Source organism: Phragmites australis, chromosome 9 (assembly GCF_958298935.1).
Source record: "Phragmites australis chromosome 9, lpPhrAust1.1, whole genome shotgun sequence".
Lineage (NCBI taxonomy): Eukaryota > Viridiplantae > Streptophyta > Magnoliopsida > Poales > Poaceae > Phragmites > Phragmites australis.
In genome coordinates, this window is record NC_084929.1 from 20,293,563 (window position 1) to 20,365,651 (window position 72,089).

The following is a 72,089-nucleotide window of genomic DNA, read 5'->3' on the forward strand; positions in this document are numbered from 1 at the left end:
TTGCAATCTACTGTTAGCAATAAGCACATAATTGTACTATAAGACATAGCTAGGTCAGATGACTATTCATAACTCATGCCAAATGAAGATGTAACTTAAGTTCTACCGCTAACTGCTAAACAGGGACATAATCTTGATTTACCGTTTCTACCCAGTGGCTATCTGTTGTAAAGACTTCTAGCAGTAAGGTTGGAGGCCTCCAACATGTTTTGATCTTACTGTATGAAATATAGACCAACTAGGTAAACTATTGATATGTAATAGTGGGCGTACCTTTGCTAGAATAAGGCCTCTATTATGAGGCTTGAAGGCCTCGAAGATTATGGCTAGGTCGGGAGAGGTGGTCCTCGACCCCCTAGGCCCTTAGCTGCTGCCCGGCTCTGGAGGTAATCCGTCCAGAGCCTGGTGACAGTGTTATCTGACTCAGTCCTTGTCGCTGGGATATTGCACCGTCGGTGGCAGAGTTGGTGGCAACGGAATGGGGTCGGAGGGCCAGGATTTGCCCAGGAGCATGCCCCAGGCTTCCGACCCCTATGTCGTCCTTCATCGGTTCCCTCTGTGACCAGGTATCCTGCTTGTCTTCCGAGGTATTCCTCCCGGAAGGTCATGAGGGTTCGGCAGTCGTCGATGTTGTGGCCACGCCCTGGTCCGTGCAGGATACACCCATATGCCTCTGGGGGTACCAAAGCTTGCGTTTATGTTGAGGTCGCTACCGGGGGCCGCATGCCCTGGAGCCTATGGTTTCCCCAGGGCCTCCTTCCCTTTGGGGAGACTGCCGAGGTCGTCAGGTGAACCAACTTTTGGAGCCGGAGTGGCTCCGACTATACCTCCCTAGATGAGGTGGACATGGGGTTCCCTGTGCTCGGTTGGCTTCATGAGGCCTGCGTCGGGGGCGCTGGCAGGGTCTGCGCACTCCAGAGCCCTGCGCCTCCTTGGAACCCTCTTTCGCTTGAGGGGCCCGAGGAGGATGCTGGGTGGATAGACTCTACGAAGGTGTTGGCTCGCCTGGGGCATCCCGAGTGCTGTCGAAGGAGATACTTTGGGACCAAGCTCAGGCGGGAACACCCCTGGGTTCGACCACCAAGAACCACTGGAAAGCGGCATGCTTGGCTGCGGCCTTGGCCGCGACTTCTCCTGGTGCAGCGAGGTCTTCCCCATGCAGAGGCTGGAAGGCCTCCGTGCCGTCTGGAGTTTCCGTATCGACCCAAGGTTCTGGGTTGGTCAAGGCCGGAGGAACGCCATCCCACACGGCAACAGGGCTGGAGGGTGCATGTGGTGTGCATGGCTGAGACAGCCACGTATATGGTTGCATGGTTGCAACGGTGGATATGGCGGTTTAGAGCTAGCGCTTTGGTGGTTTTCTGGTGGATTCCTTCCTCTCTTTAGCACTTCTGTGTTCGAGTCCACACGAACGGCGCGTTGTTGGAGCAAGAGATCGTCTTACCCCAGCAAGTACGATGAGAGTTTCTTCTAAGGAGGAAACTTAAGCTTGGAGACGAAGTTTGAGAGTAAGAAACACAACAAATGTATTGATAGTAGAAAAAATGGATCAGCTTAGGGGGAGTATCACAACGTGACTTTGTGTTTGTGCACCTCTTTGTCCTGTGTGTTGCCCTCTGTATTGTATTGAGCATTCTCCTTGTGACTCGTCCCTGCCTTGATGACCACGTATATTAGTGTTATGTAGATTAGTGTACAAGTTATCATGATGTACAAATATCTAGGACCTGACCGAATTACCGAGCCTTATTCTGGATAACTACTTTTTACCTTACATAGAAGATAAATATCAACCATGGTAACTATTGTGGTGCCTGCCCTCTGAGGGGTGAGCCGGTCACCAATTGAGGCCTGGCGCTGCTCTGCCGGGGGTGTCAGGATGACTTTTATCGCATTGAGGTGTTAGGATAAGCACCAGTTGCACCGGCATTAATTGCCCATTACCTCGCGTCAGGTCGGCTGCAGGGGGTGTCATTTATTCCCTGATATTATCTCTGGAGATTGACTGCATCTTTAGGCTTCGAAAGGCCGCACGGGCACCGAAGGGGTGGCCTGAAGGGGTCCGTAGCCTCTGGGGCCAGGCCTCCTGCTGAGAGTCCGGAGGCTGAAAGCTCCGGAGGGGCTTGCTATAGCTCCGAGTTTTGGGAGGGCCACATACGTACCGGAGAGGTGGCCTGAAGGGGCACGTAGCCTCCGGAAGTTGAGCCTCCTGCTGAGGGTCCGGAGACCGAAGGGTCTGGAGGGATCTTCGATAGCAATCTTCAACCATTATCCTTAGGCTGGTTTATTTCCCCCCAACATTATTGTTTCCTAAAACTTGTTAGGAGACGATGTGGTTACTCCCCGGGTTAATTGAAATGTGATTAAGTGATGCTCAATTTGAGAAATCTGAAATAGCAAGCAACATGTTCTGCGTGCACAATGGCAGTAATGTGAAATTGGCAACAACAAATGACTTCCAAAATTTGAGCCAAATTAGTGATTTCGGTTATCCAAATTGACCATACCAGTCTGTGGAAAGAGCAAGCATGGACTGAATCAGGGGCGAAGCTAGAGCATCAACAACCTAAGTGCACACTTTAACATATATGTGACAATAAAAATTTAATATAATATATAAATAAAAAAGAAGTAACAATAGAAATGCTTAACAAAATGAAGGATACCATAACATTTGTTATTGTAGCATAATAAAGGTAAATAACGCCAAAATTATGAACAAGATACAATTGACATTAGTAAAATATACCATTCAGCCTTGGTGGCCTACAAAATATGTAAAAACATGACTTAACATTTTTTAATGAGAAACTAAATTAAAAAGATCAAATAAAAATAATGCATTACCTTCTAGTATTTACATTCTTTCAACGCCTTGAAGCGACGAACCATAATATCATTTATAATTTTTTACATTTCTTATTTCTCCACATAGCAAATGAGGTGATTACTTATGTATTCATCACCAATACGATCACGCAACTATGTTTTCACAGTTTTCATAGCCGAATAACATCTCTCAACTATAGCAGTAGTGACAGGCAATACAAGTACTAACTTCAAAAGCTGATAAACCAAAGCATAGCAAATATGTTTTCTTCTCTCTACTAATTTTTTTTTTGAAATCTTAGCAATAGTTTGTATGTTAGAGAATTTATCATCTTCCTGCACATCAGCAATGTAAAGAGAAAGAAGACTGTGAAGTTCTTTCAATTCTCCATAATCAAAATCACTAGGATGTAATTTAGCTAGGCTTATCAAACTCTTCACATTGAAATCATGAAATGAATCTCTTAGATTGAAAGCAGCCGAGCAAACAAGCAGTTGACAAGTGGTCTCATTAAAACGACTATCAAGCTCTAGAAGTAACCAATCAAGAATGTCATTAAAGCAATCAACATCAAAATGATGCTTGTTGGTAATTCCATTTTTTTTCTTGACATCTTTGGGTTAATATATGCCTCATCCATTTCCAGTTTGGAATATCATGTTTGTCACAAAATGCATACACTTCACCTGATATTTTCTCCCACCCGTCTCTTCTAAGTTCATTCAAATGGCATCTAGCTGCTTTCACACAATTAATAGCATTCACAAAATCTTGATCTTTTTGTTGCAATGCATTTGACAAGGTATTTGTGATCATTAAAATAGTCAACATGAGATACAAATAGAAGACAAAAGCAAAAGACTGGAAGTACACTTGATGACCATATGCTTGTTCTCTATTTTTTTCATCCCTGTCTTCTTTCTCCACAAATTCTAGCACTTTGACAATTGTTGGGAACAAGTCAACCAAACTTTTAAGAGATTTATAGTGAGAACTCCAACGAGTATCTATAGGTCTTTGAAGACATTGCTCTTGATTTAATCTAGTCCTAGTTTTAAGCAACCCACAACCTAAGGCCTTATGCACTTCTTCAAGATTGAAATCTTGAACCATATCCCTTCTCTTTGAATATCCACCCACCACATTCAACAAGGTAGAAATCAGTTTGAATATCCACCCACCACATTCAACAAGGTAGAAATTAGTTTGAATATCCACCCACCACATTCAACAAGGTAGAAATCATGCAGAAAAGATCACCAATACATGTATGTTTTCTAACAATAGCTACAACTACTAGTTGAAGTTGATGAGCAAAGCAATGCACATAATATGCAATATTACTTTCTCTCATGATCAATGGTTGCAACCCATTGAACTCACCTCAGATGTTGCTCGCACCATCGTATCTGTGTCCTCTTACTTGTTTCAAGCTCAACTAAAATTTTGCAAATAAAGAATCAACACATGATTTGAGGTTGGAAGAAGTTGTCTCTTTCACATGAACAAGTCCAACAAAGCTCCCTTTCCAACTCCACAATTATCAACATATCTCAAGATCACAGCCATTTGTTCTTTGCAAGAGACATCTCTGGACTCATCAACTAGCAAGCAAAACACATCATGTCTAATGTCTCCAATGATGGAATGCAAAATCTCATTTGCAAAACATTTAACAATATCTTTTTGGATATCAGAAGACACTATGAGACTATTATCTGCAGCATCAATTGTCAATGCCTTGGCTAAAGCTGCATTCTGTTATGCTAAGCAAGCATAAAGTTTCATGGAGTTTCCTTTGTTGTAGGATTTATTTGACTCATTATGGTCCCTAAAAGGCAATCCTTGCTTCAGTAGCAATCTGGAGGTATCAATTGCACCATTAAATCGAACAAAATATGCATTCTTAGAAGTTTCACTTTGTATTTGAATAGCAACATCAATGTGTTGTTCTCTTTACAACAAAGCATCACAAATTTTCAATGCTATATTATGAGTGCTGCCAACACCACCTACATGATCTTGTAATCTATCTTTATTATGCCAACTATTCCAACCATCTACAATAAAAGATTTATATTCGGTCTCCTTCTTAGTGCAGTGTCTCATCAAGAAACAAGTAAAGTAGTAGGCTCTATTCGTGGATTTGCTATATTCAAGCCAACTTCCAAACTCATCGAACCATTCAGGATTAAACCTTCTATTTCTTTCTCCAATCTAAGTACATGGAAAATTAAGAGTTCGAGGTTGACAAGGCCCATTTCGTAAGTACCTTCTTCTTACCATTTCTCTGATATTAGGATGGTAAGTAATTATTTCTTTCCTTTTGCCTGGATCAAATTGGACCTCCTCTTCCTAATTTATATCTTGTGGAGCTAAATTCATAGCATAGGTATCTTGTTGATGAGAATTCCCAATATTATTAGCATCATCTGGTGCTTTCGTTTTCAACCATCTTTCCAAAAGTTTACATGTCATCACACATTATTCAAAAACTTAATTACATTATTCAACATAAAAAAAAATTAATTGATCAAGTATCCATAAGCATTAAGCGGATAAGCTTACTTGACATTTTTGTATAACTGTATCTGAGTTCAGTTCTCAAAAGAGTCAAAAGTCTCAATTCCTCTCCTTCGGTCCTTTATTTGCAATTTGCAAAACCCCCATTTCAAACTCCTAGATCACACAAAAATTATTGTGATCAAAATCAAAATATAACTAAATCAAATGCATTCCTCTAATGTTGAAGCAATTGAATACTTAGGGCAATTTTTGGTCAAAAAATTCAGGACAATTTGTAACATGAGGATCCAACAAATTTGATGGAACTGAAAAATTGTACATCAAACACACACATATAACCATATTTTCTTATATGAGCATCATGGTCTACCAAAATCTTGAAGCAATATACAACTAGAAAGCCAAAACTTACAAATAGGAAAAGAAAAGCAATCCTCTTCTCATTGGTGTTCCTTGGAGGCAAGCAACTTGGTACCTTGCTTCTTGTCTGCTTGAAGAACTGTGTGCACTCATGGTCGTTGTGGATGTCTCCGGTAGCTTGGAGGTAAGCGAATCTTGCCCTCTTCCATAGCCACAGAAAAAGAAATCAATCCATCTAAAGAAAGTAAGAAAAGAACAATTCAATTCATCCGAGCAAGCAAGAAACAACAAAAGAATGAACCAATCTGCACCCGCGTACATATGAACAACTGCTTGCCCACCCACCGCCACCATCCACGCAAGAGAAAAGCTCGACTACCTTGGAGCTAGCGTCTGCGTCCCTACTGCCTCGTGTAACATCCTGAGTTTTTAAAATATGTTAATTAATTGTAAATTTCACTCCCAATTAAAACTTTTTATGATTAATTAAGCTAACTAAAGTCAAGGAAATATGTGTATGTATACTAGTGTGAATACATTCATATATGTTAAATGGACTAAGTATTCCAAATTGCACCAATTTTATTTCTAAATTAGTCCCTGCATGGAATTGGTTCATATATATATTGGTTTGAAGTTTTTATGGTTCCTTGTGTGTGGATAATTGAAATTGAATGTCTCTCAGTTTCAATTCTACTCTTAGTTCCCTTCAACTCAAATCAAATTGGATTCAAATCCCTTGATTCAAATCATCTTTCAAAAATCAAGATCCAGGACCAAATCACAATTCAAATATACTTATTTGAATTGACATGTATCCCAAGTCAAATCCAAATTCAAATACCTCATTTGAATTTAAAATCAAACTTCTTTTCTTTTTTCCATTTTCTCTCATGGACTCAATCTTCCCTCCCTTCTCTCTTGCTCAACCCAATCAGCCCGGCCCCCTTTCTCCCTTCCTCCCGCACGCTTGGCCCACTCGCTTGTCCAACCGGCCCAGATCTTCCACAAACCGTCTTGCCCGCGCACTAGCGTGCCCAAGCGAGCATGGCCATCCGTGTGTCTGCCATCTGCCGCTCGGTCGCCTGCATTCTCTCCTCCCTCCACTTCACCATCGTGACACGTCAGCCATCATTTTCCCATCTGGGAAAATATCCCCGTGCATCCTCCACTCCCTCGCTCTCTCTCTTTTCTCTCTGCTCATGCTCGCGCCACCCATGCCTCTGCGCCGCATGACATCCACGCCCACGCATGAGCGTGGACGGCGCAGAGCGTCCATGTTACGGGAAAAGAGGTGGGCGCTACCCTGCCACCTCACGGTAGCTCTGCCACCGACGACCGCATGATGTCATGCGTCACACCGCCTCAATCTGCCTCCCTCTATAAAAAGAGCCGCCCGGGCCCTCTCTCTCCTCGCTTCACCAAATTGACCCCATCGTCGTGCCATTGCTCGCCACTGTAGCTCATCATCGCCAATCCGCCACCCACGTGTTGCCGAGGAGCCCTAGGAGGACGACGTCGCACCAGTGCCACTCTTCGTCGACTAGAAGCCCAATGGGAGGCCATCCGAGCCTTCGATCGAGTCGCACCACCACCGCCTCTTCGATGAATCGCCGTTCATTGCCCTGCCCATTGCCATTCTTGCTCTCGGTGAGCCTCCCAATCCCTTCACGCGTCCGCCTAGGTAGCGTGTCACTGCCCCCGAGCTCCTTCTTAGTGCGTAGCCATGTGCCGTCGTGCTCATGTTTTCACCGCCGTGCTAATACTTGCCATCGGCGTGCTTGTGCTCTATGATGTGGTCTGGCCATTGTGTCGAGAAGCCTAGGGGTGCTATGCCCTTTTACCTTGCAGGTTGGCACCTCCCAGCATAGGGGAAGTGATGTCCGATTTGCTAGCACTGCTGCCGTCCACTCCGGCCACCGCCTGGTGTCGTTCCCGCCACCGACCGCCGTCTAGAAGCCCCTAGCTGAGTTCCTCATCGCATGGAGATAGCCGGTGTTAGCTTCTCCTCATGAAACTCCACCGAAAACTCAACTCCGATGAGCTCACCTGTGCACCTCCACCATAATCGCTCGTTGCCGGCCGCTTTTCCCCCTCCTTCATCGCTCCCCGCTAGTGCACCCTCGCGTGCACTTGGAACGGTAGCATGGCATGGCTCGACCTAGCCGTGTGGGCCATGACTCGGCTTGAGGATCACTGGCCCAACTCCACAACTCGCAAATCAGCCAGCCCAAAACCCGAGTGGCCCGGCACTGTGCACCCTAAGCCCGGACCCAGCCCATCCAAGCCCACTTCAGCCCAACTAGTATTGTTCATATGGGTTCAGTCTACTATTCAATAGGTCCCACCTGTGGGCCCCACCTATAAATAGTGCAATTTCATAATTTCCTGATTTAATTTTAGATTAAATCTTCCAAGAGTCATAACTTCTCCGTTCTAACTCTGATTTCGGCAATTATTTTGCTGAAATTCATCTAAATTCGAGATATACCTATCCATTATAATGTGATATACATTAGGGCTCATTTGGTTTTCCATTTGATGTTATTTGATTCTTCTCTAGTGTCGCTGTTATTTATGTAGTCGCAATTGTAGAACCACCAGAATTCTGCAAGTGCTTCGCCAGAAGCATTAAGAGCGAGGAGGATCCTGACTACAACCATGACTTTAAAGAGAATCTCAGAGAAGGCAAGTCCTATCTCCTTGATCATATTGAACCTATGTTTTCAACTAACCTACATGATGAACTAAAACCGAACTTATATCGCATGTGCTATGTATTGTGCTTTTACAAACTGCTTGTAGTAATTGATCCTATTAAAAACTTGTCATGCTATAAATGTTATCATCCAAAATACATATCACCCTAGGATTACCTGTTATTATATATATTAATGATAAACAACGCCTCGATATCTAGCATGCTTAGGATTGAATACGTCTCCTCGGAGACGTCGCTTTTAAAACATCTCTCCTTAGATATAAGATTTACTATTATTAATGATAACTCATATACCATGAATCCTTGACGATTGTGAACTCTGTGATGGTTGTGAAATCCTTGATGCCGTGTGGGATATGGTGGGTGATGTGTAAAAATGGGTGAAAACTGTTTGGTCAGGGCAGGTGGAGTAGTACTCTGGATGAGGATGCTCTTGGGGGCTTGAGTTACCTCTTTGGTATTCATTACCGGAAGATACCTGCTCTGGCCATTTAAGGACCAAGTCATTGCGCCATCTTACTTAGCCACCCCGTGCAACCATGCATCCTGAATGGGCATAACTTGAATTCTCTTTCAACAGACTAAGTGGACATCATACTAGGAGGCTGAGAGTAGCGAGTAGTCAAGTGGCCATCTGTCCTTCGGTTTGAAGGTTGCTAGTACTAGCCTAGGCTTAAAAAGGGATTGGTCTTCAGTACATGGACTCTGGCGGTTGGAGGTAAATCTCATAGAAAAGCACACCTAGGAAAGGTGATTGGAGTGTCTCGGTATGATTCGCTCCTCAGTTTGTAATGGTTGAAGGCTAAGCATATCGCGTGGGTGTAGTGTACAACCTCTGTAGAGTGTGAATCTATTCGATAGCCATATTCACGGTTATGGACATGTGACAGCATTAACCGTTTTGACTAGACTCCGAGTGTGTGTGTCTTGATGAGTGAGTGTGTAGACTAGATGTCCGTGTGATGAGGTTATTGGCTCAATCTATCGGGACTAGAGGTATACCAGATGTGATGATAGGAACTGCGGAGTGAGGTGTAGCCTCTCCTAGGACTGAAAAACCCCAGATATAGCTTATTACCTAGTTTTGAACTATTTAAACTATTTTAAAGTCAATCATAGATGATTCAATTGAATACCTGCATAAATTGCATTACGCTTAAAAATAAACCATAAAGCCTCATCCTTGAATTGCCCCATTATGCATCTATCAATACCTTGAAGTAGTATAGGGTTTGCTGAGTATCTTTTGTACTCACTCTTGCTGTCATTTAGATGAGAAAGCCGATGCTTACTTCACCAGAGGTGAAGGAGGGGATGAAGAGTAGTCTTAGAAGTCACGTTCGTACCCTAGCTTCTTGTGGCTTTGGGTCTTTGCTTTCTGCTGTGTTTTTGTTGGCCGTTCGGCCAAGTTTGTAATATATTGTATGGTTTATAAACCTTTTGTGCTCTGAACATTAATACTTATGTACAAAGTTTTACTGTGATACTATAACTATTATATTATGCATATTAGTTACTTGATCCAGGGACTGATACGAGAGGCACAGGAGATCCTGGGTTTAAGGTCTTATAAGAATGGTATCAGAGCCATGCTTGTCTATATGACATGACCTTAGGATGGACTTGCTCGTGTCTGTCTATTTTCTAAAATCTATGTTATCAAAACAACTTCTGTACTTGCCTTTTCTGTCTTGTTACCTTTGAAAAATTTATTATGCTAGTTCTAAGCTGTCCCTTTTTCCCTAATAGATGGAAGACGAGAACTGAAACACAGTGCAATGTCTATGAGTGAAGGGCTTTCCCAAATTGCTATGGGAAGCTTGTTGTTGGCTAGGGTACAATTGATGCCCTGAGTACACCGAGCGTGAGTACGACGAGAATGGTTCCCATAAGTACCAGGTTCTTTTGCAGATTTTTTTACTGTTCGAGACACCCCAGCAGGCGGACGTGGCACATCAGCACCACTAGAGTATGATACCCTGACACGTACCAATTGGTGACCTACGAAGCACTTCAGCACTTGTGCGGGAGACGTGTTAGAGAGGTGTCACACACTCCCATGAGGCACTTTCCAGCTACCGCTGGCCAGCGGGCTGCTTGGTGTGCACACCTAACTACCATGGATGATGCAGGACTAGAGGAAGAGGAGGATTACACCACCGTGGCTGTCATAGCACATTATCTCCACGCCTTGGAGCACATGCACAATGAGACCTATCAAATATTCCAGGCTAGTCACTAGAGGGCAGAGGAGTCGGAGACACAGGGGAGAGCCCTGTGTGATGTTGGATCAGATCAGAGTCCAAGCCATAGCCGCTGAAGACACCGCGATAAGGAACCGCGAAGGATGGCAAAGGGCGGAAAGGGCACATCACAGGGATCTTAACATACAGAATGCCATGAATGGCTCCTGAGTTAGAACAACTGCGAGGAAGAGTACCTTCACGCTACCTGCGAGTCGGACCTAGCACATCATCCGTTCAAGTGTACCTCTTTTACCAGCATATATAGTAGCAAGTATAACAGATGGCAGGATTAGCCCCTTGCCAGTTCCAACAGCCAGTGGAGGATTAGTGCCTGCCGAGCCGATCGAGGATGGAGATATGGTGATACCCACCAACAACCCTAAGGAGGAGGAGGACCCCGGTGAGCGTGAGCTTGTTAGTGACCAGACGACGACAACAGCGCTAATAGGATCTCCGACCCCACTTCTACCCCGACACCAGCCAGGACCCTCTTGCTGGTTGAGTCAGCTGTTGACAACATTGCTGATAGGTTAACAGACGGCGCTTAAGGATAACGTGACGTGACGAGTTAGTAGTAGGAGTAGGTTACTTGTAGCTTTTGTTGTAGATAACCTTGTAGTCTGATGCTCTATGAGAATGCTTTTGTCATTGTAGATCGAAAACTTTTGTATTAGTGACCTAGAGAGATGATCCTAGGTTTGTTTAATACATATTTCTTGTGCTTATGTGTGGTTTTGCTTCTTGTTGACTCTTAATTGCATGATTGGTAAGGATTGTCCTTGCTTATATCTTGTTTGCCCCTCATCTTATAGTTGTATCTCAGCTCTTGCTTCCTCTCTTATCTATAGAGAATAGATGGAGTCATCCAGACAGTTGTCTCACCTTCGACAACAATGCCAGGGGGCTCTCATCATTGTAGCCCATGAGGGTGGATCTAAAACTGGAAGTGTGATAGGATCCAAAGGGAGAGCTGCTACAGGCCAAGGTAGAGGCAGAGGCAGGATTGCCAACTCTCAAGTCAGCCGAGAACCAATGGAGCAGGAAGTCCACCAAAGCCACCGCAGCAGTCAAGGAACCTCACTGCCCCCACCACCGGAGAATGACCTCGTGGTGGTGATGGCCAAGCAAATTAACCTACTAGAGGCCATATCACGAACATGAAACAACAACCGAGGTTATGGACCTCAGAACAAGATATCAGAGTTCATGAAGATCAAACCTCCAACTTTTGACAATACCGAAGACCCCTTAGAGGCTGATGACTGGCTTAGGGCTATCACTAGAAAGCTCAAGGTCATCAACTGTGAGGGTCAAGAAAGGGTGAATCTAGCAGCCCATCAACTTACTAGATCAACAGTAGAATGGTGGGAGAACCACTACGAGGCATCAGTAGATGCTGATGCCGTCACTTGGGACAAATTTTGTGAAGAGTTTCGGAAGTACCATGTGCCGGAAGGATCTATGGGAATGAAGGCTGACAAATTTCGTAGCCTAAAGCAAGGATAAATGACAGTAAACCATTACATCCGGAAGTACATCCATCTTTACCGCTATGCCCTAGAAGACATGTCAACAGACAAGAAGAAGCATGATTGTTTAAAAAAAAGGGATTGACAACGTAGCTTGTATGTGCAACTCATACCTATCATCTACCCTTACTTCAACATTATGATGAACATGACCATCCTTCTAGAGGAGGCTCGTGCACCCATAGCGATATAAAGGAAGATAAAGTTCTCTGACCAGAGGCAGCAGGGCAGTAGGTCCTAGGGGACAAGTCTCAACCGTAAGCAGAGATTCTAATATAGGTAGTAGCAAACTATGCAGTATCAGACTTCAGGATCCACATCCCGCACAGTAGCATCCGCTTCCTGCAATTCCAGCGGAGGGAAGACCTTAATAAAGTAGCACCCCAGCTCCAGCAGTTACACAGAAGACATGCTACATCTACCATCAACCAGGTCACTACATAAAGGATGCCCAATGCCAACAGGAACAATGTTCCAGCCCGTTCAGCCCCTATAGCTCCAGTAGCAGGAGCAGGACGAGGAGGGAATTAGTCAGCCGGACAGTCACAGAACTATGGATGAGGCCACATCAACCACATCGACGCACATGAAGTGCATGAAGCACCTGACGTCATAGTCGGTGAGTTCCCCGTCAACTCAACCTTTGCAACAGTCTTATTTGATTCAGGAGCTTCGCATTCGTTTGTTTCTTCGAAGTTTGCTACACTTCATAAGTTGCCAACCATGGTTCTTAAGAATCTTAAGCTTATTCAATCCCCTGCGGGAAATACCTTGTGTCGTCTTAGATGCCCCGGGGTTAAACTCCGTTTAAGTGGGGTAGAGTTCCTAGCAAACCTAGTTATTCTGAATTCAAATGAAATAGATATCATACTGGGAATGGATTGGTTAACTAAGCATAAAGACAATATAGCTTGTGCTAGTAGAAGAGTTAACCTAGTCAACCATAAAGGAATTAAAGTAGAGTTTGAGCCTATGGGGCCCAAATCTTACCTAATCGTATGCAACTTGACTGCCTAGTCAATAGAAGATGTGCTAGTAGTATGTTAGTACCCAGATATATTCCTAGAGGAATTACCTGGTATGCCACCGGACCGTGACATAGAGTTCGTTATTGATCTCCTACCCAGAACAACCCCGATTGCCAAGAGACCTTAAAGGATGGCAGTCAATGAACTAGAGTTATTGAAGGAATAGATCATAAAATTACAAGCAAGTGGGTTCATCAGACCTAATTCTTCATCCTGGGGATCACCAGTTCTATTTGTAGAGAAGAAAGATGAGAGTCAAAGGATGTGTGTTGATTACCATTCCTTGAATGAGATGATCATCAAGAACAAGTACTCATTACTCCGAATTGATGATTTGTTCAATCAGTTAAGAGGAGCCAAGTACTTCTCTAAGATAGATTTGAGATCTGGATACTACCAACTAATGATCAAGAAAAGTGACATCCAGAAGACCGCCTTTATAACAAGGTATGGATTGTATGAGTTTACAGTCATGCCATTTGGATTGACAAATACCCCGGTATACTTTATGAATCTGATGAACAAGGTGTTCATGGAACAACTGGACCAATTTGAGATAGTATTTATTGATGATATTCTCATCTACTCAAGGAGTGCCGAAGAGCACAAATAACATCTAAGGGTGGTTATGGAAAGGCTAAGAGCACACCAGCTGTCGGTGTATCAGGATCTGGGGGTCCCTGAGTCCCGAGGCCAAGCCTGCCATCCGCCACGTGTCACCATCCCGCGAGGTCCCTCCTACGGGGTGAGGAAAGTCCAAGTTCCGGGAGAAGGTGCTCGGGGCCACAGTCTCTGGCCCCCAAGCTCCCCCGTTCCCCGATGACCCACAGAGTCTAAGTACCGGGAAGAAAGTGCTCAGGGAGGTGCCCGGTCACCCCCGAGCACCCTAGTCCCCCGATGATCAGAAGGGCTAAGTTCTGGGAGAGAGTGCTCGGGGACTGCGCGCAGCAGTCCCCGAGCGCACGGTTCCCCGAGGGTCGGTGTGAAAGTGCTCGGGAGAGAGTGCTCGGGGCTGCACGTGGCAGCCCCCGGGCTCTCGGTTCCCCAAAGAATCATACAAGGATAGGCATTCCAGGGAGAGAGTGCTCGGGGAGGTGAACAGTACCCCCGAGTACTCGGTTCCCCGACGACCCAGAGAGGCCCCCGAGGGGCCCACCGATGAGGTGTCCACCCGTCAGAGGTCCAAGACCGCATTAAATGAGCGCGCATGGCCTGACACATCCAACTGCTCCCGCCGCGGCGTCAGCTCCTGCCATGCTTTGGCATAGGGGAGTGGGGCTATTAATTTCACGGGTCCTGTCCCGTATCATCCGGTGTATCTCGGGATAACATCGCCAGGATCAAGGCATTCTGCCTGCCGCTCTGCCGTGGCAGAGGAACAAGACAGGGCGGGCACGCCGGGTGGCTCGGTGGCTGCCCGGTGGGCCCTCTCCACGGCGCCCATTGCCAGGGCGTCCACAGTGACAGGTGACCGGATGCGCGCTGCGTTTTTCCACCGCCCCAGTCACTTCGCCCAGAGGAGATGATGACGCCTTTCTCAGTCAGGGCGTCTCGGAACTTGTGCCCCTTCCTTCCCGTTCGGGGTATGTCGCGGCCGGTGGGTGCATAAAAGAATCGGCACACAGAAGAAGACGAAAAGGACCAGCCCCACGACGAATCAAGCAAGCAAACAGAGACATTGTGAGCAAGCTTGAGCATAGCTTCGGCCGAAGAACAAGGAGCCTCAAGCTCTTAGATAGATCATATTTCTTGTAACCAGCCCCATCCCAGAGGGATCTCCCCTGGGACAGTTATTGCATCCGTATAGGAGTAGGGTGTTACGCCCCCGTGCGGCCCGAACCTGTCTAAACTCCGGTGCATTTACTCCCTTCCGCACTAGGTCATCCCCCACCACCGGCCGTTGCATTTACTCTCATTCATTCCTCCGACGAACTTATTTAGGATCATCCCCCCGGCCGAATCTCTAAAAAGGGGTCTATCGGGATCCCTGCAACAGGAGTTAATCCTCCGACACCAGCTCTATGCCAAATTTAGCAAGTCTGAGTTTTAGCTTCAAGAAGTGGCATTTTTTAGACATGTCCTCATGGCAGAAGGAGTATCAGTAGACCCTTCGAAAGTTAAGGCAGTGGTTGAGTGGATTCAACCAATCGATATCTCAGAGATCAGAAGCTTCCTTGGGTTGGGGGGTTATCACCGTAAGTTTATTGAACGATTTTCAAAATTGGTTAAGCCAATGACCAAGCGTATCCAAAAAGATGCCAAGTTTGAATGGGATGAAGCCTGTGGGAAGAGTTTCCAAGAACTCAGGAAGAGATTGACTACCACCCAAGTGTTGAAATTGCCAGATATCCAGAAGGATTTTGTGGTCTATTGTGATGCATCACGCCAAGGTTTAGGCTGTGTACTGATGCAAGAGGGAAAGGTTGTGGCTTATGCCTCCGGGCAACTGAAGCCGCATGAAGGGAATTACCCAACTCATGACCTGGAATTAGCAGCAGTTGTGCATGCACTTAAGATATGGAGACACTATCTTCTTGGAAATAAGTGCAAAATATATATAGATCATAAGAGCCTGAAGTATATTTTCACTCAGTCAGAATTGAACTTGAGGCAACGAAGATGGTTATAGTTGATAAAGGATTACGATCGAAGTATCCAATATCACCCAGGCAAGGCCAATCTTGTGGCTGACGCCCTTAGCAGGAAAGTTTTCTACCATAATCTTCAAGTACCAGAGTTAAGACCAAAACTCCTCTCAGAAATGCAACATTTGAATATGCACATAAAACAAGGGCAAGTTCACACCTTAGTGTTACGTCCAACATTGGAAGATAAATTTGTGAAGCCTAGTCAGATGATGAAGTGGTTCTAGAAATAAAAAAGAATCTCGATTTAGATAAAACACTAGGGTTCAGAGTGGATCAGCAAAGAACTATATGGTACAAGGAATGTCTATGTGTGCCAGATTAGGAAAACCTAAGGGAATTGATCATGAATGAAGCCCACAACTCCCTTTATTCTATTCATCCTGGATGTACCAAAATGTTCACGGATCTGAGGACCAAATACTGGTGGAAGGAATAAAGGTTGACATAGCAGGGTTCGTTGCACAGTGTGACACCTGTCAAAAGGTCAAGTAAGAGCACCAAAGACCAGCAGGATTGCCATAACCATTGCAGATCTCAACTTGGAAGTGGGATGAAATTCCTATGGATTTCATAGTTAGGTTACCCAGAACTCAGATGGGTAACAACTCCATATGGGTTATAGTGGATCGTCTGACTAAAGTAGCTCATTTCATACCAGTCAAGACAACCTACAGTGGGGACAAGTTGGCAGCCTTGCATATTGACAACATTTTGAGACTGCACAGAGTTCCTAGGAGGATCGTCTTCGACCAAGGACTGCAATTTACATCATGGTTTTTGAAGAGTGTGCATACTGCCCTAGGCACTAAATTAGACTTTAGTTCTGCTTACCACCCACAAACTGATAGTCAAACTAAAAGAGTAAACCAGATCTTAGAAGATCTTCTGAGAGCTTGTGTGATAACATATGGAAAAGACTGAGAGAAAAGTCTATCATTTGCAAAGTTCTCTTACAACAACAACTTTCAAGCTAGTTTGAAGATAAGGCATTGTATGGAAGGAAATGTAGGACACCTCTACTATGGTCAGAGGTAGGAGAGTGTATGCTCTTCAGGCTTGCGTTAATAAGAGATGCAAAAGAACAAGTTGCTAAAATAAGAGATAATTTAAGAGCAGCTCAAAGTGGACAGAAAGGTTATGTGAATAATCAAAGGAGAGAATTGACCTTCAAAATTGGAAACTACGTCTACCTCGAGGTGTCCCCAATAAGAGGCACTCAAATATTCCAAGTTCATGAAAAGCTAGCACCAAGGTATGTGGGACCATACAAGATTCTCGACAAGATTGGAGCAGTTGCATATAAGTTGGCACTTTCAAAAGAGATGTATGATGTGCACAATGTGTCCCATGTATCGCAGTTAAAGAAATGTTTGAGGGTTCCAGAGGAACAAGTTCCCATGAAGTCATGGGTCTGCAACAAGATCTTCAGTATGAGGAAAGACCCATCTGAATCTTAGAAATGGCAACCCGTCAAACCAGAAGGACTGCAATCAGGTTCTGCCAAGTACAATGGAGTAATGACACAGAAGCAAAAGCTACATGAGAGCGTGAAGAGGATCTAATGAAGGAGTTTCCAAACCTCATCGACGAGCTTTCCGAATCTCAAGGTCGAGATTCCATTTAAGTGGGGTAGGTTTGTAACATCCTAAGTTTTTAAACATGTTAATTAATTGTAAATTTCACTCCCAATTAAAACTTTTTATAATTAATTAAGTTAACTAAAGTCAAGAAATATGTGTATGTATATGAATGTATGTATACCAGTATGTATACATTCATATATGTTAAATAGACTAAGTATTCCAAATTGCACCAAGTTTATTTCTGAATTAGTCCCTGCGTGAAATTGGTTCATATATATATATTGGTTTGAGGTTTTTATGGTTCCTTGTGCGTGGAGAATTGAAATTGAATGTCTCTCAATTTAAATTCTACTCATAGTTCCCTTCAGCTCAAATCAAATTGGATTCAAATCCCTTGAATTCAAATCATCTTCCGTAAATAAATATCCAAGACCAAATCACAATTCAAATATACTTAATTGAATTGACTTGAATCTCAAGTCAAAGCCAAATTCAAATACCTCATTCTAATTTAAAATGAAACTTTGTTTCTTTTTTTCCATTTTCTCTCACGGGCTCAATCTTCCCTCCCTTCTCTCTTGCTCAGCCCAATCAGCCTGGCCCCCTTTCTCCCTTCCTCCCGCGCGCTCGGCCCACTCTCTCACGCTGCCGGCCCAGATCACCCACGCGCCAGCTTGTCTGCCCACTAGCACACCAGCGTGAGTGTGGCCGTCTGTGTGTCAGCCATCTGCAACTCGGTTGCTCGTGCTGTCTCCTCCCTCCTCCACCTCACCGCCGTGACGCGCCAGCCACTGTTTTCCCCTATGTGAAAATATCCCCGCGCATCCTCCACTCCCTCACTCTCTCTCTTTTCTCTTTGCCCATGCTCGCGCCTCCCATGCATCTGCACAATGTGACTTCCGCGCCATGCACATGCGTGGACGGCGCAGAGCGTCAATGCCATGGGAAAAGAGGTGAGTGCCGCCCTGCCACCTCACCGCTGCACTGCTGCTGATGACTGCATGACGTCATGCGCTGCACCGCCTCATTGCTCCACCTCCCTCTATAAATAGAGCCACCTGACCCCTCTCTCTCTCTGTTTCCCCAAATTGATGTCACCGCCGCGCCATTGCTCGCCACCGCAGCTCGCCGTTGTCGATCCGCCACCCACATGCTACTGAGGAGCCCTAGGAGGATGATATCGCCCAGTGCCGCTCTTCATTGACTAGAAGCCAGACGGGAGGCCGTCTGAGCCTTCAACCGAGCTGCACTGTCGTTGCCTCTTTAACAAATCATCGGCCGCCGCCCTGCCCGTCGCCGTTCTTGCTCTCGGTGAGCCTCCCAGTCCCTAGGTAGCGCGTCACCACCCCTAAGCTCCTTCTTAGCGCGTAGCCGTGTGCCACCGTGATCATGTTTTCACTGACGTGCAAATACTTGCCGCTGGAGTGCTTGTGCTATTTGATGTGGTCCGGCTATTGTGCCAAGAAGCCTAGGGGCGCAAGGCCCTTTTATCTTGCAGGTGGGCACCTCCCAGTATAGGGGAGGTGCTGCCTGAGTTGCTAGCGCCATTGCTATCCACTTCGGCTACTGCCTGGTGTTGTTCCCACCTCTGGCCGCCATCAAGGAGACCCTAGCCGAGTTCCTCATCAAGTGTAGATAGTCGGTGTTAGCTTCTTGTAGCGAAACTCCACCGGAAACTAAACTCCAGTGAGCTCACTCGTGCGTCTCTGCCACAATCGCTTGTCGCTGGCCGCTTTTCCCCCTTCATCGCCGCTCCATGCCAGTGCACCCGAGCGTGCGCTTGGAACGACCGCAGGGTGTGGCTCAGCCTGGCCACGTGGTCCATGGCTCGGCCCGAGCACCACCGGCCAGCTAGGCTGGCCCAGCCGCCCAAAGGCTGTGTCCCAATGGGCCAGCCTAGCTCCACAACCTGTGAATCAGCGAGCCCAAAACCCGAGTGGCCCGACACTATGGAGCCCAAGCCCGGATCCGGCCCATCCAAGCCCACTTCGACCCAAATAGTACTGTTCATATGGGTTCAGGTTACTGTTTAGTGGGTCCCACTCATGTGCCCACCTATGAATAGTGCAATTTCATAATTTCTTCATTTAATTTTAGCTTAAATTTTCCAGGAGTCATAACTTCTACGTTCTGACTCCGATTTTGGTTATTCTTTTGCCGAAATTCATCTAAATTCGAGATCTACCTATCCATCATAATGTAATCCATTAGAGCTCATTTGATTTTCCATTTGGTGTTATTTGATTCTTCTCTAGTGTCGTCGTTATTTATCGTAGTCACAATTGCAGAACCACCAGAATTCTCTAAGTGCTTCACCGGAAGCATCAGGAGCGAGGAGGATCCTGACTACAACCAAGACTTTAAAGAGAACCTCGGAGAAGGCAAGTCCTATCTCCTTGATCGTATTGAACCTATGTTTTCAACTAATCTACATGATCAACTAAAATTAGACTTATATTGCACATGCTATGTACTGCACTTTTACAAATTGCTTGTAGTAGTTGATCCTATTAAACACTTGTCATACCATAAATGTTATCATCCAAAATACATATCACCCTAGGATTACTTATTATTATATATATTTATAACAGATGACGCCTTGATATCTAGCATGCTTAGGATTCAATACGTCTCCTCGGAGACATCGCTTGTAAAACACCTCTCCTCGAAGATAAGATTTACTGTTATCAAAGATAACTCAAATACCATGAATCCTGATGGTTGTGAATTCCGTTATGGTTGTAAAATCCTTGATGCCATGTGGGATATGGTGGGTGATGTGTAAAAATGGGTGAAAATTGTTTGGCGGGGGTAGGTGGAGTAGTACTCTGGATGAGGATGCTCCTGGGCGCTTGAGTTACCTTTGTGGTATTCATTGTCAGAATATACCTACCCTGACCATTTAAGGACCGAGTCATTGCACCACCATGCTTAGCCACCCCATGCAACCATACGTCTTGAATAGGCAAGACTTGACTTCTCCTTCACCAGACTGAGTTGGGCATCATACAAGGAAGCTGAGAGCAGTGATCAGTCAAGTGGCCATCTATCCTTCTATTTGAAGGTTTCTAGTACTGGCCTAGGCTTAAAAAGAGGACTAGCCTTCAGTACATGGACTCTGGTGCTTGGGGGTAAATCTCGTAGAAAAGCCCAATAGGAAAGGTGCTTGGAGTGTCTCAGTATGATTCGCTCCTCCGCTTGCAATGGTTAGAGGCTGAGCAAATCCTGTGGGTATGGTGTACAACCTCTACAAAGTATAAATCTATTTGAATAGTTGTGTCCATGGTCATGGATATGCGGCAACAGTAACCATTTTGACTAGACTCCGGGTGCGTGTGTCTTGATGAGTGAGTGATTTAACTAGATGTCCATGTGATGAGGTTGCTGGATCAATCTGCCAGGATCTGTGTGGTACTAGAGGTACACCAGATGTGATGATAGGGACTGCGGAGTGAGGTGTAGCCCTCCCAGGACTAAAAACCTCAGATATAGCTTGTTACCTGGTTTCTTGTTTTATACAATTGAATACCTACATAAATTGTTTTAGGCTTAAATAAATAGTAAAGCCCCATCCTGGAATTACCCCTTTATGCATGTATCAACACCTTGAAGTAGTATAGGGCTTGCTGAATACCTTCCATACTCACTCTTGATGTCATTCAGATGAGGAAGCCGATGCCGACTTTAACGAAGGTGAAGGCGGAGATGGAAAGTAGTCTTAGAAGTCACGTTCGCACCCTGGTTGCTTGTGGCTTTGGGTCTTTACTTTTCACTGTATTTTTGTTGGTCGTTCGGCTAAGTTTGTAATATATCGTATGGTTTGTAAACGTTTTGTGCTCTGATTCTTAATATTTATGTACAAAGTTTGACTGTAATACTATAACTGTTATACTATGTGTATCAGTTACTTGATCCAGGGATTGATACGGGAGGCACAGGAGATCCCGAGTTTGGGGTCTTACACCTAGTGCCCATAGTTGTTTGAAGGACCGAGCTCCTTGTGCTCCTCAATCCTCGTGCAGCGAGGGGGGTTGTTGGCTGGCGTGGTGCACATCCTTGAGTAGACCTGGTGCACAAGTGGTGAAACATGGGTACAAGTAGCTCAAAAAAAAAAGCTTGGACCCTGGTACCAGTGCACCAGGGTCGGCCCACTGGGCTTTGCTCCGGGACTGAATGATTTCCCCCACACCAGTGCAGCACAGCTTTGTGATATGGAACAATTATACCTTTAACCTTTTCTCCAAAATTATTAAAGGATAAACCCACCGATCGCAAGCATTTCTCAATCAAAGTTTTATAGCATTTTGTTAGGGGAACGGTGCTTCGTTCCCCACATGGTCTGATGTTGAAGAATATGAAAAGTCATGTGCTAAGTGTGTGCAAAGCACGAGACAAGTCGAAGCCTCAAAGACTTTGCCAAAGTTCATAAGAACAACATCGGTGCCTCTGAAGGACACATCAGTGCTGAAGAGTAGCGCTAAAAGATAGTCCAGTGGGCATCGGTGCTGAAGTGTGCCGAAGGCCCCCATCCGAAGCAAAACATAACGGCGCCCGTCAGAGTCCACATGTAATTGACTATACAATGATAATCTTACAATTAGGGCATTAGGGTTAAAGGTAGCAACAAAAAATGACCCTTGTAACCCTGGAATATGTCTCCATGTTAGGGCTTTCTGGTAATAATTACCGAGTTGGTTCTAATAAGCTATAAATACCCCCCCCCCATACACACACACACCATAGGCTGTAATGGTGCATTCATTTCTCAGGCATAGGACACCTAACACCAGATTCATTCTTTCCCTACTTGATTCCCTCTATCCTTCACAATATCAACCCTTCAGGCCTATATTTCAAGTCCCCCTCTCTACTTGTTTACACCGGCTCAAACGCACAGTTCTTATCGGTACTGAGATGACAAGGTACTTCAAAGACTGACTCCTTCTTTTCCTGTACAAAAATGTAGACGTCTTCACATGGTCGCCACAAGACTTGCATGGGGTCAATCGCTCCATCATAGAGCATCATCTCAACAAAGATCTGAAGACGAAGCCTCGAAAGCAAAAACTCTGGAAAATGTCCACCGAAAGGGCAAAGCTACAAAGGAGGAGTTGCAAAAGCTCATCAATGCCAGGGTCATCCGTGAAGTCATACACACTCACCGGTTAGTAAACCTAGTCCTTGTCAAGAAAAACAATGGTATGCAGCATATGTGTGTTGAATTCACTTATTTGAAGGCATGATCAAAAGACGACTTCCCTCTCACAAGAATCAGTAAAAAAGTACACCACCGGCTATGAAACGATGAGTTTCCTCGATGCCTACTCTAGATACCACCAGGTGTGGATGGGAAAAAAGGATGAAGTGAGAACAAACTTCATTACTCCTTCTGGCATGTTCTGCTACATCGAAATTCCTTTTAATCTCCACAACACTTGAGCCACCTTCACGAGGTTGGTGAAGAAAGTATTGTCCTCCCAGTTCGCCTAGAATGCTACAACATACGTTGGTGATATCGTTGTAAAAAGCAAGCTGGAGGTCGACCACCACTACTACAGAATGGGCTTTCACTACTAGTTTTGGAGCCCGCGGTGGGCAATGAACAGCGATAGTTTCCGACTGCCTTCAGCCAGCAGTGATAGTTGGTTTCTGAATCGACAAGTTTTGGCCCAAAAAATGATTTTTTTTCCTGACTAGGCACCCCCCCCCCCCCGCCGCTGCACCGTTGCAAGTCACAAGTCACATAATTTTTTGCACACTTAAACCCGAAACACCTCAGCTCACACGATACATCCTTACTATCCCACCGCAGAAGTACTAGTGATAACAATAGCATATGCAATCCTTTTGATCTCTTCTATCTGAAACTTTAAATGATTATTTGGACATATAAATTACTTCAAATGAAAAGTTTTCAACTGAAAGTTGTAGATCTTATCGAAGACTGTAATTTTCATATAAAGTTTATCCCCATCCGACTTCGTATGAAAAAATTATGAATTTTTTAAGATAAACTACCATCCATTATCATTACCGGTTCGTAACACGAACCAACAGTGATACTTGACAAGGCAGTGATACTTGACAAACTATCATTGTCGGTTCATAGCTAAAATTGGCAGTGAGAGTCAAGTTTCACTGTCGGTTCATAAGAAGGACCGACAGTGATAGTATCACTGCCTTCGTGGCTAGAACCGGCAGTGAAAGTCAATTATCATTGTCGGTTCTTTTCGAATGGACTTTTAGTGTTGTTCCTTGATACGAACTGACAGTGATACTTCATCACTACCGGCTTTTAAGGAACTAGAAATGATGGGCCGACATATAAGGTCTATTCGATAGTAGTGCACCTCTGAGATCTCTAGGAAACTGTCCCCAACTTTTGTGTTGCATGCATATGTATTAACCTAGAAAAGTGAGTCTTTAGAGTGTGCTTCGGAAATCTCCATGGCTTCTTGGTATCCAAGCATGGTATTGAAGCTAACCACGACAAATTTTGTGCAATCCTAAAGATGGAGCCTCCATTGAACGTCCAAGACGAACAACGGCTAGCCAAAAAGTTAGCAGCCCTCAGCAAATTCATCGCTCGTTCCATAGAAAAAAGCCTATGTTTCTTCAAACACTCCAGTGCTTAGCCCCTTTCGGTGGACGGAGGTGTAGCAAGCTACCTTCCAAGAGTCTTTAAAATACCTCATCAACCTTAACGCATTGGTCAGTTCAAAAAGCTTTACAATTACAATGAGAATATGTCCAAATCTTAATCTTAAAGATCTCAGCGAGTTTTCTCATGTTCTAAATCTTGAAGCCTTATCGGATGAATCTAATCATGGCACAACTCCATTGTGGGTCCCAATGGGTTGTTTTTGTTCCTATGCTTGCTCTGTATTGCTTGTATGACTTCTCGCTTGGGATGTCCGGCTTCCAATCCCCCTCTCTAGACATACCCCCTCCCCTCCTTATATAGTTGGGTCAAGAAGGCATATCGTACTCAGCCAGACTCCAGATATTTGGAAGTAATACAATCCAGGAAGGTTATTACTTCTGAATATCTAGAAGACTCCTTCCTAATCCTGGGATCGCTTCCATGTAGAACATGACAAACTGCCTGGAATATCGGCAAGAAGCCTTATCTACCTCATGGAGGTTATGAAACCTACCGTATCGGATGAAAGATAAATGCACAATGGTGATATATCTTTAGGATATATTGTATTTCTAGTAAATTCTTTATTATTTAATTATCAATTCCTCATCACTACGTAAGTGTAATATCATGCTTGAGGGCTCTGAAGGTGCCATACATAATCGTTTGAGTGTAGTGATGGTCATAGGACTCCACCCCTTCAATGATAATGCAAGCAGTGGAGCGAATCCCCTCCAAACTAGCTTTCATGCACGACAAAGGATGCAGAGGCTCAGGTACCTTGACACCTAAATGTCCTAGGGAGCGACTGATGGCAGCCATGCTCCCCATGATGTCTGAGTAAGGGCTTCACGCTCTGTGTTGCTCTCCTCTAGCTTATGCTCCACTTATTGGCGAGCCATGCTTTCCTCCTCCATCTTCTTGACCAAGGTGTCACGGGACACCAGCCCAAAGCCAACCCAATCTTCAAGAGTCTTGAGCTGATGCTCAAGCTTTGAAGCTCTCTCTCCCTCCCATCGCTCCATTTCTGCTTCATTGTCAGCCTCCTCCATTGAGGGGGCCATGTAGCTGACCTGAGGAGAAGAGGATAAGTGTGCGAGCAAACAAGGAAATCTGAAAAAGAAAAATGTTTGAAGTAACACGATTAAGGAAAGTTGTGGCCACCAACCTGAATCCTGATCGCCAAAATGGATTCAAACACACTCGAGGGAGTCTGCCTTCAGAGGAGCTACTCAACTCAGGGATTCTCTAAAAGGCTAGCCATCGAGTGGAAGGATTGCGATGACTTGCTCCTCACTATGAAATCTTCGACAGAGAAACTAGAGGCAATCTAGCTCAGAGATTGAGCATCCTAGAGGCCCTTGGAGAAGAGGTCTTTCTCGATGCCTCATCCTAGAGCCACGCTTGCACCTTCTTCCTTTGGAGTGGTGTTGGTCCGATGGCCCGGGGAAGCTGCTAGAGATGAAGAAGAGCCGTCAGCCAACCGAAGTAGCAAAGCGGTAGAGGGGAGAGAAGCTTCATACCAATTGGCACAAATGCTTCATCGATCTCCTTTGATGGGGAATTGGCCTCGTTGTCTAAAGAGGATCTGAAATCTTCCACTCCAAGATCGCTCATGTAAAACTTGCTCGGGACTTTGCCACTATCTATCGATTTCAAAGCTCCTCTAACAAGACTTGAAGATAGGGAGACTTTGGGGATCCCCCAAGGCCTTGACTTCAGGGTCATCAGTGGCAAAGCACCTCTAACTTCAGGATCATTGATATCGAGTGTTGACTTTGATGCTCGATCCTCATCTGAATCGACCTCGTCCTCATCATCGAACTCGACTGCCTCAGATTCAGCAGAGATCATCCTCTGGCTCTTATATGGGGACTTTGAGTGCGAAAACCCAATCTTTGATTTCTTGGTTGGTTTCAAAGGGCCATCTTCAGATTCACCATGCTTACTGGCCTTTGGTGCTTGCTCCTTTTCTACCGGCATCCGGTGCTCTTCCAAGTCAACCATATGAAGGAGAAGCACCCGGTTTAGGTCATGATCAGTTACCATCGCTTGCCTAGCTTCTCACTTCTTACGAACAAAGTCCCTGACCAAGTTCCATTCACAGTTTTCCATGTCCTTCATGGATACATCTGTAGGAATTCAAGAGTAAGGAGACTTCCTAATACGAAAGGCATGCCGATACCCCCTGTAAAGACTTCTCATAGGGTAGGATTTTGAAACCATTGGTAAATTGACGGATGTCGGACCTGTCTTAGTAAGGCAGGGGCCAAAGGCAAGGTCTAGCCTGCCCAAAAAGGCCATATGTCTATTGCATAGAACTCTTCAGCCAGGTTCCACATGCTCAGCTTCGTCGCCACCTTGTTCAAGAGCAGCACCATAGCCTTGTTGGTGGCTAGTGAGCTTCAGCTTCAGTGCCCGGGTGAAGAAGATCTCACCACAAGAGGAGCGAAGGGTCTTGTCCTTCGACAACTTGTAGTAAGGCCACTAGCGGATCCAGCCCGTCTCTTAGAGGTTTTTGGTAGCCTTAGTAGGCATTTGCACGCCCTTCCAGGAGAGGAAAATGATGCTACGAAAGAAAGGTAGTGCTTCTTCTCCTTTGCTGTGATGGTCTTGGCTTGGCCATCCACGTAATGCAGGGAAGCGTAGGCCTCCGCAGATAGCTATGTGCCTTTAGCACGGAAGGCCCGTTCCAAGACACCCAAACACACGATGGTGTTCGGCACTAAGTTGGAGAGGGGAAAGAGGAGCTTAGCATTGAAGAACTCTAGGAAGACAATGATTTTTTCATCCTTCGTAGGAGTCTGAGCGTTTGTGATGCTTTGAAGGACACATTTCTTGACCAAGTCTTCTAGGAAATCGCGAGTGACCTGACGGCGAATCGATAATGTTGGTTGAAGGATATTTTTTACTTCGCTTGTCCTCTGCCTTCGTGGCGATAGCTTGGCCGAGGTGACCCATCTCCAAGGGAAGGCTGGAAAATGAAGGGAAAGAGGATGAAAATGAAGAACGACCTTAAAAATGCAATGAATATCAAGTGGGATGCAGACAAACGTGTTGAAGGAAAATGATACAGTGCCAAGTATGATCATGATCGACAGTTATGGAACCCCAAAAGGATGATTGATAACTAGGTCATAACTATGCAACATATTTAATGGGTTCGATATTTAAGGCATGACTTTGATAGCCAAAGAGGGATGACGTACCGATGCCCACATCTAAAGTTCATAGGTTCGGTCCCACTGAAGTTGGACCTCGCCAGCTAGGGGCTATTGTTGCGGGAGCGGTGTTTCATTCCCCCACACAGTACGAAGTCAAAAAAGATGGGATGTCGTGTGCAAAGCACAAGAAAAGATGAAGCCTAAGAGACTTCACCAAAGGTCATGAGAACAACACTGGTGCCTTCGAAAGACGACTTGGTGCCGAAGGTTGGTGCTAAAAGACAACCCAGAGGGTTTCAATGCTAAAGTGTGCTGAAATCACGAGGCCCCCTCAAGGAAGGCTCCTGTTTGAAGCAAAACGTAACAGCCCTGTTAGAGTTCACATGTAATTGATTGTTTAATGTCAATCCTATAATTAGGGCATTAGGGCTAAAGGTAGTAACAGAAAATGACTCTTGTATCTCCCAAATATGCCTTCGTGCGGGCTTTTTGGTAATAATTCTCGAGATGGTTGGTATAGACTATAAATACCCTCACGCTAGGCTGTAATGAGACATTCAATTTTCATGTGCAGGACACCTAATACCAGATTTCTACTTGCCCTACTCGATCCTCTCTAGCCTTCGCAGTATGGGCCCTTCGGTACTATACTTCAAGACCCCTCTCTACTTGTTTGGACCGGTATCCACAACACATTATTATCTCCCACTACAACTAGCTCATTGTTTAGCAGTAAATGTAGCGCTAAAATTTGCATGAACGCTTCGTACACTACCATAACAGGCGCCTTGTTTTTCCTTTGAAGGAAACGGCTACAGGAGCACTGCCTATTCATTAAGACTAGCTAAGTGTATATGCATTGCAATGAAAACACAAATATCGGATGTGATAATATCAAGCACAAACTTAAAGTATGGAGATATAGATGTGTCATGAGAGTGTCGCCGAACGAATACATCAGGAGCGATGCCTAGGTTCGATTTCAGATATGATCCAAAAAAGTAAGACAAGATTATCCGCTAATTTTTCTTCTAATTTCTTCATTTATTTTCATTATAAGACGAGTCTTATATCTATAGTCGCTAATGAGATAAGGAGGATGGAGGTCGAGAGTGAATGATAGAAATAAGTAAACTATTATAATTTTAAAGATTTTTATTAGATGAGAAGAGAGTAAAAAAGAGATAAATACGAGAACCGGCTCGCGTTTTATATAGTAGATGAGAGAACAAAATACAATGGACTTATATAAACGATTGCATCAACCCAAACCTTGCGTCCTCTCAAAGGGAAAACACAATTATATCCGATACTGTAATAATAAATAAACGACAAGCAACATGTCTTTCTCTCGTAGACCGCGTCCAGGCCCCACCGCAGGTTATGGCGGTGTCCCAGTCCCACAGAGGCACTGCGCCGTGGGTTGCCGGTGCAGGCGGCGACGTGCCCACGTGGACTTATTCCCCCACCCGGTTCTTCCAATCTGGCGAGGAGGCAAGGCAGGCTTCGTAGACGCTGCTGCTGGCGACGACCCGTCTTCTCTTGTCGCAAGCATACACGTCGGTCTACGCTGGGCAACCGCGTTGTAGCAGCAGCAGCAGTAGCCGTCGTAGTTGGTCAAGTCACCCGTGCTGCCGGGGCACGTTTTTCCTAGCCTTGTCATGCCCCTGCCCGTCTTCTGTTTTGTGTCTCAAACGAATTGAGAGCCAAGAACAAACTGACATCGAGACTAATTAGATTCCAATTTCAGATCAAGGCTTGCTCTGCGTGCTTGTGACCAAGACGGCGAGTATCCTAACTCACCTGCAAAATGGGTCAATTGGCAAAGTATATAACAAGGTCGTCGAAGGCGTCGATGCAAAAAAAAAAAAGAATTTTTAGTGACACTTGAGGAATTATCTCTATATCTGATGATCGGTCGATCTGGACAGATTTGTGTAACTAACTTGAAACGCTTGATGCGTGGAACATATGGCAAATGCATAACATGTGAGTCAATTGCGCTGCACACTAACAAGGTTCAGATAGCCAATAATGGCGGCGAGAGTTTGGCTGAAACAAGGATCTGCAGCAATGGTGCATGTGAGCCAACCAAGATGCATTATACCGTCAATGTGCACAAAATTATGATGACTAAACTAGAGGTTAATTTCAAAATGTGAATCGTGCTGATTGTCGAATAAACCGACAGAACATGTCCGATGGCGAGCTATGGCTGGATATCGCACAAAGTGACCAGGCAGATGCTGCTTGTGATTTAGACCGTCCGATCGAATAGCACGCGGGTGGGTGTGAGCCATCAACATATAATAAAGGGAAAAATGCACAAACCCCCCCATAAGTCACTCCATTTTTGAGATTCCCCCCATAAGCCATTTTGTTGCAAAACAACCCAACAGTAATTTAGATTTGCAAAAAACCCCCCCCAGCAATTGTTTAATCCAGAAAATAGGTTTTCTTTAATATAAAAAATATGTAAATTCTTTAATAATTTAGATAAAGGTTTTAAAAATGATTCCTTTGGTGAAATAAATAAAATGAAATGTTTTTTAATTCTATTAATCTTATATATATATATGTTTTTCAATGATAAAATAAATGTTTTAATTATGTCCCTTAGAAGAATAAGGATATAATTTTATTTATTATTTGTGTTCACAAATAACGACAAATCAATGGAGACTGATGCTAAATCTTGCCGAACTCTCTGCATCTACGGAAGAGAGGCCGGGCGCTGGAATGCGGCCAAGTGCCATGCCAATGGGTAGGCCGGCCGGACAAATTAGAGAAGATTCCCTTTATACTATTGCAACTTATACGTTTGCCTTATGTGTTATCTAAAATTAAAAACATAGAAAACCTAGAAAAAATAAAAATTCCCTTTATTTTCTAATTATTTACCATTTTTCCATAATTAAAAATATAGAAAACCTATTAAAACATTATTCTAGATTTTCTAAATTTTTCTCATAATTAAAACATTTATTTTATCATTGAAAAACATATATATAAGATTAATAGAATTAAAAACATTTCATTTATTTATTTCACCAAAGGAATCATTTTTAAAACCTTTATCTAAATTATTAAAGAATTTATATATTTTTTATATTAAAGAAAACCTATTTTCTGGATTAAACAATTGCTGGGGGAGGGTTTGCAAATCTAAATTACTGTTGGGGGGGTTTTGCAACAAAATGGCTTATGGGGGGGATCTCAAAAATGGAGTGACTTATGGGGGGGTTTGTGCATTTTTTCCTATAATAAATTGGGAAGAAATGCTGCTTCTCAAAGGCAACAAAAGCAAAGGAAAGTTCTACAAAACAGATTAAATAATAAAGGCTGTTTTTTTAATATTGTGCAGATGCCGAGTCATTTTCGTTGAAATCCTAACTGAATAGCATAGGGAGTTTCAATCCTACTATGGATGAGTTACTGTAGTACTCCTAGCTACTTCCTCATGGAGAGAGGGTTTTCCTACCTATATATACAAGAGACATCCCATTGTAATTTGAATTATTCATTGCAATAAACCAGAGAAGTCTCCAACATAAATTATTCCCCTTGTTCTTGTTCTACTTTGGGTTTCGAGCTGTATTGGAGAGTCAAAGAGAGAGGTCATAACTGCCGATAACATTATTCAACATGTTATCAGCACTTCACTCTATATGTCGTCGCCGTCGACTATGTCATCTACATCGTCGTCGTCGACCTCGCTGGCATCCTCATCGTTGTTGACAGGATCAGATCGTCTGCCTGCTTCTGGTTTACACGACATCAAACTACTCCTTGTGTCACGCGATTTACCGGCAGCAAGCCCTATGGTATGTTAAATTCGCGTCACAAATTGCTGTGTTCCAGCCATCGAGTTGGGTTTTTGCCCTAATTCTACTGTCCATGCACTATACATACATATAAACATTGTATTTTTAATATTGTACAAGTGCCAAGTCATTTTTGTTGACTTCCTAACAAAATAGGACAGGGAGTCATAGTCCTATATTGAATGGGATACTTTACCTCCTACTCCCTCATGGAGAGACACTACCACATAATACCTCATCACTATTGATTCATAATCATCATCATTACCGATTCATATCACTAACAGAATCAGCAGTGAAGAATCGGCAATGACAAGGGTTATTATTGTTGGTTTATGCTATGAACTGGCAGTGATAATAAGACTCACACTGTCGGTTCATGATATGAACCAGTAGTGATAATTCGACACCTCAAAATAAAAAATTTGTATTCTGGCTAGCCTTAGGTATTACTTAGCCACGCTCTCTGAAACAGAAAACAACACACAACAATATATAAACATAGTTCATTCACCACATCTCATTAACACCACAGTTCATTCACATCTCATTCATGCATACCATATACACTTCATTATTCACATATATCATTCATACATCATAGTTTTGCAATAAATTTGGAATAAGGATCTACAAGACTACGAAATAGTTCAAATTTTATTCATATTTCTACTTACTAGAAGGTAGCAAACTAACTAAGTTATCAGTTGACAAGGAAGCAATTGTTTGGCAGTTATGGTTGTCCGGGTCATGAAACTCACCCCTTGTATCGATAACCTAGTTATTGATGAACACAATAGGTTATTCTTTAACGACTATGATTTTATGAGTAATAGTCGACTTGTGTTCAACTTCAAGCGCTGTCATTAAAAATTGAAAAAATATATTCCATGAACACATATTGAAATTAAAAAGTAGGCATCAATATATAATTGCATACCTCAACATTATTTTGATTGGCACTGTTTCTGGTGAATCTGTGCCTGAGTATCCATACATAAAATCTATATAAATTATTGCCTTGGTCTAGCCTCATATACATTATTGCCTTGGTCTAGCCTCATATACTAAAAAAAGAAATAAAACTTTCGTACCATGAAATGAGTCATTTAGTAGGAATTGCGAGACATGAATACATATCAAAAAGTTGGTTCAGATAAAGAAATCCTTCTTGTATGGGGTGTGTCGAGCACTCTTTTTACATTATCATTTGAATGCCTTGTGTGCGATTATGGATAGTAATTAAACTTAGATGAAATTGAATAGAAGATTACTAGAGCAATAAAGAAATAATCGAGTTTGCCAATTTATCAAGTCTATGATAGGTTGGAACTTTGTTTGTGGTTTTCTTAGTGAGTTCAAGACAACGATCTTACTAAGGTATGGTTGCATGACATGAAAGATCCAGTGAAAATCGGACATATATATCACCATAGCTAATTAGTCTTAACATCATGTTACGCATAAAGAATAGAACGAATAGGTATAGAAATACATACCAAAAATTGTAGGGTAAAAGAATGAAGTTCTTATATTGTTGCTTGAGAATAGCCTTGAATAAGTAGTCCTCGGTTTCTTTTGCATTGTCTTTGAAAAGTGTTTCATTTACAAGTCCCGGGTTGAGTAATCCTATTTTATCAGTTCTAGTATTTTTACATGTCTTTATCTCTATTCTACATAAGAAAGAAGTTAGACATGCAATTTATTAATACAAGAATGTATACTGTGAATTATACATAAGATATTTACAGAGTCCAACATCTTAGTATAGAAATGTCGAGGGTGTCTTGTTGGTACAATTGATACAATTCCCAGAATTCCAGCTAAAATATGTCATTCATTTTGTGAAAATCTTCTTCTTTGTATCTAACGGCGAACATGTTAGGCCGTCTAACTCTTTGCAAGTGCTGCAATTGATATGTTAAGAAGAGCATATCCTGAAAGGAATAATATCAAAGAATGATTTATATTGAATAACACGTTCTATGTGTAGAGTTCATCGAAGAACTCGAACAATTAGTAGAAAACATGTAAATCACATATATGGCATGTCTCTAGCATAAGATAGAATATATCTTCTAGAAGAGAAATCTTATTCCCAAAGAATGAGAACATCATTGAAGGAATTAGTTAATGAATGACTTAGCAGTCAATTCTTGAATTACACCAATGATCCAAAAAAAATATGAAATGATGAATCATAAGACCATGAATACACCATATAAATACTTAGAAACTGTATATTTCACTTGCTAGCAATAGAATGACAATATCCTCTATTAACATAGAAGCTAGTTATAAGAATATTGGTGATATTAGCAACTGAATCCCCTAAATATCAAATCAAGACCAGTCTATGTATTAGTCTATAGTGGTGCTAGCCAAATCGTTAAAATCTATAGAATAGATTAATTGGTTGTAACTTTGAATCCACTAAGAGAGAGTTTCAAGTATTCAACCTCCAGTATTTAGGATTGAAATGTTATGTTATATCCAATAGGTGAACATCATTGCAACTTATTTACCCTCATTATCCTTTGTAAGGATTAATCCTCTATAAAGATAAACTTTGTTTGTATTGCATAACTAATCAAATAAATGGTTACTTGAATTACTCTCATCAAAATCTATAGAAGAATTGTGGGATAAGTCTATGAAGAACTCAGCATTGTGGTAAAAGCATACCATTTCTTATGCATATTTATGAAAAATGTGATTGATATTTTGAACTATGAAGTTCAAAGGATGTCACTATAAAGGGAGCATACTTGATGAACTTTAATCATCATACTTTAGACTTAGAAGTCTTTATCTTAATATACCAAGAAGGAATCATATTAATGATTATTATTTTTATTTACCTTGAAGGTATACCACTTAATTGTTTGTGATCAAGTAGATTATTATAGAAATATCATGAAGAATGATGACTATTCATGGAGAATAGGACATCTAGAAGATTATAAGGCGAGAAGATTAAGTGTTGTACTTTTTCTCATTGTGAGTTTTTATATGAAGGTTTCTCACACAAGGTTTTTAATGAAGTAACATGTGCAATGCAATTTGCATATATTATGTACTTTTTTCTCATGTGCCTTTTTTTCCATTGGGTTTTTGGATGGATGAGACATATATATCATGATAAATCATCCAAGAAGAAGTGTTGAATTCCTAACGGAATAGGACATGGATGCTCATCCTATGTTAGATGGGCTACTTTACCTATTCCTACCTCCTTACGGAGATGTCTTTCTCATCTACATATATAAGAGGAGACACACCATTGTAACATGAATTGTTCATTGCAATAGAACGGAGAAGTCTCCACCATACATTATGCCTTTTGTTCTTGTTCTTGTTCTACTTTGGATTTCAGGCTATTTGGGAGAGTCAAAGAAGGAGAGGTCCTAACTGCAAATAATTTTGTCCAACCATTTTCTCAGCTCCACTTTACAACTCTTGTGACTCAGAAGCACTAGCACCAGAAAACTAAGGAAAAAAAGTGACAAGAGACGTGGGCATCTCATCTGACCACGTGGTGCACTAGCTAAAATAAAGGTGTCCAGAACTTTTTCTCCGTTTCCCTGTCGCTTGATCATGGGTGGTGGCTAACACTTCTACTGATTCACGTTAACGTGTAGTCTGAAATATACTAAGTTTTTCAAGAATGCCCGCTTGCTGACTAACGAGGGGCCTTATTAAAGTTTCAAAAGTTTAGTTTGGTTGTAGAAAAATGGGGTTTCAAAATTTAGGAGAGAAGAGGCGGCGTTCTTACTTATGCTGTACCTGAACATGTGTGAATAGAAAAACAGGTGTGGGAAAGGCTATTGCATTTGGTGCAACACCGACAAGAGTTTTGGATCTTCTTCCATAAACAGGTGGCAGCCACCTAAGTCTGCCTAACCACCGCGCCATTTCCACACATCCGTTGGGTAACCGACTAACAGTACGTGCTGGTAGCAGCCGGAGGCATCACAAGCGCAGCGAGACCGTCTGGTGCTCGTGCTCTGGACGGGATCAGAGCACCTGTGTCGTCGTCGTCGTCGTCGTCTTCTTCTTCAAATGTTAGGCTGCCTGGTCCGGTGATCCCGGAAAGAAATGGAGGGAAGCTGCATGTTGACAGGGACGAAAATGAGATGTGCCAATCGGTTGACAAATCGGTAAGTGGGTCCTGTTGCAGGCGGTGAAGTGTGTGGCTCATCGTTGTCCGGTTTTCAAATAATATCGATAGATTTTTTTCTTAATTTTGAAGAAATCTGAAAGATCTCGATTAGGCCCTGGTTGTTTGTAATTAAGCTGATCAGGTGTCATTGAGTGTTTTTCTCTTTCAAGAAGAAGATTGTTAGCATGGTAACATTTGTGCTCATCCGTGCCGTGAGGCAGCTTTGTTCGTACCTTTTGAGCAAAGCGATGTGTATGTGCCGTGCGAGGCATATGAGCTATGAAGCCATCACCGGCTAACATCTACTCATGAAAGCATAGCTAGCAGCACATGACACACGTTGAATGACAGGCCCATGTGACCTGTGATGTGTACTCTTGACAATTCTTGAAAAGAATATACGCTGGAGCTGCTCTTAGTACTTACTAATCACTTGCCTGTGACTCTGGTCTCTTTTTTTTTTTTGTTGTCTCTGATGATTCGCCCGGCTGGTGGCATTTGTTACCGGAAGACTCCTCTCCCTTTTTATTTTCCTGTTTTGATAGTTTTTACGTATTTAATTAAAAATAAATCACACATGTGCACACGTCACCATTGGCACCCACATAACACTCATATCACTTGTGAAATTTTTAATGCTAGATGTACTCATATGTGTATATGTTCGAATTTGAATGCACACCAGATTTTGATCTCTAAGCCTTGGTCCATATAATAGAACATAGCCCTTAAACACACAGAATGGAACGAAGCATCGTTCAATAATAATAATAATGATAAATGAAATGAGATATTTACAATCCAGCATGACTCACTATCTCCCACGTGGCACTCGTCTCTTGGCGTTGGCTTCATGGACCGGCCCAATCAAGAGGCTGCCGATGAGCAACCAGCATGCTAGTGCTGCACGGCCTGGGCGGGCGCGCCTGTCTTCGGATTTTTTTAACATTTTAAATTAAAAAAATATAATTATATACATTTATTCTTAAAAAAATTGCATATCTAGACTCATATCAACGGGCAACAAGAGTGTCAGCGGCTTGGGACTAGACGACAATGCCACGGTGGCTACCATGCCGATATGTAGCTTGTCGCCCTTCCAACAAACGATATAAGTATATACGTCGTGTGGGGCTCATGAAAAAGCTATTGCCCTTATGAAAGACGACAACTTTTCCTATATAAGGGTGCGTCGGCTATCCCAATAAACACAATGCTCATTTATGCCTCCAGCAAATTGAGTGAGAGGAGAGGAGAGGGCAAGAGAGGGGAGGGTAGGGAAAGCGATGAAGCACTGTTGGAATCCATCTGTGGTGAAGATAAATATTCTAATTCTATTTTTTTTACAAACTAGTTAGGTTAGCTATTAGATCTAATTTTGGACATAGGTTAGGCATCATATCTAGTATTTTAGAGGAACATTAGTTGTTTATTTTATTATATTATATTGGTGTAGATCTAGCAAATATAATTATCTGCTAAAATAATAGTATAGTTTTTTTCGATTGTGGACAGTATGTCGAATAAGTGACATTTCAAGATTTTTTTTATGGGAAAGGAGACATTGTTTATGATCCACAAAGGGTAGATCTATCTAGGTTTGACACAGTGAATAAGAGTATAGCTAGACCAATATAAAAGACTCTTGTGGCAATGTATGACTGGTTAATGCAATGATTCAGAATAGATCCTGAGTAATAAGAGTTGACCGTTAGTATTGTAGTTAACTAGGGAACTGAATGTGTTTTCTAGGATATGTTCCGGCTAATTGAAACCTCGGTTTGGAGGATGTACCTGGAGCGGGCAACGGAGAGAGATTAGCCACCTATGTTGCGTGTGCAATGAAGGTTCTGAGAGGGATTTGGAGAGTTGCAGGGCGAAGGTGTTGTGGAGGAGAATGACAAAATGGTGGTAAACGAGGTTGAAAGACTGGATGTTGGGCAATACTCGGCCAATTTGATGGAACCAACTGGTGAGGCAGGTGAATAAGAACTCATCCCTGGTTTAATTGAACAAATAGAGGAGGAGGATTGAGATGAGAAGGAAGCTCATCTCAGATGATGAAGATGGCGTTCATGTCCTTACGAATTAGAACAATCCAAATTTTGCAAACCTAGTGGTGAGTGAAGGCTATTATGTGCCGTAGGATTACAGTGAGGACGAGGTGTGTCAAGGGCTAAGTACTCTAATAGTCAGACTGTAAAAGATGTTGTGGTTCAATGGGCTACATCTCTTCGTAGGCAGTTAATGGTTGCCAAGTTCAGCAGGAAGGAGTATAATGTGAAGTGTGTGAATGATGGTTGCTCATGATGGGTACACACCTTCAAGAGAAAGTGAGTTGAATATTAGAAAGTCTTGATAGTGATGGATTACACTTTCAATTGGACGAACTGGAGAGGCACCACAAAAACCTTTCATCAAGTGTGAATGATGGTTGCTCAGATTGTGTATAACCTAAATTATGAACTCAGATCTATAATGAGGGAATTGAGGAGAGGTACTAATACACCATTAGCTGCGACAAGGCTTTCAGGGTGAAGAGAAAGGTAATTGAGGTGAGGTTCGGGATGTACAAAGCATCGCACGATAATCTCCCACGTTTACTTCCCACCATTGCTCAAAGGAACCTTGGGACTTACATTTATACCATGCACTACCCGTCGGTGAAGGTGAAGGAACCTGTTATGTTGGTTTTGCAATGAACATTCTTTGCCTTTAAAGCTTGAGCTTTCCAGCATTGTCACCCTATCTTTTGCATCGACGGGACCTTCCTTACTGGTAAAGGTGGCCAAGTGGGCTGACACGAGGAATGGCCATTTTGGCCCGGCCCAGGCACGGCACGATGGCTAATGGGCCGAGTCGGCACGGCACGACGGCTTGGGACATGCCTGGCCCAGAGCCGCGGCACGACAGGCCGGCACAGCACGACCCGTTTAACTGTTCATATTTTTGTAATATTTTATATAATTTATTTAGATCTAATACCATATAGGATATGTGATGCAATGGTAGTGTGTTTGACTCCCAAGTAGAAGGTCGGGTGTTTGATTTCGAGTGAAAGCAAGATTTTGTGATTTTTTCCAATTTTCCGTGGACTGACGGGCTGACAGGCCAAAAAAAGTCATCGGGCCTATCGTGCTGCGGGCCGACATGGCACGGCCTGATCTTAAATGGACCGTGCCTGGGCTGGAGTCGCGACACGTGGGTCGGCACGGCACGACCCTTTAGCTTATGGGCCGAGCCGCCCATTTGGCCACCTCTGCTTACCGGTAAGTACAAAGGTCAGATACTAACTGCTATTAGAGTTGATGGAAACAACCAAGTATTATCAGTGGCGTTCGCCTTTGTCATGAGTGAGAACTCAAACAACTGGTATTGGTTCCTACAGTGCATCAATATTTTTGTTGCGGGGAATCAATTGGATGCTTGTATTATACATGATTGGCATGTAGGGATTTTGAAGGTAATCCTCGACGTGCAAAATGGTTCAGCTAAATGCCAAGCTAGACCCATATTACAAGATTTGTAGAGCAGGTAGTACATGAGATATTTAGGTGCTAACATCTTTAGACAACTCAAGAACAAGAGCATGATGAACCTTTTTCAAGAGACTGTAGTCAGAATCAACAACGAAAGAACAACACCATATAAAAATACTATATGAGCTTATCATGAAGTAAACAAATGAGCATGCATGTAGGCCAGTGAGGGGACATGAGGACATCCCCGTTGCTCTTGGTAGCCTCCCACTGGATCCTCTAGGAATGAGAAGGAGGACTAGATCATCTGTAAAGATGTTCTTCGAGTGGATTGAGAATGAGTCAAAGAAGAAGTGGCTCTACTCTATAACACCAACGAAGCAAGGTACAAAATTATGATGACAAACTTAGCTGAGGTCTACAACTAGGTCATGAAAGGTGTTAGGGGACTACCACTAGTCGAACTTATGGAATTCATTTTGCAAGGGATCTGCAAATACTTCATGGATCGATTTAGAGTAGCGTCAGCTGCCATGAATGAAAGTTGCTTGATATATAGGTCTAAGTTGACTCAATACATGGTTAATAAGACGAGGAAGGCACAAGTTCACTAGGTGAAGCCATGGGGATTGTGTAGCACCGATATGAAATTCTTTGTAGGGACAAAGGTCAGAAGGGGACAAATATGAAAGAGTTATTCATGAGTGTGTGCTCACTATTGAAAGATGCAGTTGTAGCTGCTACATGTCAAGGCTACTACACAGGACTTTCTCCCATATCATTGCTACTTGTGCAGAGTCTAGCTTGAGGACTCGGAGGTATGTCTCTAAGTACTTCACAAAGGAAGCTCTTTTTGAGATGTGGAGCCACGAGTTATATGGGTTCGGGATTGTGGGTTCATTCACAATGAACCCTAAACCGAACAAATTGTATGTCTCAGATCCCGATACCATGAAATAGAAGATGGGACGTCACAAGATCACAAGGATTCGTAATGATATGGACGAATCTGAAGCCAGATGTCATGTGAATTTGTGCAGCAACCGGACACACTTTCAAGAAGTATACAAAAGGTCCAATAGGTGGCAACAACGGCAAAGTAGGTCCTTCTGACTCAGCTTCTAATGGGAGATGTGCATGACTTCATTGTTCATCTATTTCATCAACGTATTATGGAGTTGTGTGACCGATTATTGTCATGTTATGATGAATCTTGCTATGTGTAACTCGTGTTGTCGGACTTATTATTGTCATGTTGTAAAGACGTATGATATAACGAATTATGTTGATATTGTAATATTGTGTTATTGTAAATTTTTATTATATTGTAAACTTTTGACTTATTGTAAGTTGTTGTTCCATTTAATTATTTACTAATGTTTAAATTATGATGTTACATCTTACTAGGGTGACATAGATTATTGGAGAAACCACCCCTTTAGAGTGCCACACTGGCATAGCGTTAGTTACGCTCATGTGGTGAATGATCCCGAATGTCAACATCCTTTGATGTGGAGACCTTTGATAGGAGGTTCTTCATGTGTGCCAAGATTAACCTCGATTTTATGGCATATTACTCTTTCCCACTCTTCCACACCTGCTAATTTTATATTGCGAACTATACTCATAAACACCATATTTCATTGTTAAACAGTCTTACTGCTTCAAGGAATAGATCAACATAGTTAGGCTGCCGTTTAATAGGGATGCATCGGAGAGGCCGAAATCAAACAGGATTATGAGATCAGGATGGAGGAAGCATGGCATAGGCAAGAGGCATGTCGTGCTCGGCAACAAGAATGTCAACGGCGAGAATAGGAATGTAAGCGGCAGGTTGACGACCTTCAAATATGAGAGCAGGAACACCGCCTACAGGAGGACATTTTAAGAAGGTAGAAGGCCGAATTTCAGAAGCGTGAGTAACTACTTCAGAGGCATCAAGCTCTCCTCGTCGCCAGGAAGAAAAGAAGCACGAAGCGGCACATGAGAGAAGGGGAATTATATTTTCCAATCCACGCAGTAGAATCCATATTCTATTCTCGTCATTATAATATTTACAATCATGTACCGTGAATTTTGTATTAATCATAAATATTTAACTTTGTAAATTAAATTTCCGTCTTCTACTCTCCTCGATTAATCCACAACAATTCTATTTTAAAATTAATTTTAGTTTTATTGAAAAAACAGATACATATCATGCGTTGGAAGGACGACGGATGCCCCCATGCTGTCATACTATGTGTATTTATCGTTCATCGAATATGCGACACTTACAACGATGGAAATAGTCTAGATTTGTAATTTTTAAACATATATTTACAATTTTTTTGTTAAAAATATATATAAAAAACTCCCTGCCCTTCCACAGAACCCTCCTCCCTCTCTTCCTCTGCCAGCCAATCTGTCATTCCGACTCGTGGCGCGAAAATTCTGCAATGAACCGAGACGGATCCATATGGCGCGCGAGCGCAAGGCTGCTCTCGAAGCAGCCTCTGTGCTACTACCAGGCGCCCCAACCCAAGCTCCTCCCCGCCGCTCGAAGGCATCGCGCAGATCAACCATGGCAGCTGGCCTGCGCGGGGGGCAGAGTGCTCGACTCCCGCAAGGTGCTCGTCGAAACGCGCCAATAGGGCTCGCGCGCCTGTTGCCGCCGCACCGTACCAGCGACGGCGGCGACAGCCCGCCTCGGCCGCCGGGTGCCTCAGGTTCGCTACGCTGTCTACCGATACCTTTTGTTGTTCATGTTATGATGCCGCGTTTTTCGCGTTACTTGTATGTAGTAATGTTGGCGAGCTGACGGATGAAAACTCCCAATTGTAGCTCACGATGGGATTGGTATGCAGTGCGGTTTTATGACACGTTGGCAAAGCTTGCATAGTTACTTGGAATGTTTTGTTGAAAGTCCAGTTCTACGACAGTTTCGCAATAATATGTGCAGTTTTAAGAAATTTACTCTAATACTGTGTTTATGAACATACAAAATCACCATCATCCTTTAATAAGCACACTCACTATTTAGTATTTACATTATGAAGCTACTAATCATCAGTTTGTACTTTTTTTTGAAAATGATGGCAAGAGAGATGGCGTGTTATATATTAATAGATAGCGAACATAGTTTAGTCACCGCACTACGGCACCCAGTGAAAGACATGAAAAGCAAATTGTAGGGCAAGGCAACCCCTGCAAACATAACAAGCTCCGCAAAACAAGAGAAAAAAGCCGAGAGAAAAACACCCCTCCCTAACCTACTGATCGAAGACTCCAGGGGGGGGGGGGGGCAGGGGGGCTGCATTGTCGTGCTATGCTAAAAGAAAGCAAGGCGTCGCTGCTCAATGTCCTCCTTCTTCCTCCTTGTGACAGCATCCGGGTGCAAGTTTTGGTTCTGAAAAACTCGGCGGTTTCGTTCATTTCAAATATTCTACCAAAAGTATATCACTCTGCCATTGAAATCTCTTCTTTTTTGCACCAAAAGTATATCACTCCAAAAAGTTTGTACTTTGTAGAACTTGCTAATCATGCTGTATCCTCCTGATGGCTTGTACAATGGCATGCCTTTTCTTTTTCATTTTTCCTGTACACTCTAGCTTTTCTTTGCATTTACAAAACTGAGCATTCTTCTGTTCTTTGTCTCTGCGGCCTTCACAATGGAATCCATGCCTGCAGTTACATTTGCATGAATTTTCTATATGATATTGTCCTTAAAGAAACATAAATGTCACTTCTCAAGATTTATTGTTTGCTACTGACCTTAATTAACCCGGTTTCTGTACCACAGAAAATCATGTCGTTTGCGGTGAACATGCTCGTTATCTTGGTTCCTGCAGATAGCCTTCCTACTTTCTGCTTCTTCTCCCTCAACCATATCTATCATAAATTCAGAAGCAGAATCGGGATTGGTGAATCCTTGATAGTGTGATCTAAGATACCACAGGTATGGCTTCTATACTTTGACCAAATAAAAAAATTTATAGCTGCCATCTCTTGACCTTGAGTTTTTGGTTGTTCTGGTTCTTGTTAGTGGGACCTAAATGTTCGTTCCATTTTTTTTTATCAAGAGTGCAATCAGAATGTTTAAGTCAGCAATTTCAGAGAGTACAAATCTAAATTTATAACCAGCTAGAGATTACCTAACGGTATATTGTCCTCGAGTACATGAGTTATGCCCTCGCCTTTTGTTTTTAACAAAAGCTAGTGTAGCCAATATGGAAAGATAGAGAAATTCACGTCACCTGAATGATACTGGGGCTTTTGCTGCAGTTCAAGTAGATGAAGTCTTCCACCACTGCCATTGCCTCAACATTTGTTCCCTTTTGTATTGGCATTGTCATATTAGGTTTGCATCGTTTCTTCCAATCCTGGTTTACAAACAGTACAATATTTCATATTTTCTTTCATCTAATAGCTTTCAGAGGTCAAGTTTAATTAATACCTTTAAGGAAGATCCTTCGACTTGAGCACCAGCACAGTACACCCAATCTTTATATACAACAATGGAGCTAATGGATTGTTTCCTAATCCTCCAGCTTTTTGTAGGTGCCCTTATCTCAATCGTGGATTCAACTGATATGTCTAGTTCCTGTTGACAATCTTTCTCTTTACATATAGTGTTCCTAGATGCTAATATGTACATTTGTGACCACAAAACTAACCTGTATACTCGAGTCTGTGCAACCAAGGTAAGCTTTGCCCTGACATATAGCTATAGATTTGACATGCTTGCTCCTGTAAATTGTCTGGGTGCTTCTTGATGCACTAGAGAACTGTGACAGTAAAACGAGTTCAAAGTAGAAACATGGCTATTGTTATGCATTCCATTTGTTAACATAATCACCGAGAGTGTGGTAAGCCAATGAGTACCTTGAGAACGTTGTTCTGTGTTAGTACAATGATTTTGTCATTGCAAATATCAATCTTCTGCACTGGCTCTCTTATCTGAATCACCTCAACACACTCAAGCTTGTGCTGTGCCATTTTCCATACCTGCAAATGAGCTTGCTATTTAACATTATGCAATTTCTTTTCAATTGTGGTTGAACACGGTGGTTGCATTTGTTACCCGAATAGATTTGTCAGCTGATCCACTCAAGAGGTTCTCCCCAGTTTCCGATAGTGCAAAACAAGTCACTGCCTTCTTGTGCTCTTTTATCTCCCTTATGATTACTGCCCTTTGACCTTTTATGTCCCATGCCTGTAAAACACTTGAGTATTAGATCTTTTTACATGTGTAAATACTACTGCATGACTTGAAGTGATGATCTTGGTGTATATCATTACAGAGTCACTATCATCTTCCTAAAGTCACTTTCCAAGTATTTTTTGTTCTGAAACAAATTGTGAGCTAATTTTGTAGATTTATGGGTAGTTGGAAACGATGCTGATGATCTGAATTCTGACATATGGAATATGTCTTTACCCTGATGGTGCCATTAGAATAACCAATAAAAAGCTGCCCTCTGAAGAATGCTATAGCAGTCGCTGCGCTATTGCCAGGTTGACCAATTTCCAGGATTTGTATATGTACACATGATACACGCTGCACTGACAATATCAGATAATTAAATGTTATGTTTAAGAAACATGTTTCACAAATGGCAAGCTAGAAAAATTATTTCAGTATAACTTTCAAAGTTAACAATGCCAAAGTAAATATCCTAAAGAACTTCTGATTAGATCATGATAAGGACCATGTAGAATTGATATAATCTTAGCTCCTAATATTGTAAGCAGATCTAGGTTAAGGTCTACGATTGCTGCTAGTTAGGATGGCATTCCTTCTTTCTTGGAACAGGAATAGTAAGAAGGTCAAGATTCCTCTCGCCTGTTCCTATTCAGAAAGAAAGGAGGAAAGAAAAAGGAGCTAAAATCCAACAGTACTCACTGGCTTGCTGGGAAGAAAATAGTCTGTAACTTGAAGTAACTCCTCAGCCATCCATGTGAATGATGACAGCCTCCTAAGAGATTCTCGGGAACCCTCTGACAAGCTTGTCAACATTTGTTTTCCTATAGTCAGGAAAAAAAGTAACTATGTATACATAATGCTTCAATTATTCCTTTCACTTTGGCTTGGATGTTTTCATTCAAAAGTATTTAGGATTTGCAAGATACTTCTTGAAATTTACTTCATACCAAACCATTCAACTGTAACTGGATAATAGTGAAAGACGAGTACTATTTACCTTTTCCAGAGGTGTAGTTATAGAGACACATGCATGCTAGAACCCTTTCGTCAAACTCAAATCCTGGATGCAGGTGACTTTCTATGTCATGTAACAAGATCTCACAAGCAGAATATCTAATGTCATTTTCACCAAGGGCAGCCAGCTCGCTTCCGAGCCATGCAGCGCATACGAGGCAATCATGTGAGGTTCCTTCACTTTGCTTTGCATTCCTTTGGCTAAAGCGCTGATAACCGGTACTCCTATTTAATAATTGCTCGTGCAGATTTACTGCTCCATGTGCTTATTTCTGTATCCTGCATCATATTTCACTATTATTATTATGTTACTTACCATTAAGTTAAGTTTCTGCTATATTTGCCAAATGAAAGAATGTATTCATACTTAACCTGCAGGCAAGAATCATGCCAGTCAATATTCCTGATTGTGTTTCTATGAGATGTTGATGTGAGACCTGCTTTCTTTGCAAGCCATGCAGCAGTATATGATTCTCCTGACCAGGAATAAGTCCCTCCAAGGTTTGAAAGAAATGATGCTGATAATGCCTGCACTCTACTGTTTTCTTGAGATGATAGAGAGTCCAATAGGATTTCCATCGCTTCGTCTTTGAACACACTCCTGCCATTTGATTTTTCCCTGCAGAAACGAATATATAAAACCGTTTCAGATAATGTGAGGTTACTTGCAAGTTGCGATGTTGTGGTTGTTTTAAACATTCACTTGAATCTCTTCAAAGTAAGCTCAGTTGGTTAGAGTGCTGTCTGTCACGTGCTCTTTCCTTGTGCTTATTTCGCTTTAGGGGGTTGGTTTACAGGGACAACTTTTGGAAACGAATGTGGCTTTCGTGATAAGGCAAATCCTTTCGTTCGGTACAGTCAACATATTGAATCTACGCTCGCTCGGCGCTGGTTTTTGGAATTCGACATCAGGAAGTGTTTTCACACCATCGACCGACATCGATTCATCTCAATCTTGAAGGAAGAGAGCATCCCGCCACCATACGAACATGGTATAAAGGAGAAATATTAGGCCCAAACTGAGAAGTGTTGCACCCCCTTGAAATGAGTGCATGTACAACACAACTACTAATGAGCAGTGCTTTTATGTTATTTGAGGTTGTGTTTTTGCAGGATTAATAAGCCATGACAAACATGCTGGTTTGTGGGATATATTGAAACATTTTGGGGTGACATTTTGCCAAAATTCCTTTGTCATTCTTTAATATTTTGGAGTGATAAATGCTTATTCAGATTAGGGGTATCTGGGACAGTATATATACCATCATATCCAATTGCAGGAGAAGGTTAGCTGCCAGAACTCGGTGTTCAGGTTCAGTTTGATGGAGGCTGGCCATCAATGTGTGCATAATAGCAATGCCTCCTTGATGTCGTATTTCTTGCAGCAGACAGTTTGCTGAGGACCTGAAAGTTAGCACAACGCCACAAACTATTCAGACAAATATTAACAGACTGGACTTTTTCAGGGTGCACATCATACCGGGGAATCTGAAGAATCTCATGGAAGTATTCAAGTGCAGCGCACTTGGCACGTTGCTTGTTTCGTCTGAGAAGGTGAAGGAATGGGTCCACTGGAGTAGCCTGTGACAAGAACTTCTTGCAGTTATCATTGAGCCTCATGCACCTGACGAGAATAGCTGCCAGGGCAACACCTTCTTCCAAGTTGTTGTTCTTCGCAACATCAACAAGCTTAGACAAAATAGGAGGAGAGCTGAGGGAAGCCAAGTGGACATTGTTTGTTACATAGTCGAATGCCGTCACTAAGATCTCAATGAGAGCTATTGATGCTGATGTCGGTGTCAGTGGAAGCAATGTGGGCCATGTTTGGGTGTCTGGGTTACAGGCAGCATGTAGAAGCGAGGGCAACAGATCCAAGTTTTTGATCTCTAAAGGTGTGGGATCCAACAAGTATATCAGAATGGCTGCTTCTTGCACATTTCTCTTCAGCGCAGTGGCTAAATTGGATAAATGAAAGTCCTTCCTCTTGATGCCTCTCATCATATTTCTATCTTCAGATATCATAAGCATAAGTACATAGACTGATGCCCTGACCACTTTATCCTTCTTAGATGTGGAAATGCTGTCAAGCAGCTGGTCAAGGATGTCTTGCCTTACTGATGATTTGTGTCTCACCTCAGAAGTGTTGTTCAGTAACTGCCATATAGTTGTGACCTCAGAGCCAGCATCTAGGCAGCTTTCTAATCCATCTGAAACCAATAGTTTCGATACCGCCTTCTCGAACCTCTCAAGAAAATTGATTTGACTGTCCTTCCCCCAGCGTGAGCTGGCATCGCTCCAGTCCTCACTGGTTGAGGAAGTCTTGGATTTCCTGCTCATGCTTCCTCTGGAGACCAGATCAGACAGAGTACTTTTCTTGATGAATTTGGCTGAGAAGTTGCTGGAGCATCTCAGATCATACCTCGGCGAGCATTGTGGAAACATGTCGTCCTTGGCTGAATAGTTGGATGTGGAGTATGAGTCTGCGTTCTTCAACTCTAGGATCGAATTTGACAGATTATTCAGTGAGCCATGTGATCTGTTTGACTGCAAGTAGTTTGGTTTCATCTCTCGGTCATCAACATTGTACAGTGGAGATTCAGGAGCGTATATCATCACATTTTCAGGAGATGTGCACCAGGTCAGATTCTTGTTGTGGCTTGATCTAAACAAAGATGATACCAAGACAAGGAATGGGTTAGGCAACACAGGAAACAGTACAGCAGACAATGTTGAATGGAGTACCTTTCATGGAGTTTAGCTGACAAGAAATCTGCATCGATTGGCATAATCTTTGCTGACCTTCCTTTGTCATATGGAGCTGCCTGCTTCAGATGGATTAGCTGCCATTAAATCTAAGGGTTACTCCAACTATTCTAAATGTTACAATTAAGGTGCTCTCAGCCCATATATACAAAGTCCAGGCAATGATTTTGGTTAAATATTTGAACATATTTAGTTTTCAGTACTCTATTTTAACACAAATCTTGGTCTACCTCTAATCATTTGGACTTTCAACTTATGTAATAACAATTCACATGGATGACTACGTAAAATAGTATTGATGATAACCGAACTACTACAAAAACCGAAATCAAGTTTTTCTACTGAAAAAGGAAGAATTATATCCCTTCGCCAGTATAATTTGCAATGACACTTTCAATGCTAGAATTGATCAATGTTTTACCTCTCTGTCACTTTCTTCACTAGAATCAAGATGTGAGTAGAAGGAAACAGGCGAATCAGACTGGGACTCCTGAAGCATCTCATGGAGGCACCTGTTGTCAGAGCACCATTTGGTATCTTCTGAATCTTGATCTTCAATGTTGAGAAAGTTCTTCTGCTCAGTGAAACCATCATGAGCACCGAATTGCAATATGGAGGCCGTGCTCATTCCTTCATGATCAACCGATTCGGTTGTCCTATCCTGCAAAAATGCCACAGATTCACTTTCAGCTCTCAAATGCAGTTCACATCAACTCTTCAATGCAAACATTGCATTGTATCAAGAGTTCAAGACATGTATACAAAATACGATACTTACCGCTGAAGAATTCAGCCATCTTGGAACGACGGAACTTGTTGATCTTCCTAACTGAAGACACCTGCTCATGGCAATATATATCTTCAGAGTTCAGACCGTGAGACAACTGTCTTTCTTTTCTATACCTATGTATAGCAGTGGCAACTAGCACGCACTGCTTTAGACAGAGTATAGATAATGTAACAACTACACTGACACCATCATTTCACCTATTGGTTTTTGAACTATATATGGACAATGTAGCACTGCTCAAGATGATCTCTCTAGATGGTGTTATCATTCTGCAGGCATGCAGCTGTGGGTCAGGATGGTTTAGTGTACATGCTTGTCTCAAGCTGCTAGTGGAGAATCTTTGGCCCCAGCTTTGCTTCAAGGATTAGCCAGGAATGTGAAGATGTCATTTGGCGAAAAGGTGCGTGCATTTTGCCTTTAGAATCCCTTTTGGAAAAGAAAGAGTGCTGATCTTTCCCTTTTTGCTGCATTTAAGGGACTCCCTGGAAAGCGCAGATTTATGCCCATGACTTGCACAATTATGGGTTCTGGACGTTGCTGTGAGAAAGGAAATCTATTCTTTCAGAAATCACACGATGGTGTCCAGCATTAGAATTGTAAGATACAAAAACCCTCCTTATCTTTTAACATATATTTTTGCATAAAAAATCCATGGAGAAAATTAGCAAGGGGGGAAGGGAGCAAAAAAAAAAAAGAAAGGTGAAAGAGACCTTGGATAAAAAGGTATGCATAACAAAATCTTTTCCAAGAGAAAAAGAACACCAGCCCTACGTCACCATATCACCATCCTATCAATCTATCATGAAAAGTTTCCCTTTTCACTTTCCAGTCTCCTCATCAGCGTGCCATGCAGCGTCAGTCACAAGTGTACCGTATACTGGTAAAATTGTACTTCTCAGCATACGTACCAGTATGTGTACACACTAGCTTTACGTACTCTTATACGTATACCGTTATAGCTGCCGCGGTAAAGTTCCCTCTGGTTTGTAACGACGACTCACCTGCCACTTCCCGCGCCGGCGCCGGAGTCCGGCGCGGCGGCCACCACCTTGTAGTACATGAGCCAGTCCTTGTACCACCTGGCCGCGCGCCGCGCCGCGTCCACCTCGCCGGCGCCGCCGGCCCTGGCGAGGACGGCCTCGTTGAACAGCCCCTCCCAGAGCACGCGCGGCACGAGACAGGCGTCGCCCTCGCCGGCAGCCACCGCTGTGGGGCACACGACCACGGCCTGCAGGAAGTGCATGGCACTCTGCCACGCGTCCCCCTGCGCGCACCGCACGAGCGCGAGGTAGAAGTAGGCGCACCCCGCGACGCGCCGGTTGTCCAGCCCCGCCGTCTCGCCGTGCTCCGGCAGCAGCGCCGGGGCCTGCAGCGCCTCCTCGACGTCCGTGAGGCAGCCGGCCGCGTCGACGGGGACCGGGAACGCGTCGATGGCACCGTGGAGCGCGACGAGGACGTCCTCGTCGTCGGAGGAGGACGTGCCAGGGCACCGGTGGTGCGGGGGAAAGGCGAGCAGCGCGAGGCAGCGTCGTCGAGCGACGAGGAGCGCGGCAGGGTCGGCGAGGAGCGCGCGAAGGTGGTGGTGGAGAAAGGAGATGAGGGAGTAGATGGAGGTGCGCGGTGGCACCGCCATTGGCGCCGTCGGCATTGCGATGCCGCGATGCCGGTGCTTAGCAAACTCCCTTTGGCCAGTATGTGCTGCTGTAATTGTAGGAGTGGTTCTTGGGCAATCTTTGGCAGGTATGGGGAGCAACTGGTCCCCTCTTGAGTTCATGGATGGAGTCACGGAGATAAGTGCAGGGGATTGCGCGCCCGCGCAGACAAACAGAGAGAGTGAGAGAGAGATCTGGTTTCAGAAAATAAAACAGGGAGAGAGAGGGGTGGGGGTTAAATCTTCTCGTGAGTATGTGTGTGTTTGCGAAGCGAAGTACTCCTCCGTCTTAAAATAGATGATATTTTAGAGTTAAATATAAGTATTAAGTGAACGATAAAATGATCATCTTATTCTCTTTTAATATCATTTATTGTATGGGAAATAAGAGTTGTATTAGAAAAGAAGTTACTTAATGGGGTAAGATTAGAAAACTAGAGCTAAAGTTATCTTGAAATTATAGAACACATTATTTTAAATATTGTAAAAGAAACTAAAACACTTTTGAGATGAAAAGAGTAATGAATTTGAGGAATTAAGTCTCTATGTGTATGGGTTAACTTTAGTGTCTAACAAAACTCACATAGTCCACCGGAGTTCAATGATCACACCCTCTTAATGAGCTCATGGGATGTTTTGGTTGGAATTTGGTCCATTTATGGTCTATTCATGAAATTCTAAAGTATGCACGCTTTAGTCACATATTGCTAGACCAAGCATATGTTTAAATAGTTGGTTCTCTGCTTTGAATAAAATGGAAATATATGGAGGAGAGAAAGAGAGAGACTTTGGCTATACAAATGAGCGCATTTTTTGTATTTTTCACTTCAAAAATCGCATGACTTGCGAAGAGTGCAGCACGTACATGTAAATATGGCATCCAATAGTGCAATATTATTTTTCCTTTAATTGCGATGATTTTGTTTTAATGGGATTAAAATAGATGTTTAAAATCAAGGATAAATAAGATAGTTTTTGCTAGCAATTTAATGTGATTGAAACACCTGATTTGATGGGCATTAATTGCCATTTACAACAAATAGAAACTGCCATTTTTATGGCTATTTGAGAACCCAAAGAAATCCTAGTTGGCCTTCCTGTTTTTTTTTCGTCTCCTCAATTTCCCCCATCCTCATCTCTCTCACACCTGCTGCACTATTCGGTTCACTGCCACAACCTTGTCGTCCTCTTCTCTCGATGTGCACCAAGGAGGAGAGAGGGATCTCCGAAATTGATGCCACATAGAGACCTGCACAGGACGACAATCAAGTTTTTGGGCAATGCTCGACACGACCGCTTGGTGACTGTGACGTCTACTGTGTTCTCGCCTTTGACTACTTTCTTGACGACGACTACTTCCTCAACATCTACTATGTTCGAGGAGCTGCTTCCACGACATCAACCAGATCTCCCTCGTGGAAGCTCGTGTTCACCACCCAAAAAGAAGTTGTGTGTGTAACTTTTGATCATGAGAAATACCTTTTTCGATATGAAGTACATAATAGACATGCTAGTTCTAGTGTTTACATCAAGTTTATCATGTGTAGTATTACTCCTAATAAATTAGGGACTCAAAATATATCGCAATTTTCCAATAGTCTTCCCCCCATAATCTCGTTCATTTTTTTTCCGTCGCACGGTACCAGACACTGGAGTGCGAAAAATGTCACGGCTTCCTCAAGCTCATCTCCTTCACCCTCGTCATCGGTGAAGTTTTCATGCAAGTTCATCCACCTCAAGCCCCAAACCACTCCAGAGCATGATCTCCAAATCAAAGCTTCCCCGAAGTAATCCCCTCCAATAGAAAGCTTTCAGGCACTAAGGTGAGGCATCCCCTACTGATTCTCCATCATTTCCAAGCTTGAGTCGATCCCCATGTCATTTAGACCCAAGCTTAACCCTAGCATTGGGCTTATCCATGGAGTTTTCCAAGTTTGGCTTGGTGAAAGTTATCCAAACCACCATAGAAGCACTCCACTAGTTACATAGAGCATTTTGGTACCCTTCATGGTCGAAGGCCTTGCCGGAACCTTCACCGACGACCTCACAAAGGTGCTACCATCTAGGTCTTGCGGTCTGACCGCTGACTAGGCCGGTCTGACCACCGGTTAAGAAAATCAAAACCCCAGTCAAACCCATAGTTAGGAGTCAGACCGCCAGACCACTAGAGGCCAAAACCTTCTGCACGCCAGCGGTCTGATCGCCACTTCAACACTAGTCTGACCGCCAGCCACTTAAAGCTATATGCACTTAGGTTGCCTTATCCAGTGTTTCAAACTTTGGAACTCTAATCATTTGGTGGTCTTTTACAATTTTCTTTGAAACATGACACTCTATTAATTTTCAAGCATGTATCATATGCACACTTTTTCATCGCTTAATTATTTTGCAATGCATTCTTGATTCATTTAGAGAGCGTTACACTGACGGTCCAAGCGAGTTAAGGCGATGCCAATCTACCGGAGTTCTATGAGTGTTGCGCCGGGAGTATCAGGCAACCACCAGAGCAACAAGGTAAGCATCTAAACATACACAACCTACTACTTTGGATCTCATATTGTATAACTTGATAAATTACGCTTTATGTATGTTTGCATGAGTAGTGAGTCCATTGTCGGGTTTAGATAGGTAGAACCTATGTTGATGAATTGCATTACCTCTACCTTGAGTTGTTGATTATCCATATCCTTTTAGCCTCGATGATAACATTGTTGATGTCTAACTTACAAGTTTGTTCGATAGGTTGAGCAATGGTTCAGCCGTTGTTCGTGAGCTTAGGACTTACTTATTGTTTACAAACACAATGACAATGATATGGGTTGTATAAGATGTAAGGATGATGTGAGATGTGGGCAGTGTTAGGGGTAGATCGGGAGAGGAGCTCGAATGCCATAGATTGCTTGCATCGTTTAAGCACCATCCGTCGGTGCCGTTGGCTTTAGCATTTTTCGTACAACCACATATTCGAATAATGGATGAATGAGCTAAGTATCATACGACATGCTGACGCTTTCCTTGAGGTCCTATTACGCGTTAGAAAAATAAAGGAGAAGCAAGGTGGCAAGGAGCCAGAGGTATCCGGGACAACCTCACGGTAACCCCGGTGTCATAGGGGCATGTGCAAGTGGGTAGTTCCGGGTATAAGAAAGGTTATCTTGGGGGACAAGAGGATGGTCTCGAGTCGTGTGGGTAAAGTTTTACCCCACTGCAGAGTGTAAGAACAATTCAAATTATCGCGCTCTCGGTCACGAGCATGCTTCTGTCCATCCACATCGGGCGAATGTGGGATGTTGTGGTATGGCATGTTGGGTTTTGGTTGAGCTAGTTTTGTTTACAGACATGCTTATTATGGTTCCAATTACATATGTTCTTGTAATAATTATGGGATAGAATGATACCTGTGGTTAAATATAGAAGATCACATTTGTATATCAAGTTGCATTTTGCTTGTGAAATTTACTTAACCATGTGGCCGATTTCTTGCTAATACCTCAATGCATCCTCCTTGGAGTTAGGGCTATTATATGTACCCTTTATGAATTCAGTCTTGCTAGTACATTCGTACTCACGCTGCTCTTTCAGGTTCTACTGGTGAGGACAAACTTGTGTTTGGCTACTTCACGCCCACCGATGTAGGTGGTAGAATAGTGCAAACTACTCATGTGGCATGCTTTTGGACGGAACCTAAGGGCATATGGTTTCACCTAGCTTTTGGTGTTGGTAGGTGTTATTTTTCCGTTGTGTAGTTTTTCTGATCTTTTGTTGTAAATTGTGTAACTGGTTGAATGCTTATGAACTTGTAATATAATTTAATTACTCACTATTTCTTAAGTATTGTTGTGATGCTATATGTTGAAAAGGTTTGTGTTCTGATCTTGGGCACCAAACACGTGCCAGGACTGGTATTTCGGTTAATCATCGTGGTCATGATTAAGAAAATGATTATCCTGATGATTAATTGGAATACTATTTAGATGATTCCTCATACGGGTCAATAGAGATGTACAATGGGACAACTAATCTCTTTGAATTCCTGTAGATATATAGCACTTCTATCCAAGCAGCTGGTGGGGAAAAGAAAGTCATGGCTAACTACCTCCCAACCACCCTTGAGGGGCCGACTAGGACTTGGCTGACCAACCTATAGTCGGGGATGATCTACTTGAGGGAGCAACTCTGCGATATGTTCTAGGCAAACTTTCAAGGCACGTACATTCATCGTGACAAGAAGAACGATATTTTTGACTCTTTCAGACGGAGAAGGAGACATGCGCGAGTTCATTCAGCACTCTAACAACACCCGAAACACCATCCCTAAGGTAACCGATGTTGATGTTATCTAGGCATTTACCCGAGGGGTCAGGAGCCATAGGTGTGATGAAGACATTGTCATCACCGATCCCAGATGGTGCAAGCGCTAATGGACATCGCGGACAAGGCAGCTAATGCTGAGGAGGTTGTCTTGTTCATCAAGGAAAGGGACCAAGCCATTCCACGCCCTCAACCTGAACTCAATGGCGACTTGTCGAAGAAAAAGCGCAAGAAGAAGCCCTCCAAGGGAGGAAATGGGAAGAAGCCTAAGACTGAGTAATTAATGACAAACCTTCCCGACAAGCGTTCCAGATCATCCCGAGGCAAGGGAAAGCAACCGGGCACCGCTAAGCATTCTGGCAAGACCTGGTGTGATATCCACCAATTTGATGACCACAATCTCCAGCAGTGTCATGTATTCCTGAAGGCGGTTTAGGATGAGGTCGAGAAGAATCAAGGTAAAGCTTTGCAGGTCATGAGATAGAGTAAGGATGAGGTCGAGAAGAATCAAGGGAAAGCTTCACAAATCATGAGATAGAGTAGGGACTCCAGTTCTAGTGATGATTCAGACAATATGGTTTTCTAGAACAAAATGAGAACTATCGACCACATGTTTGACCACATGTTGTAGGGATTGGTTTCCTATGAGTCCAAGAGGCAAAATAGGATGATGGCCTGAGAAGTATTACCTTCCATCCCTAAGAATCATTAGGCGGTCAAGTGGTCAAATGTCAAGATCTCCTTTGACCAATAGGATTGTCTTGAGAACTCCATCCAGTCTAGCCGCTTCCCAATTGTGGTCGATCCCACCATCAACAACTACAAGGTTTCACGATGTTCAAGGATAGAGGGAGTTCCCTAAATATCATCTTCACTAGCGCACTCGATGTGATGCAGATCCCCCAGTCTGCCATCAAGTCGGTGACTCAAGCCTTTCATGACATAGTACCCAGATCCTCGGCCACACCAATTGGCTCGACACATTTCCCGTCACCTTTAGGAAGCCTAATAATTTTCGAATAGAAAAAATTCTATTCGATGTGGTTGATTTTGATATGCATACAACGCCATCTTAGGATGACCAACTCTAGCCAAATTTATGTCTGCCACGCACTATGCTTATCATTGCATGAAGATTTTAGGGACTGATGGAATCATTACTATTCAGGGTTGTACCAAGTCTAGCCTACATTGTGACAAGCGGAGTTTGGACATGGTAGTACAGCGTCAATCTGACAAGTTGACCAAGAACTCGAGGCCCAAAGTAGTCGTGAAATCTCATGGCGAAGTAAAGACCATTCCTCTGGACCCAAAGGAGCCATCCAAGACCATCCAGATAGGCTCTATCCTGAACCAAAAAAGGAACTCGAGCTCATGACCTTCCTCCGGGAAAACGCTGATGTGTTTGCATGGCAACCGTCTGACATGTCCGAAATCCACAGGGATGTGATTAAGCATAGGTTGTTTCTCTCCTGACCAGAAAGAAGCAATCAAGGTAGAAATCAAGAGGCTCTTGAAGGCGGGATTGATCAGAGAGGTGGAGCACCCTGAGTGGATAGCTCACCCAGTTATGGTTAAAAATTCAAACGGCAAGTGACGCATGTGCGCGGACTTCACAGATCTCAACAAAGCCTGTCCAAAAGACCCCTTTCATTTGCATAGAATAGACCAGCTAGTTGACTCCACTTGCAAGACTAAGCCTTCTCGACGCCTACTCTGGTTATCACTAGATTAGCATGTGTCCCGAGGATGAGGAGAATACCTCCTTTATAACCCCTTTTGGGGTATTTTGCTGTGTAAAGATGCCTTTCGGATTAAAAAAGCATCGACGCTACGTATCAACGTGGTATGCAAATAACTCTTCATAAACAAATTGGATGAAATGTCGAGGCTTACATCGATGACCTTGTTGTCAAATCCAAAAGGAAGGAAGGCCTTATCTCTAACCTACAAGAAACCTTCAACAATTTATGCAAACACCGGGTTGTGCTGAATCCATAGAACTGCATGTTTGGAGTTGACATGGGAAAACTACTCAAGTTCCTGGTCTAACACTGGAGAATCGAAGTTATCTCCGAAAATATTAAGGCCATCAAGGAAATGTGGTCCACTAGGTTAGTACAAGAACTTCAAAAGCTAACTGGATGCATGGTGGGACTCAGTTGTTTTATCTCCCGACTTGGAGACTGGGGGCTTCCTTTTTGAAGTTGCAGTGCCAACACGATGGGTTCGAGCGGTATGATGAGGCAAAAAAGGCTTTCCAAAATCTCAAAAGGTATCTTTCATCCCCCTATGCTAGTAATTCCCAACCCAGAGGAGGAACTCCTACTCTATATAGTAGTCGGACCATAGGCCGTGATTGGAGTACTGGTGGTAGAAAAAGAAGTGCCCGACAAGCAGGAGAAGAGCCAGAGATTGGTATATTACGTCGGTGAAGTTCTTAATGGTCAGAAGGAATACTATAAACAAGTGCGAAAATTGCTATATACGGTGTTGATGGTTTCCCTTAAGTTAAGCACTACTTTCAGGCTTACAAGATCACCATACCATCAACTTTCTCACTTGGAGAGATCCTCCACAACAGAGACGCCATAGGATGGATCGTAAAGTGGGCCGTTGAGCTTAGGGAGTTTGACATTCGTTTTGTCCCACACACAACAATGTAGTTGCAAGTGCTCGTCGACTTCATCATTGAATGGATAGAGCTTGAGCAACCCAGAATTCACATGACAACATGACCAATGTATGGACTCTCTACTTTGATGGGTCGCTAATGCTCAAAGGCTTAGGGGCTAGGATAATCCACATCTCTCCGACTGGAGAATAACTGCAATACATTTTGTAGATTGACTTCCTAGCCACAAACAACGTGGTTGAGTATGAAGGTATGCTTGCCGGTCTTCAAGTAGCTTATGCGCTTGGCATTTGCCACTTTCTCATGAAAGGGGATTCACAACTAGTGATGAAGCAAGTAAGCAAGGAGTATCAAACCTCAGACAAGACCATGATAGCTTACCTTGCAGAGGTGAGGAAGCTAGAAAAGAAATTTGTTGGACTCGAGGTCAGGTACATCTCGAGAAAGTACAATTGCCTTGTGGATAGTCTTGCCTGACTAGCCTTCTCATGATTTCCAGTACAAGTTAGGATCTTATAAAAAGACTCTTGAAGATGTCTGTGACACCTTAAGATGGCACACCCGAAGAAGTGGTGGTCCAAGAGACCTATAACCAACTCGGGAGCTCGTCAGGAATCGATGCTCCATAAGGAGTCACAGGGGAACTTGTAGCTCCGCTCAAATACGAAGATATGTGGATGGATCTAATCCACAAGTTTCTTTAGGATTGAGAGGTACCCAAGGACGAGGCACTATCTGAGCAGATTTCTCGTAGAGGTGCTAGTCGATGGCACCCTCTATCACAGAGGTGCCCACGGAGTGCTCATGAAGTGCATCTCTCGAAAGCAGGGCAACGAATTACTCGAAGAAATTCATGGAGGGGTGTGCGGAGCTTATGCTTCCTTCTGAACTCTGGTCGGAAAGGCATTCATACAAGATTTCTAATGGCCTACGACTCTCCATGATACGAGTGAGATAGTTTAAAAATGCGCCAAGTGCCAGTTTCACAGCAGACACACTCACCAACCCGCTTAGGCTTTGTGGACGATCCCCTTGTCATGGGCTTTCTTGACTTAGAGGCTGGGTATTCTTAGGCCCTTCCAGGTAGCACCTGGGGGCTTCAAGTTTCTTTCTGTCGCCATTGATACTTTCACCAAGTGGACCGAAACTGAGCTAGCTGGAGTGAACACCTCGAAAGCTGCCAAATGGTTCATCATGAAGAATGTCATGTCCAGGTTCAGCGTCCTGAGTAGGATCATCACTGATAATGACACCCTATTTGTGAGCACGACTTTCATTGAGTATTGTGAGGTGCTAGGTACCAAGGTCTGTTTCGTGTTGGTTGCTCATCCATAGAGCAATGGACAAGTGGAGTAGGCCAATGGCCTCATGCCGCAAGGGATCAAGACTTGCGTCTTCAACCACTTATCTGCCCACTCCAAAGCCTGGACGTCTGAGTTGCCTAACGTACTCCAGGCACTCCAGACAACAACCAATAGGGCAATGGGTGAAACACCTTTCTTCCTAGTCTACGAAGTCGAAGCCATGCTTCTGTGTAAACTAAAGATAAAATCTCCCTGTGTCTAGTTGTTTGTTGATGAGGATGAAACCCTCAAAAAAGAGGACAACCTCAACAACATCGAGAAAAAGAGGGCTCAAGTGTTGATACGATCAACAAAATATCAACAATCCCTCCGATGCTACTACGACTAGCACGTTCGAAAGAGAACCCTCCAGCCCAGGGAGCTGGTTCTACAACTTCTTTAGAACAAAAGTAACCGCAACAAGCTATCGCCGAAGTGGGAGGGTCCATACACGGTGGTCGAGTCTACTCTCCTTGGGTCATTGACGTCAAGCTCTTAATAATTCTTGGAGCATCAACCAATTCTGAAAGTTCTATGTGTAAGTACTAAGAGTATGTTCATATTAATAAAGGTCATATTACCCATAAAGTTGCATGAACTTCTTTTTGCCTTTCTATCTCCTTCATAACTCAACATCTGACACTCATGAGATAGGAACACTAGCGGTAAGCCGCTATTTGGGTACCTCTACTCAACACTTGCACCAGAATACGCTTGGGCAAGAACGAAACAAGATCGATGTTAGGTGACAATTTTTTTTTGCGACAAAAGGGGCAGTATGAGCATTTACATTTCTACCCTAACCAGTTAGTTCCAAGTAGCCGGTCGGCAATTAAGTTCTTTTCTTTTTGACTGCCTATCCGAGATTCATTCCCAGATAGCTAGTTAGGGGTTGTACGGGTACAAATTATTAAGAACTAACGATAATGTGTCACGCGTGTGCAAAAGCGGCTTCCTTCTCAAAGCGATGTTTTCTAAGTTATGACCTCACGTGATGCAATAAGCTTCCTTATCACGTCTACGAGTGTCTGGGGCCCATGCCGCCTCCCACTCACATCGGACCTAAAGCTGGCCGACTAAGCTCTCCAAGTAGTAATGAAGTTCTCCTACCTTAGTCGGAGGGATTGGCGAGTAGTACTAAGTGTAATGCATTATCAGGATTCACTCGGTATCGAGTCCCCAAAAAGTTTTAACATTTCACATACAAGCATTTCAGATAATTCTTGTTCGCTAACAAAAGGTTAAGATTGTTCCTAAGAACAGGTAACAACAAAACAAATAAATCCTAAGGGGATGTCGAGAAGGTCATCTCGTCTACGTAGTACTTGACAGTGCCCTCCATTGCCTCCACTGGCTGGGTAGCTTCCTCTTCGGTCTCCACTGGGAACTCGTCTTGGTGGACATTAATGTTCACTCCAGGAAGCAGGCCTTAAGGATCGCTAACATCTAGGCGACCGCCTCCTACATGCCGTTCTAGACCTGGCGTGTGATGTTCTCGGCGATTGTCGGTTGCAATATGTCGAAGACCCCGACAAGCTTTGCCACCCAGCTGGCGACGCCGTCGATACTGTCTTCCTCCCAAGGCTTGACCTACAGTCACAACTTGCTCAAAGCAATGTTAAACAGGTCCAGGGAAGAGGAGAGGGTCTACTGGATGAAAGTCATCCTGAACCCCATGTAGGCTAAGGCATCCCGGGCTTCCGATAGCTCTACAACCAAGCCAGATGTCTTGTCAGAAAGATGAACAATGCAAAAGTAACAAGTCCTACAGACGGAACCATGATTTTTTGTACCAAGGCCCTGTCACATTTAATGCTCAGAATCTCTTTCGATGCATGTGGGGTAGTTGACACGAAAACCCAGGAGAGCAGGTGCACGTCTCCAATGAATGAGCTCTGGTTTCTAAACATCATCACGATCTATTACCAAAAGAAGAGGAAAGGTTCCTTCACCACCGCACAAAATCTCCTTTACGACGGTTCAAATTTTGAAAGACCCGTTGTACGGAGAGCCAGATTTTTCCATCCTTATTAGGATTCTAAGAAATCGACATGATATTTTCGGTTGGCACAGAATTACTACTCGGATGGGGTACCTTTTCCCGAATCTACCCGGAGTAGGCCTAATATCCCGACTAGATGACTCGAAGGTAACCAAAAATCCGGTTAGATGTACATCCTACTTGGAACCTCGAGTTATCACTAGGAGAGGCAGTTTACCAAGATGTCTTCCTCAGCTAGGCTAAGTTTTTTGATCCGTCACAGCCTCATTTCGCATACTGATGAGGGGCTTGACGATAAGTAGTATAAATCTACTGTATATAATGCCTATATGAATCCATGGGGGTCTCCTAGATACTCAGAGCATATGGTTGTATTTAGGAGAGAATTCCTGGATGTATGAAAACTTCCTGCAGGTGTTAGGATATCCCTTAAACATTGAAGTATATCCCTAACTTTAAGGATAACAGAATTCGACTCGAAAAAGAGTTTGGATGCTCTACGCCAGCCCCCTATATATGGAGCTAGGAGACCCTGCGGAGCAGTCATGGCCTTTGGACAAGCCAATCTTAAACCACAATTGTGATCTGCATGGATAACTCACCAGACAATGCACAAGGAGCCTTTGACTAGCTATAGATCACATCTATGCTAATCACGACCCCCTTGTAATTTGTCTCGAAGATCAATATAAGAACACGTGACGTAGGGTTATTATTCTTCGGGATGCCTGAACTTGCATTGTATAAATCTCTGTCTTTTAGCGCTTGATTCGGCAAGAGGGAGTATGCCCTACTTTTATCATGTATTCATAAGATTGGCGGTTCACTAATCGTCGATATTACCCTTTATCTCCCTTCTCTCTCTATTCAAGAAACAAGTTCATCCAATATTCTTATGGGACATCGATCAAAGCATCTACTTGGTGTAGTTTCTATGTTCTCATTCTTATAGTTTTTCACTAGGCGTCATGTCAATTCTTTTGTTTTTTTTTTGTATTCCTATGTTTCAAATAGGCCATAAAAACTATTTGGTTGCAAACTGTCTAGGTCACATGCATCGTTGAGGCTAGTTAGCTGTATGCATGGGAGGCATCTGCACCATCCATCTTTGATCGAACGGTACACATGGGCTTGCTATTCGCCAAGCAAGCACTAACCTAGTGATAGTTGACTAGTTGGTAAGCAAGAGGTCATGGGATCAATTCCAAAGCCTAGGAAGGTGAAAGAATTTGCAGAAAGAAGGGGTTTCTAATAAACCCCAAGTGGATGAAAACCCCACTCTATTAAAAAAATGTGCTTGCTATTCCTATTAATTGAAATGGAGATTCTAATCATAGGAAGAGACACTTGCCCCCTTCCTACTTGTAGGGTATTTGGATGAGGTAATTGCATTGAAAGCTCATGGAATTCAGTTTAAATTATAAGGATTTTAAATCCTGATTCACCTAATCCAGACAGGCTACCAGACATCGTGTTCAGGTAGTAAAGTATATTTAACAGTTACACTGTGATGATCGTTTATGTGTTTGATCTATTTTCAAGATAAGGTTCTGTAACACTTGCAGGGCTTGGATCTTGTGCTCTTATACATTACCAGCTGAATCCTGTATCGTTGAAAAGATCCAACCATCAGTTCAAAACTGCATGCTGCAGTTCAAGTTGAAGTCATCAGATGAGACATTCGACCTCTTTAACACGCAGTTATAAAACAGTTTATGTAAGTACAAAGGAAAAAAAATTGCCACCACCGTACCTTGTGCTGTCAGAATCAGATTCAATCTCTGTTCATGCATGCGTAGTACACATGCGTGATGTGTGTCGGCGCATTATGGGATCGGTGATGCCAACAGCTCATCGGGAAAGCGACGGCAGCAGGAGACAATCGTGTCCGTTAAAATGGTTCTAGAATATAATAAACCCGTGAAACCCTGCTGTTTATCAGTTGGGATTCTCCAGAAATTCTGGTTAGTGTGGGTTATAATATTAGCTTCATGTAAATAAGAGAACAAAAGCACAGCAAAAGAAACTTCAGATTCTTTATTTGTTCTGTGAATTGTAGTAGCAGGCATTAGTTCAGGAGTATCATACACAAGTTAATTATACTAAATCAGATCTACTAGTAAAAGTTAATCATCTTCTTGTTAGCTTCGTAGCAGTACTTTAATTTAACCCCTGTTGCATTGGGATTTTTTGGGGAATTTTTAGGATTTAATTAAGACTTAGACAAAGTCCTAGAGATTTGGACCGGATATATTTTATGTTTTCTCAAATTTTGACCAGACAGTACAAAGCGTATGTCCCCATGATTGGAAGTTTAAATTTTGTTTTGTAGTGGTGTAGTTTGAGCACAAATTATGAAGGGGCCAACACTTAAGTTCAAGCACCGGTTATGTCCAAGACTTTCTCTAAGGACTCATAATAACTGAAGGGGGCCATATCCTATGGTGGCTCTAACCTCTAAGGGCCTGTTTTGGGAGAGCTTCAGCTCTTTCTTGTAGGATTTAGAGTTTATAGGTTAACATAAAATAGTATAAGTCTATATTTTTAATCTAAAATGAAAGATGACTGAACCAAATACTTTGAGTCTACCCCTAACTCTAGCTCCAATAATTTCTGGAGTCCAAGAATTTTTAGAGCTAGGGATGATGGGCTCCAAAAATTCTTGGAGTGAAGCTTTGCCAAACATGCCCTAACTATGCTCTGTCCCTGCAACCTCGAAAGAGAAGTTATTTACGATTTCTTATACCCAAAACCCTCACATATTCTGGTCAAATGATTTTTCCATATTGATTAGTTTAAACCAGATTCCAAGGTCATATCACTATAAACTTATGTAGTACAAGCTTACATATCCACTCGAGTCGTTCCTAGCTACAGTAGCATGGAGCGAACTCAAGGTGATTTCCCATTTTCGGCATCGATCCGGTCAATCCCCTTTCCCCTGATAGGCTCTCAAGCCGTGGAGGGGGAGGAGAACTGTCGGATCAACGTCCAAGGTAGCTAGTAGGGTAGTTCTAGAGCTCGTTTGGTATAGTTTTGGTCTGGTGAGTGTAGTTCTTGGGTTCTGGATGGTTTGGAACTGAGTATTTGAAGCTTCTTGGTGTCGAATGTCAATGCTCCCTCGTCGACTCTCTCTTTTGGTGTGGTGGTGGCGGTGTTTAGTGGCCAAGCTAATGCTGCTGTTGTTTACTGTCGATGGCTCCATCAAGTTTGTCTCCAGTGCTCAGGTTCTAACCAATACTACTAATAATATCTTCTGTTTGGAATTCTGCCGAGCATCGCTGCCATTTTGTCAGCGCGATTTGTTCCTTTCTTGGTGCTTCTGAGGTTTAGTTATCTTGTTGAAAATTATTGGGGGATTTCTCAGATCCCCTTGCTTTGTCTGTGTATTTGGGTCGCCAGATCTTGGTTTGGCAATGCCGGTCAAGGCTACTGGGCCTCCAACTCTGGCGAGCATGAGTTTGGTGGCGCCAGCTTGAAGATCCTTACTGAGTTCGGCATTGAGACTACCGATGCTCGTTCAGTATCCCAGATGTGATCCGATGGAGCTTCCTACACTATGTAAGAAACCATCAAAGAAGACAAGTCATTAGTGACAGTTGTTCAGTACACGTCACTAATACACTATTAATGACGGGATAAATGATAACCTATCACTAATGTGTGGCCCAGCTTGAGACTCGGCCAAGACCCATCACTAATGAGAGGTCATTAGTGATGATGAGAGAACAACCCATCACTAAAGATAGTAGTGATGGGTCACCTCAAAACCTATCACTAATGATGGAGTTATTAGTGACAGGTTACCTAAAGACCTGTGTCATTAATGAGTCAATCATTAATGACGGGTAGAGAGGGCACGCTTATTAGTGACGGGTGGTAAAGAAACCCTTCACTAATAGCTGACTCATTAGTGACGGGCCTTTAGATGACCCGTTACTAATGACTGATCGGATCCCGAGTCATAGCTAATCGGGTAAAAAAATCATAACTTTTTTATACTAACTCAGATGGGGAAAAATTTTATATGAAAATTGTAGCCCTCGATGAGGTCTACAAATTTTTAGTTGATTATTTTTTTATTTGAAGCCATATGGATGCACAAATAAATATGTAAAGACTGTCGAATGAACCACACACAGGGCCACAAACTAAAGTGCTGGATCTAGTGTAAAACTAGTATGAATCATTGAAAAAGACACACATAAGGTCACAAAGTTGAAAGTTGAAAATTCAATGATTTTTATCGTGAGTTTGGTAACTCATATTGATGAAACATCTATGTAGCACTAACTTTCAGATGTAGCACTATGTCTCTAAAAATTTCCAGGCAAATCGGAGAAGGTCAATTTTTGACGAAAAACTTCAGAGATCCTGTCGAGGGTCTTCCGATCCTTTTTTAGGGGTCAAGAAAGATATAGGTCTAAAGACATGTATTTTTTCAGATGCGCCTCCTCGTTAGCTTTGAAAGTAGAGCTCAAACGTCGAAAGTAGACTTCGTATGCAAAAGTTATAGCTATTTTTCTGAACACTCCACGGTTTAGACACAAACTTTTTCATACGAAGTCGAATGGAGACAAACTTTATATGAACATTGTAGAACTCGGTGAGATTTACAACTTTGTAGTTGACAAAATTTTCATTTAAGATCATTTAGATGTTCAAATAGCCATTCAAACGTTCAATCAGAAGATGTCAAAAGGATGCTATTATACTCAACAACGAATGAGAGGTGAGATGGTTAGAGGGGTCACGCGCATGGAGCTCACTTCTGAGGTCGTGAGTTTGAATCCTGGAATCACGTGACTTGTGAATGGTCGAGTGCGATCGAGTGAGCAGTGACTTATCGGGTGCCTGGTCAGGTGTCAAATTTTTTTCAGACCAAAAATTATTTCCCTTTTTTTGTTTTTTAAAACACATATTAGTGATGGATCAGGACCAGACCCGTCACTAATGTGGAGTCATTAGTAACGGGTCAAAGCATTAGTGATGGGATGGGTCCAAACCCGTCACTAACGTGTAGTCATTAGTGACCAGTCGGGTCCAGACCTGTCACTAATGTGTATCATTATTGACGGGTTCAGACCTGTCACTAACAAGTCCACATTAGTGACGTGTTAAGAGTGACGGGTAAAATATCCGTCACTAATAAGGGTTATCACAATTGGATTTCTCAGGTAGTGCTAGTCGTTGTTTGTTGCGGCTTTACAACGTTTGGGTCTTGGCGTCGACTCCGGTGAAGGAAAGAGAAGGTCTTTAGTGTCCTACGTCGCTGGCTTCAGCTCGTCAGCGTCGGACGCGGCGGAAGATAAGGCTGAGGTAGAAGATTGCAGAAAAGGCCTGGTTGTCCTTTTTTGCAATTTTCAGTTTTTGTATAGGGGTGAATGTAAAATGGGGATGTATTTGCATATTATTTGAATGAAATCCCTTCCCCTTCAGAAAAAAAAAACTTCTGTAGGACAAAATGACACTAAGGTTTGCAATTGTTAATGACCAATGGGATCAAGGGCCCATGCATAGAATGGTTTTACACATTCACTTTGCTGTTGTGTCTTGTAGGCTGTAGCTTGTAAGGGGAGGAAAAGGTGTCTCACAACAACCTGGCTATCCAGGCCCCAATCTTGGATGCATGCAAAAGGGGTGCTCAACCATTGAATTATTGTGTTTCTATGTCTTACGCAGTGGCCTCAGCCTGCAAGGTCCAAAGCTCACAGAGGATTTGTTACTCCTAACAATCTCTGGCTGGTGTGTGCTGATAGGGACGTACACGATCTGTTATCAAGATCTTCAAAGATCATCAACTTTGTTTCACTCTATATTGCCTTAATTTTGTGATGGGATGTACTACTGGTGAACGTCTAACTACGATTATCCTGTATTCTGTAGCGAGGAAAAAAATATATACACAACTAATATATGTCCAAGTAGTCTACTCGAAGAATTGTTTCTGCGTGATAAAGAATCGAGTGTAAGACAATCACCAATTCACCATGGAGGTATCCTTTTTTTTCACATTCCTGTAATTTCAATCAATGTTGATATGATATATCCCCCTACAAAATATTCTCGAGAAAGATTAAAAAGTTCTTAATGAAGAAATAAGAAATATCAAACTACAATAAGTGAGAAAACTAGCTGAAATGTGAATGCTCTATCAAATTCTAGAAGATTAGGACTAGGGCCCCTTAGAGGGTCCCTAAATGCATGCTTCCCCTCGAAAACAACCTCTCCCGTTGAACATTGAGCCGGTGACTCATATGCAGTGGCTTGGTTAATGAAATGGAATTTACTGGAGTAGTAGCAGAATTAAAACCACGAAACCGATCCAGATGCTTGTACAGATGAGCAAAACAAAATGGTGATAGAGAATAAATCCGTAGCGTGTGCACTACCACCTTGGTTTTTTTTTTTTTTTGAAGAACTCCAGTAGGGAAAACCCCTACTGTAAAGCGGCCATTATATTAAAAGGGTAAAAGTGAACTGTACAGTGCCTGCAAATAGGCAAGTCTCAACAAGAGACAAAAAGGGAAAGAGTAAACTATACAAATATGCTAAGCCAGTGAGAAAACTTGTCATGAAAGGTTCCTGTCATTATGTGCAGCTACAATAGCACAGTGTCCACAAAAGCATTCTTCCATCTTCGGAGAGCTAGGTTGAGTTGTTGAAAGATTTTACCATTTCTTTGCTTTCAAATTTCCCAGGCTGCAATCACAAAAACTTCCCAGAAGAAGATGTGATGGAAGGATCTTGCTACTTCATCCAACATATCGAAGAAATCTGCATCTTGGTTGCAGGTAATTCCGAGGGACGACCAGCATCTGACGCTAAATGGGCATGCAAAGAAGAGGTGGAAGGTCGTTTCCTCTATGTATAAATTGCAAAGGACGCAACTGTAATGGTTGTTTTGAATCCTCTGTCCTTTCCTTTTGAGAATATTGCATGTGTTAACTCTGTCTCTGAATAGGAGCCAAATGAACACTTTGATCATTTTGGAGCACTTGATCTTCCATATCTTGATAATGGGTGTTGTAGGTAGGAAGGCCTTAAAAGGCAAAGTCTAGAATTTACTTGAAGGGTATCTGTCACTACCCCATTCCAGCAGTCTTTATTCATGCTCTGGCTCTGAATGGTCTCCAGTTTTAGTTGCAAAACCAAGAACTCCTGGAATGCTATGTTCGAGAGGGGTGTGGAAGTTCCTATGGGGCAAGGAATGCTCTCTGCATGTTGCGATATAAACATTCTTGTCCCTAGCAAATGAGTATAGATGATGGAGATGATACTTAAGGTAGTTTCCATCCCACACGTCATGCCAAAGAAGGATGGTGGAGCCCAACCCTGGCGAGCCTGAAGCAATGCCTCTAAAATGATCAAAAAAAAAAAGAATATCTCACCACCATAATTATCCTCTAGGCCTGGATTAGGTTGACCAAGGAATGTCCAACTTATTATAGAATTTGTGAAGGTTGGTGACCCCCATTCCTCCTTTGTTTTTTGGTATACATACATGCTTCCAAGCAATCAGAGACTTCCCCTTGGCCGATCAGTTGGGTCCCCTCCATAAACAAGTCCTCCTAGCCCTATCAATCACCCCTATTGTCTTTTTGGGAAATTTGAGAGAACACATTGCGTAAGTGAGAAGTGAAGATAAGGCTGAATTGACCAGTATAAGCCTGCCAGCTAGACCCAGGAGGGAGGAGGTGGCTATAATTCTCCTCTCGATTCTGTTCATGATGGGAGTTAAGTGTGAAAGTGCATCTAGACCCTTATATAGGTTTTGGGACAATTGATGACAAACGATTAAGGGATTAACAAGTTTATTTAAGTTATGAACATGTTTTAGTCCCATCAAAGAAGTTAAATGATGTTAGCATCCCTCAAAAAGAAAAGAAAAGCGGCATATAGTCACTCAATAGATTTAAATTGAATTTTTTTTTGAATTTGAGTATAGGCATACCGTTTTATCAAGAGGGATGCGTATAGATAGACTTGAAGATATCTCAGTGCTCAAAGTACCCATTTAGACCAAAGAAGAGAGACACAAATCACCCCACGAACACCGGGAAGTTATAAGTCTTAGTCTGTACCTGGAGTGTCAGGGCTAACCCGGATACTCTGGATTCTAGTGTGTTAGCTGGAGTCTCCGAGTTTAGCTCCAGTAGGGGGTGTTCGGTTAGGGCTTTTATGTTTTACCCGGAGTCTCTGGGTTGATCCGGATACTCCGAGATCTATCAGTCATCTGGACCCTCTGAGTTGGGTTCCGGACAGGGCTCTCGATTATGCATTAAAGTACCAACCTGGAGTCTCTAGGTTGAACCTAGATACTCTGGGTCAGTAAAAAAATATTGTAACAGCTAGTTTTTTAGGGGAAGGGTATAAATACCCCCTCCATTTATGTACTGTTCTTGTTAAACCAACTCGAAGCAAACACATTCATAGCCATTCAATAGCCCTCCTAACTCCTCTAGTGCATCAAATCTTGCAAGATTTTGAGAGTTGAGTTGGGAAAGTGAGATTGAGTGCTAGTGAGCATAAATCCATCTTTTGAGCACTTGAGTTCGTCATCAAGCCATCGATTAATGTTCATTACTCTTGGAGCTCCTAGACAACTAGGTCTCACCCGGAGAGCACCTAAGCTTGTGGAGTACCCCAGGAAGTTTGTGAAGGTCATCCTCGTCTCTGTAAGGGAAGATGAATCTTTGAGTAAGTCCAGGCTCTATATTCGTGGTCGCTTAGTGAGGATTAGGGTTGAAGGCGATCCGACTCTTTGTGAGCACCTCAATGGAGACGTAGGATCGTCTGATTTGAACTTTAGAAAACAAATGCTTGTCTCATTTACCTTCTTGCATACTTTCTCGTTCTAGTTGATCTTTGAGGCAAGTTATCTGATCTATATGTTTGCGAGTTTGTAGTTGCAGGTGGTTGGTGAAAATGTCCTTAAGCTTCCTTTGAAACCTGTGGTAATCCTTAGATTCAACTAGACTTGCTTAGGTATTCTCAGTTTTCGATTTCCTGTTTCATCCGGACTATCCGGGTTAAGCTCAGAACCTTCGGACCCTGGAGTCTCCGGATTGACCCAGAGTATCCGAAATCTATAATCCGCTGTAAAGTTTCAATTTCAGGAAACGCCTATTATCCCCGCCCCACTCTAGGAGACATCACATATATTCAATTGGTATCAGAGCCTAATCTCCTACAAAGCTTCACTGCTTAGAGAAATTGAAGATGCCAGCGTCTAGGGAGGAAAGTCCGAAAAGCTCAAAGAGTCCAAAGGATTATCTTTTGACTTCAGGTAATGGTAAAAGCAAGGGAGTTGCAATTTAATTCAATTATAATAAATTGAATGCATCAAATTCTTATATATCCATGCCATCCAGACGTGTGCCATATTTTGATGGCACACACTATGCCTCTTGGGGGCACAAAATGAAATTGCATCTAATCTCTCTTGATCCAAGTATTTGGAAGATTGTTTGCATAGGTTTTGAGCTACCAGATGAGGACAAAGAGCTTATTTTCGAGCAAGAACAAAATCTTCACCGCAATGCACAAGCTGCAAGTTTATTACTTGGTGCCTTGAGCCCCAAAGAGTTCAACAAGGTGGATGAGCTTGAGGAAGCCAAAGTGATATGGGATACACTCCAAATTGCACCTGAAAGCACCACAAGCGTGAGAGAGTCCAAGATAGAATTGCTTGAAGGCAAATTGGGAAGATTTGTTATGGAAGATGATGAAACCCCATAACCAATGCATGACCGCATATGATGGTGCTAGTGAAGAAGATTAAAGGTCTTGGAAGTGATGAGCTAGATGATCACAAGGTGGTGTGAAGATTACTAAGAGCTTTTGCACCAAGAAATCCCACCTTGGTCACTCTCATCCGAGAAAGAAGAAACTACAAGAGGCTCACACAAGTGATGTGCTCGGTAGAATTCTTGCTCATGAGTTCATGGAGGAGGATGTCAATAAAGTCAAGAACCTAGTCAAGCAAAGCTCAACCTTCAAGAACAAAGAAGTAGCATTCAAGGCAAGCAAGAGCAAGTAAGTTAAAGAATCAAGCTCAAGTGAAGATGAGAGTTTCGATGATAAAGAGATTAATTTCTTTGTAAGGAAATTCAAGAAATACATGAAGAAGGGTGGCTATAACAAGCACAAGAGAGACATGCCCAAAAGAAGAACATCCAAAAAGACTTGCTATGAGTGTGGCGAAGTTGGCCATTTCATCGCCGAATGTCCTAACAAGAAGAAGAGCAAGGACACGGAAGAAAAGAAGAACAAGTCTTTCAAGAAGGACAAGTACAAGACCCACAAGAAGAAATATTCGGGTTAAGCTCACATTGGCGAGGAGTGAGACTCTAACTCCGACTTTGACTCCGACTCCGATGATGAAGGGGTCGCCACCATCGCTATCCGCTCCTCTACACAAAAAAAATCACTTTTTGGTGACATGAGTGACAATGAAGACACTCTCAAGTGTCTCATGGCAAAAGGGTGCAAGGTAAAATCACAACCTAAGCTCCTAGAAAGTGATAATGATAGTGATTATGAATCTTTGCTTAAAGGTTTAAGTAAAAATATCATGCCTAAGATAAAGGAGCTAATGGAAACAATAGAGAGTCAAGAGGAGATTATCGAGAAGCAAGAGGACTTGCTCATCCTTGAAAAGGAGAGAAACCTTGAACTCGAGGAGTTCCTTACTAAAGAGGAGGAGAAAGTTGAAAAATTAAACAAAGATCTTAATTTAGCTAATGTCTCAATTGCTAGTCTAGAGGATAGCAATTCTACACTTCAAGTGAAGTTCAAATGTTTGGATGAAACTCATAAAACTCTTGAAGTGCAAATTGATGCTCTTAGGAGTAGCTCTTCTCCCTCTAATGATGCAACCTTACTCTCTAATGCTTTCACTGTTTAAGGTTGCTCTCATTGTTACAATATTGATATAAATACTTGTGCTACTAATGTTCAACCTTTGCAAACATTACAAAAGGAGAATGAGAGGCTAAATACCTTGGTTAAGTATGGGTATATTAAGACATACAAATCTAAGGATGCACTATACAAGACCAGTTGAGACCAAGGACAACAAGCAAAAGAGAGGCCTTGGGTTTGATATGCATACAAGCAAGCTGAGTGAGCGTGTGGTGATAAATGGTAAGTAGTGCCTCGAGTTCATCAAGGGAGGCAAGCAAAATGATCTCACCACATAAGTCAAGCAATCCAAGGACCATGCACCTCAATCTACTTTTTATACATCCTATGTTTTGAAAAGAAACCACCATGGTAAAGTAGTTGCTCTATATGTTGGTGCCCACACAAAGAATCTAGTTGTCAAAAGGAATGTGTGGGTGCCAAAAGTGCTTGTGACTAACATGAAAGGATCCAAACAAATTTAGGTACCTAAAACAAAAGCTTAACTTGTTTTATAGGCATACTTCTCCAGTGAATCAAGTTGAGTACTTGATAATGGATGCACAAATCATATGACCGGAGAGAAGGGAATATTCTCATCATTTGAAGAAAATAGAGGATCTCATGAAAATACCATTTTTGGTGATGATGGGAAAGGAGAGGTAATTTGTTTAGGTAAAATTGCTATCTTTAATGATCATTCTATCTCAAATATGTTGTTAGTCAAATCTCTTAGTTACAAT

General features: G+C 42.8%; 2 long non-coding RNA genes and 1 pseudogene across 3 annotated transcripts; 2 read left to right on the top strand and 1 right to left on the bottom strand.

Moving 5' to 3' along the window:
• Positions 1-41,134: 41,134 nt before the first annotated feature.
• LOC133928760 (uncharacterized) lies at positions 41,135-45,444 on the top strand. Its single transcript, XR_009911529.1, has 4 exons — positions 41,135-41,455; positions 42,529-42,684; positions 45,003-45,112; positions 45,325-45,444. It is a non-coding gene; the product is annotated as an uncharacterized LOC133928760 (long non-coding RNA).
• On the bottom strand, positions 42,041-50,358 carry LOC133928758 (putative E3 ubiquitin-protein ligase LIN-1; annotated as a pseudogene).
• Positions 47,602-53,990, top strand: LOC133928759 (uncharacterized). Of its 2 annotated transcripts, XR_009911528.1 has the most exons (7): positions 47,602-47,837; positions 48,154-48,242; positions 48,413-48,584; positions 48,775-48,899; positions 48,975-49,095; positions 52,563-52,664; positions 53,733-53,990. It is a non-coding gene; the product is annotated as an uncharacterized LOC133928759 (long non-coding RNA). The 2 variants fall into 2 exon arrangements; XR_009911527.1 differs by having other exon boundaries at positions 48,154-48,584.
• Positions 53,991-72,089: the final 18,099 nt, after the last annotated feature.